The sequence below is a fragment of the Salmo trutta genome, chromosome 17, assembly GCF_901001165.1.
Source record: "Salmo trutta chromosome 17, fSalTru1.1, whole genome shotgun sequence".
In the NCBI taxonomy this organism is placed as follows: Eukaryota; Metazoa; Chordata; class Actinopteri; order Salmoniformes; family Salmonidae; genus Salmo; species Salmo trutta.
Window position 1 is genome coordinate 2,378,962 of NC_042973.1, and position 72,089 is coordinate 2,451,050.

Sequence of the window (72,089 nt, forward strand, 5' to 3'; positions counted from 1 at the left end):
CAAACGCAAACAACATTTCCCAACGATTCATAGTCACGCCAACGATTCATAGTCACTAAACTCATAACGAATACGAGTACAGACTAGAGGGTGTAATACAGGCAAAAATGTCATATGCCCTACTCGTCAGTGGCACCTGCCAATGGCACAATAATAGGTCAAATTTGCTCACAAACTTAGCTGCGCCGACTTGATCAACGCCATCCTCCATCTATGGAAGAGGAAATTAATCCGGCTTAGTAACTCCGTTTACATTACGGTGGTCCGTTCCATCCGTTTTACTGACCAAGATACAGGGAGAAGCCCAACTAGAGAAAGAAGGCTCTGCTATCTTACTCTCCAGCATATAGCTGACCTCAGCATCCAGACAACGCAGTTTCTCTGCAGAAACTCTATAGTACCGCTGACGAATAGGGTCAGCATCTCCAATGTCAATATCATGCTCTATCAAGTTGGTACGTGTTGGTATATCAGAAAACAATTCTGGAAATTTCCGAATCAGATCAACCATCTCTTTTCGCTCATCAACAGGTAGATGGTTAAGAAGGTTGTCCAAAATATCCAGTGTCTCTGAATTTTTCAATCTACCTTGCAATATGCAATCGTCGGGACCAGGAACACCTTCCTCATCATGCACAGACCTAGCATGAGAAGAACCAAAGGATGTAACGGTATCAGCCAAAAGAACAGGTTTACCGTCCTCTTTAGACTCCCACTGTTCAGTCTCCGTTGAACGTGCATAATAGGGTTTTAACAAATTTACATGGCACAGTTGGTGTGCTTTTCTCCGTTCTGGAGTGGCAACTAGATAATTCTGCTCAGTGTACTGGCGCACCACTGTATATGGACCTTGAAACTTGGCTTGAAAAGGAGAACCAATAATTGGCAGCAGAGCAAGAACCTGGTCACCTGGACTAAAGTGACGAGGCTCAGTTCGACGATCAAATATGCCCTTCATCCTTTCCTGTGAAGATGATAGCTTTTCTTTCGCCATTTCACCAGCGGCATACAAGCGTCGCCGGAAATCACACACATACGATAACAAGGACTGAGGAGGCTCGGGAGACTTCCAATCATCCTGGAGAACAGATAAAAGTCCACGCACCCTATGTCCAAACACAAGGTCATTTGGACTGAAACCTGTGCTCTCCTGTGAAACCTCCCTAGCGGCTAACAGTAACCAAGGCAAACCCTCCTCCCAATCCTTATCCATCTCAGTACAATAAGCTCTCAACAAAGACTTAAGTGTTTGATGGAAACGTTCCAGTGCTCCCTGACTTTGCGCATGATAGGCGCTAGTCAAATTGTGTTTAATATGGAGCTGTTGTAAAACCTGACCAAAGAGATTAGAGGTGAAATTTGATCCTTGATCACTCTGAATGACCCTAGGGATTCCAAAAAGTGAGAAAAACTGAGTCAAAGCTTTTAACACAGACTTAGTCGTGATAGACCGGAGAGGATAAGCAGCCGGAAACCTAGTGGTCTGACACATCACAGTCAACAAGTAATTACTACCTTTTTTAGAACGAGGCAGAGGACCAACACAATCAATAATCAGGTACTCAAAAGGTTGGCTGAGTACCGGAATAGGAAACAGTGGTACCGGCTTAATAGCTTGATTAGGTTTACCAGTTAATTGACAGGTGTGACAAGTTTTGATAAACTCAGAAACATCTCTCTTCAATCCAGGCCAAAAGAAATGTCTTAATATACGATTGTAGGTTTTCCTCACACCCATATGTCCAGCAACATCATTGTGAGAAGTGGTCAAAACCAACTCACGAAGCTTAACTGGTACAACAACCTGACTAATCGCCTCCCCCAGAAAACAACTACCATGAGACATCCACTTTCTCATCAGGACATCCTCTTGGAGAAAATATCCATGTGCAACATCTCCCAACTGTTCCACAGGCACAATTTGGTCACGCAACTTCTCTAATGTGGGGTCAGTCCGTTGCGCATCGATTAGATCGGAGCGGGGTACAGTTAACGGAATAACGGGGAAAACAGTGATAGACGTCTTTGTGGTATTCTCATTTACCGACGCAGTAACTAAATCGCCATGGATCATAGACCGCGTCACTGCACACGCAGAGAACACCTCTGGGAAACTCTGCGCACTCTCATCAGGAATCCCTACAATTACCGGTGTATTGGAAACCACTAGAGCTGGAGACACAACAGGCCACACACGCTCACCAGCCAAGTTATTCCCAAGGATAACGTCAATACCCTCAATAGGCAATGAAGGACGCACCCCCACAACAACCTCACCTTTCACCAGTCCACAATCCAACATTAATCTATGCAATGGAACTGACAGAGTGTTCAAACCTATTCCCCTAATTAGCACGCTATTCCCTGAATCAGTCTCAGCAGAGAAGGGTAACAGAGATTCCAACACAAATGATTCAGAGGCACCTGTGTCTCTTAGGATCTTCACTGGCACTAGGTTCTTACTTCCTAACAGAGACACAAAACCCTCCGTAATGAAAGGTAAATAGTCTGGATCAATATGGACTTTCACCTGCCCCTGGGCATGAGACAATGTGTCAGGAGTGAACTGATGTGGAACAGGCGCAGCTAACGCCGTAGGCTTAGATTTAACATAAGTACCTGTACTGAACTTATCCCTAGACCTAAGAACCGGACATTCGTTTTTCCAATGACCTGAGCTTTTACAGTAGTGACACTCTTGACCAAAGTCAGTTTTACCACGGGAGTCAGGCTCAACCCTAGTTGAATAAAACTCTGCCCGTGAACCAGAGTATCTCGGTGACCGAGGTCCAAATCTCTCCGAACGTCTCCACTCACTCCGTATACGGGGCTCTACAAAAACAGTTTTGTGAGTCAAAACATATTCATCTGCCAAAACCGCAGCTTCAGCGACAGTTTTAACTTTCCGTTCGTTAATATACGTGGCTATACGATCAGGGACTGTGTCCTTAAATTGCTCTAACATAATCAGCTCACACAGCCCTTGGAAAGTCATAACTGCAGAGGCGGAACACCAGCGATTAAACTGTGAAGATAATTGTCGCACAAACTCAACATGAGTTTGTTTATCATCCCTTTTTAAAGTTCTAAATCGTTGGCGGTAAGCCTCAGGAACCAATTCGTAAATCTGTAACACCGCCGTTTTAACCTTATCATAAATGACACTGTCGGCTACACTAAGAGCTGAATATGCTTCCTGCGCTTTACCAGTCAGCACACATTGCAACATCAAAGCGCGATCAGAATCAGGCCAACTCCTAGCGTTAGCAACACGCTCAAACAACAAAAAGAATGTCTCAGGATCCTTTTCATTAAACTGAGGCAACAACCGTAAATTCCCAACAATGTCAAATGTGTCCGGGGCACGACCAAAAGAGGAACGATTCCTAAGTAATTCTGGGTCACCTTCCCAGAGCAAACTCTCTCCTGAGAGCTTTCCTTCCCTAACCAACTCTAGTCGCTCTTGTTGCAGCTTGATTTTAGCACGCTCGATATCCTGTTTAAATTCCAATTCCTTTTCATGTTTTAACCGATCTGCACGCTCGATATCCTGTTTAAATTCCAATTCCTTTTCATATTTTAACTGATCAGCAGCCAATTCCTTTTCATATTTTAACTGATCAGCAGCCAATTCCTTTTCATATTTTACACGATCTGCACGCTCCTTATCCTGTTTAAATTCCAATTCCTTTTCATATTTTAACTGATCAGCAGCCAATTCCTTTTCATATTTTAACTGATCAGCAGCCAATTCCTTTTCATATTTCATACGATCGTACTCTAGCTTCTCACGATCGTGCTCTTGCTGTAACAGAAGCAGCTCTTTCTGCTGTTCAAAAAGAAGATTACTAGGACTAACCGATGGAGTGGTAATTGTGACATATCGGGGAGACGGCGAGTCCTCAGCAGAGGCTGCCCCAGTGGTAACTTCAAGAATACCACTCTCCATCAGATTGGCCTTCAATATTAACCTAATGGAATTTTTTAGACGTTTATCACTAATTTCAATTTTGTAGTGTTCAGCAACCTTCAACAGCTGTTCTTTAGTACATACGTCTAACAGTTCCTCTGATGGAAAGCGAATGAACTCGTCTACATTAGACGCCATAGTCAGAGAGAGAGAGGAAAGGGAGAGGAAAAAAAAAAAATCTCACTCAACCCCTCTGAGCACATCAGACCACAACAAGAGAAAAAACAATCACACTGGTACCACAGAAAAGAGATGAGATATGGAGCTTCCCCAAAACCTACAATAACTCAACCCTAGTCTTCATGCAGATTTGCGGTGGGTAATTATGCACTGTAGCCCGCTGGCGAGGAAGTAACCCCCCAGCACGCTGGTAGATTCCACCAAGCCACGGATGTGCTCCCGAGACAACTGCTCAGTCCACAGACACCACACAAAAATAACAAACATTAACAATGCCCAACATATTCCAAAAATGAAACACGTCGCTAAGCCTATCAGGGGAAAAAGGCTATAGCTCCGGTAGTAAGTTTCACTACCCTAACCAAATCTCCCACCGAGGTACACAGCTGATTGTACTCACCTCAGACCAATGTTCCCACAGCGAGTAGAACAAGTGTTTCCAGGCTGGGCAGAGGCCTGGAAACTAACCAATGTACTCTCTCCAACGCAGCACACAAACAAAACAACCAAAGGCAACCAGTACTGAGCACCAAACTCAAACTAACAAACAAAGCACCTCAAGTTAACATACCTCCACGTTTTCTCCCAAACACAAGTTCAAGATCCTGGACGAGCCCCCACTTGTTACGAACCGGCTCAGGGTTCGCAACAAAAGGGAGACAACGTGGAGACAAGGTGTATCAAAAATATATATTTATTAAATAAAGCCACTAAGAAGGTAACAATGGCATGTGTAATCAGTAATCAGTAGTGTAAGTGAGTGTGTGGCATACTTGAATGTAATAATGCAGAGTGTTGAAAGGTGCTAAAGCAAATAACCAAGAAAACCACAAAACTACACAACCAAAATCAACAAGGTGTCTGTGTGGAGAGAGTCTCCTCAATGAATGGGGAAGAGGTCCATTTATCCTGGGAAACACCTGAGCCCAGGTGTTTCCCATTTATCTGACGACCCTTCCAACTCCGCCCACCGGCCTCCTAATAAAGAAACAAGAACAAGAGAGAATACGGCAGACAGAGTGGGAGGGTCGTCACAGTCCCTAGAGTCTCTGTGAGCTCTGTTAACCCAGGTCGTAGTGTCTAAATACTGCCACGTCCCTAGAGTCTCTGTGAGCTGTGTTAACCCAGGTCGTAGTGTCTAAATACTGCCACGTCACGCCACATCAGCGTGCAGCCGCCCTGAGCCACGACCCCACAGAGACGTGAGGCATGTCTCGTACAGTTCTCCATCAACCTAATGCCCGGAGGACCATGACAGCGCAGATCTACCCGGGTTGAAGCTCCGTGCTACGTTGGCACAACGCAGCAGATGTCAACGCTGCTTATATACAGCGTCCCCTGTTATGTCATGTGGAGTCCTTTCCTGCAGTCAAATGACCTGGTGGCCTCATGGGTGGATTGTTATTCATATTTTTCATAATTTAATAATTAATAAACTTCTTCTTTTTTGTTTTTATTACGCCGAAAGTCCAAACTGTTTCTATGTCAAACGGTTTTGTTATATTTCAGTCTTCTGTGATGTATATAAAGTGTAATATTGGGATGTAAATTCAAAATGTAATACATTTCATCTCTATATCTGACATGGTACAGGCGTCTTCATAACCGTGTGTGTGTGAGGTGGATTCTTTTGTTTTTAAAAGTAGATTTTGTTTCATAAAGAAACACTCTGTGTGACCCTGATTTAACCCACTGCAGTAAAAGGATCATTCATGCCGTGTCAAACATCGCTAGTAACAAGGTCAGTTAGTTAACAGTTCCTGGAAGTAAGGAAGATCCAAGTGGAACCCTATTCCCTATATAGTGCACTTCTTTTTGATCAAGGCACACAGAGAATAGGATGCCATTTGGGACAGGACTACCTAGAGGTCCCAGAGCCATCTGGAGTCAGTGAGCCAGGCAGAGACTGTGTGAGAGCAAGGAGGATTGTCCTGTCATCTCTCATCATGTGAAGTAACCTGATTGTCAGATTCAACTTGACCAAACATGTCAAGTTAAGGATATCACCTCAGGCTACGATACACACATCTCTTTCCTGCTCTGTTCTACTCCACTCTGTTCTGTTCTGCTCTGTTCTGCTCTGCTCTGTTCTGTTCTGCTCTGTTCTGCTCTGTTCTGCTCTGTTCTGCTCTGCTCTGTTCTGCTCTGCTCTGTTCTGTTCTGTTCTGCTCTGTTCTGCTCTGCTCTGTTCTGTTCTGCTCTGTTCTGTTCTGTTCTGCTCTGTTCTGCTCTGTTCTGTTCTGCTCTGTTCTGCTCTGTTCTGCTCTGTTCTGCTCTGCTCTGTTCTGCTCTGTTCTGCTCTGTTCTGTTCTGTTCTGTTCTGCTCTGCTCTGTTCTGCTCTGTTCTGTTCTGCTCTGTTCTGCTCTGTTCTGTTCTGCTCTGTTCTGCTCTGTTCTGTTCTGTTCTGTTCTTCTGTTCTGCTCTGTTCTGCTCTGTTCTGCTCTGTTCTGCTCTGTTCTGCTCTGCTCTGTTCTGTTCTGCTCTGTTCTGTTCTGTTCTGTTCTGCTCTGTTCTGTTCTGCTCTGTTCTGTTCTGCTCTGTTCTGTTCTGCTCTGTTCTGTTCTGCTCTGTTCTGTTCTGCTCTGTTCTGCTCTGTTCTGCTCTGTTCTGTTCTGTTATGCTCTGTTCTGTTCTGTTCTGCTCTGTTATGCTCTGTTCTGCTCTGTTCTGTTCTGCTCTGTTCTGTTCTGTTCGACTCTGTTCTGCCTGGTTCTACTCTGTTCTGTTCTGTTTTGCTCGTTCTGTTCTGTTCTGTTCTGTTTTGCTCGTTCTGCTCTGTTCTGTTCTGTTCTGTTTTGCTCGTTCTGTCCTGCACTGTTCTGCTCTGTTCTGTGACGCTTTCGTATCTAACTAGTTATTAGTATGTTAACTCCATACCCCACAAGCCCTGAGCCTAGTTATCACTGACTACCTACATGTACATATTACCTCAACTAACCGGTTCCCCCGGCATATTGACTGTGTACCCGCACCCCCCTGTATATATTGTTATTTTTTAAAGCTCATCTTTAATTACTTGTTACTTTTATCTCTTATTCTTAACCGTATTTTTTAAAACTGCACTGTTGGTTAAGGGCTTGAAAGTAAGCATTTCACTGTGAGGTCTACTACACCTGTTGTATTCAGCATTTCACTGTGAGGTCTACTACACCTGTTGTATTCAGCATTTCACTGTGAGGTCTACTACACCTGTTGTATTCAGCATTTCACTGTGAGGTCTACTACACCTGTTGTATTCAGCATTTCACTGTGAGGTCTACTACACCTGTTGTATTCAGCATTTCACTGTGAGGTCTACTACACCTGTTGTATTCAGCATTTCACTGTGAGGTCTACTACACCTGTTGTATTCAGCATTTCACTGTGAGGTCTACTACACCTGTTGTATTCAGCATTTCACTGTGAGGTCTACTACACCTGTTGTATTCAGCATTTCACTGTGAGGTCTACTACACCTGTTGTATTCAGCATTTCACTGTGAGGTCTACTACACCTGTTGTATTCAGCATTTCACTGTGAGGTCTACTACACCTGTTGTATTCAGCATTTCACTGTGAGGTCTACTACACCTGTTGTATTCAGCATTTCACTGTAAGGTCTACTACACCTGTTGTATTCAGCATTTCACTGTAAGGTCTACTACACCTGTTGTATTCAGCATTTCACTGTGAGGTCTACACCTGTTGTATTCAGCATTTCACTGTGAGGTCTACTACACCTGTTGTATTCAGCATTTCACTGTAAGGTCTACTACACCTGTTGTATTCAGCATTTCACTGTGAGGTCTACTACACCTGTTGTATTCAGCATTTCACTGTGAGGTCTACTACACCTGTTGTATTCAGCATTTCACTGTGAGGTCTACACCTGTTGTATTCAGCATTTCACTGTGAGGTCTACTACACCTGTTGTATTCAGCATTTCACTGTGAGGTCTACACCTGTTGTATTCAGCATTTCACTGTGAGGTCTACTACACCTGTTGTATTCAGCATTTCACTGTAAGGTCTACTACACCTGTTGTATTCAGCATTTCACTGTAAGGTCTACTACACCTGTTGTATTCAGCATTTCACTGTGAGGTCTACTACACCTGTTGTATTCAGCATTTCACTGTGAGGTCTACTACACCTGTTGTATTCAGCATTTCACTGTGAGGTCTACTACACCTGTTGTATTCAGCATTTCACTGTGAGGTCTACTACACCTGTTGTATTCAGCATTTCACTGTGAGGTCTACTACACCTGTTGTATTCAGCATTTCACTGTAAGGTCTACTACACCTGTTGTATTCAGCATTTCACTGTAAGGTCTACTACACCTGTTGTATTCAGCATTTCACTGTGAGGTCTACTACACCTGTTGTATTCAGCATTTCACTGTAAGGTCTACTACACCTGTTGTATTCAGCATTTCACTGTAAGGTCTACTACACCTGTTTTATTCAGCATTTCACTGTGAGGTCTACTACACCTGTTGTATTCAGTATTTCACTGTGAGGTCTACTACACCTGTTGTATTCAGCATTTCACTGTAAGGTCTACTACACCTGTTGTATTCAGCATTTCACTGTGAGGTCTACTACACCTGTTGTATTCAGCATTTCACTGTGAGGTCTACTACACCTGTTGTATTCAGCATTTCACTGTGAGGTCTACACCTGTTGTATTCAGCATTTCACTGTGAGGTCTACTACACCTGTTGTATTCAGCATTTCACTGTGAGGTCTACACCTGTTGTATTCAGTATTTCACTGTGAGGTCTACTACACCTGTTGTATTCAGCATTTCACTGTAAGGTCTACTACACCTGTTGTATTCAGCATTTCACTGTAAGGTCTACTACACCTGTTGTATTCAGCATTTCACTGTGAGGTCTACTACACCTGTTGTATTCAGCATTTCACTGTGAGGTCTACTACACCTGTTGTATTCAGCATTTCACTGTGAGGTCTACTACACCTGTTGTATTCAGCATTTCACTGTGAGGTCTACTACACCTGTTGTATTCAGCATTTCACTGTGAGGTCTACTACACCTGTTGTATTCAGCATTTCACTGTAAGGTCTACTACACCTGTTGTATTCAGCATTTCACTGTGAGGTCTACTACACCTGTTGTATTCAGCATTTCACTGTAAGGTCTACTACACCTGTTGTATTCAGCATTTCACTGTGAGGTCTACTACACCTGTTGTATTCAATATTTCACTGTAAGGTCTACTACACCTGTTATATTCAGCATTTCACTGTGAGGTCTACTACACCTGTTGTATTCAGCATTTCACTGTGAGGTCTACTACACCTGTTGTATTCAGCATTTCACTGTGAGGTCTACTACACCTGTTGTATTCAGCATTTCACTGTGAGGTCTACTACACCTGTTGTATTCAGCATTTCACTGTGAGGTCTACTACACCTGTTGTATTCAGCATTTCACTGTGAGGTCTACTACACCTGTTGTATTCAGCATTTCACTGTGAGGTCTACAACACCTGTTGTATTCAGCATTTCACTGTGAGGTCTACTACACCTGTTGTATTCAGCATTTCACTGTGAGGTCTACTACACCTGTTGTATTCAGCATTTCACTGTGAGGTCTACTACACCTGTTGTATTCAGCATTTCACTGTGAGGTCTACTACACCTGTTGTATTCAGCATTTCACTGTGAGGTCTACTACACCTGTTGTATTCAGCATTTCACTGTGAGGTCTACTACACCTGTTGTATTCAGCATTTCACTGTGAGGTCTACTACACCTGTTGTATTCAGCATTTCACTGTGAGGTCTACTACACCTGTTGTATTCAGCATTTCACTGTGAGGTCTACTACACCTGTTGTATTCAGCATTTCACTGTGAGGTCTACTACACCTGTTGTATTCAGCATTTCACTGTGAGGTCTACTACACCTGTTGTATTCAGCATTTCACTGTGAGGTCTACTACACCTGTTGTATTCAGCATTTCACTGTGAGGTCTACTACACCTGTTGTATTCAGCATTTCACTGTGAGGTCTACTACACCTGTTGTATTCAGCATTTCACTGTGAGGTCTACTACACCTGTTGTATTCAGCATTTCACTGTGAGGTCTACTACACCTGTTGTATTCAGCATTTCACTGTGAGGTCTACTACACCTGTTGTATTCAGCATTTCACTGTGAGGTCTACTACACCTGTTGTATTCAGCATTTCACTGTGAGGTCTACTACACCTGTTGTATTCAGCATTTCACTGTGAGGTCTACTACACCTGTTGTATTCAGCATTTCACTGTGAGGTCTACTACACCTGTTGTATTCAGCATTTCACTGTGAGGTCTACTACACCTGTTGTATTCAGCATTTCACTGTGAGGTCTACTACACCTGTTGTATTCAGCATTTCACTGTGAGGTCTACTACACCTGTTGTATTCAGCATTTCACTGTGAGGTCTACTACACCTGTTGTATTCAGCATTTCACTGTGAGGTCTACTACACCTGTTGTATTCAGCATTTCACTGTGAGGTCTACTACACCTGTTGTATTCAGCATTTCACTGTGAGGTCTACTACACCTGTTGTATTCAGCATTTCACTGTGAGGTCTACTACACCTGTTGTATTCAGCATTTCACTGTGAGGTCTACTACACCTGTTGTATTCAGCATTTCACTGTGAGGTCTACTACACCTGTTGTATTCAGCATTTCACTGTGAGGTCTACTACACCTGTTGTATTCAGCATTTCACTGTAAGGTCTACTACACCTGTTGTATTCAGCATTTCACTGTAAGGTCTACTACACCTGTTATATTCAGCATTTCACTGTAAGGTCTACTACACCTGTTATATTCAGCATTTCACTGTGAGGTCTACTACACCTGTTGTATTCAGCATTTCACTGTGAGGTCTACTACACCTGTTGTATTCAGCATTTCACTGTGAGGTCTACTACACCTGTTGTATTCAGCATTTCACTGTGAGGTCTACTACACCTGTTGTATTCAGCATTTCACTGTGAGGTCTACTACACCTGTTGTATTCAGCATTTCACTGTGAGGTCTACTACACCTGTTGTATTCAGCATTTCACTGTGAGGTCTACTACACCTGTTGTATTCAGCATTTCACTGTGAGGTCTACTACACCTGTTGTATTCAGCATTTCACTGTGAGGTCTACTACACCTGTTGTATTCAGCATTTCACTGTGAGGTCTACTACACCTGTTGTATTCAGCATTTCACTGTGAGGTCTACTACACCTGTTGTATTCAGCATTTCACTGTGAGGTCTACTACACCTGTTGTATTCAGCATTTCACTGTGAGGTCTACTACACCTGTTGTATTCAGCATTTCACTGTGAGGTCTACTACACCTGTTGTATTCAGCATTTCACTGTAAGGTCTACTACACCTGTTGTATTCAGCATTTCACTGTAAGGTCTACTACACCTGTTGTATTCAGCATTTCACTGTAAGGTCTACTACACCTGTTGTATTCAGCATTTCACTGTGAGGTCTACTACACCTGTTGTATTCAGCATTTCACTGTGAGGTCTACTACACCTGTTGTATTCAGCATTTCACTGTGAGGTCTACTACACCTGTTGTATTCAGCATTTCACTGTGAGGTCTACTACACCTGTTGTATTCAGCATTTCACTGTGAGGTCTACTACACCTGTTGTATTCAGCATTTCACTGTAAGGTCTACTACACCTGTTGTATTCAGCATTTCACTGTAAGGTCTACTACACCTGTTGTATTCAGCATTTCACTGTGAGGTCTACTACACCTGTTGTATTCAGCATTTCACTGTGAGGTCTACTACACCTGTTGTATTCAGCATTTCACTGTAAGGTCTACTACACCTGTTGTATTCAGCATTTCACTGTGAGGTCTACTACACCTGTTGTATTCAGCATTTCACTGTGAGGTCTACTACACCTGTTGTATTCGGCGCATGTGACTAATACAATTTGATTTGAGTGAGGATGAAGTGATGAGTGATGAGAGAGGGGAAGGGCGATGGGGTGATGAGAGAGGAGAAGGGCGATGGGGTGATGAGAGAGGAGAAGGACGATGGAGTGATGAGAGAGGAGAAGGACGACGGAGTGATGAGAGAGGAGAAGGGCCATTTCAGTCGCTGTAGTAGCTGACGTGTATAGTGTTGAATCCTCCCCGTACATTGACACTCTGGCTTTCCTCTAAGCCAGTTGCAATTCATTTACAGGCCGTCATTGTAAAATGCGAATTTGTTCTTATCTGGCTTCACTAGTTAAACAAAATATTTATAGAGTGTATGGGCTGAGCAGACATTTAACAAAACCCCCCCAAAAAAGTCACGACAACAATAACATAAAGCAGGTCATTATACTTGAGGCGCTTTTAAGCTCCAACTCCTCTCCGAATTTTTTTGAGAAAGACTGACACTTAGTTACTGGGGTCAGATAAATTATAAATTAAATTAAAACTATAATGGCTGGAGTGGGTCTACTTGGGGAGAGTGGGTCCACCGAGACACTGAAATACCATCCCATCCCCTGGATATAGCCCCTCTCCCCATCCCCTGGATATAGCCCCTCTCCCCATCCCCTGGATATAGCCCCTCTCCCCATCCCATCCCTTGGATATAGCCCCTCTCCCCATCCCCTGGATATAGCCCCTCTCCCCCTCCCCTGAATATAGCCCCTCTCCCCATCCCCTGGATATAGCCCCTCTCCCAATCCCCTGGATATAGCCCCTCTCCCCATCCCATCCTCTGGATATAGCCCCTCTCCCCATCCCCTGGATATAGCCCCTCTCCCAATCCCCTGGATATAGCCCCTCTCCCCATCCCCTGGATATAGCCCCTCTCCCCATCCCCTGGATATAGCCCCTCTCCCAATCCCCTGGATATAGCCCCTCTCCCCATCCCATCCTCTGGATATAGCCCCTCTCCCAATCCCCTGGATATAGCCCCTCTCCCCATCCCCTGGATATAGCCCCTCTCCCCATCCCCTGGATATAGCCCCTCTCCCCATCCCCTGGATATAGCCCCTCTCCCCATGTTTTTCAACGGATTTGCTACTCACAAGAACATAAATACAATTACCCACCCAGACCCAGTTTACCACCTACCATCCTTACCCTGTCTTACCCACCCAGACCCAGTTTATTACCTACCATCCTTACCCTGTCTTACCCACCCAGACCCAGTTTATCACCTACCATCCTTACCCTGTCTTACCCACCCAGACCCAGTTTACCACCTACCATACTTACCCTGTCTTACCCACCCAGACCCAGTTTATCACCTTCCATCCTTACCCTGTCTTACCCACCCAGACCCAGTTTATCACCCTGTCTTACCCACCCAGACCCAGTTTATCACCCTGTCTTACCCACCCAGACCCAGTCAATCACCACCTTCCATCCTTACCCTGTCTTACCCACCCAGTCCCAGTTTATTACCTCCTCCGTATTTTCCCCCCTCCCTTCTTCTCAGAAACATTTATACCCCTCTATACATCTGCTTATTCATCTATTCGCCTTCATTCACACACACAGCATATACCCTGTACCTCCACACACCATCATATTCACCCTCCTTCACTCTCCCATGCACAGACACAGACCCACTCACACCCACCCACACTGTCACGGTTGTCGTCGGTGAAGGAGGACCAAAACGCAGCAGGCATGCGGTTGTTCATTTTGAACATTTATTAAATCAAAACGAACACTCCAAAACAACAAAACGAAACCACAAGCAACAAAACAGTCTGGCTAGGCACAAGGCTAAGCTCAGAACAATCTCCCACGAATCACAAACACACCCCAATATATGGGACTCTCAATCAAAGGCAAAGAGAAAACACCTGCCTTCAATTGAGAGTCCCAACCCCAATTGATCAACCATAGAAATACACTCACTAGACTCCACATAGAAATACATAAACCTAGACCATAAACCAAAACCCAAGAAATACTAAATCAAACACCCTTTTAACAAACACACCACCCTGAACCACATAAAACAAATACCCTCTGCCACGTCCTGACCAAACTACAATACTAATTAACCCTTATACTGGCCAGGACGTGACACACACACACATACTATCACGTTTAGGTAAGATGCAGATGCAGACGGTGTAGAAGTAACAAGAGTTTATTACAACAACAGGGGCAAGCAAACAACACGTCAGTGCAGGCAGGGGTCAATAATCCAGAAAGGGTGTAAAGGATCCATAACGGAAGGCAGTCTCAGGGTCAGGGCAGGCAGTCTCAGGGTCAGGGCAGGCACAACGGTCAAAACCAGGAAGGACTAGAAAACAGGAGCAGGGAAACAGGCAGGAGCAGGGGAACGAACGCTGGTAGGTTTTACGAACAAAACGAACTGGCAGCAGACAAACAGAGAACGCAGGTATAAATACACTGGGGAATAATGGGGAAGATGGGCAACAGCTGGACGGGGGTGGAGACAAGCACAAAGACAAGTGAAACAGATCAGGGTGTTACACATTCATAGAACAATTATTTACAATTATTGACATGCTATATTTCCTCTGTTATACTGTCTTTTCATTGGCATCGGCTAATTTTATTGTTACCTCCTAGAGAAGACAGTTACTTGGGGACAATAGAGTCTAAATTGTATTGTGGGGAGGTGGAAAGAATATTGTCTCAACTTATGATATACTGGGCTCTCTTTCAACTGGAAAGGTTTCCAACAGCCTGTTCGGCGCTTGTGAACTCTGTTCTCTGTGTTCCCTTCGTTGCCCACAGCACTGCCGGGAATCGGAGTTGAGACTTGATTCCTTTTTTCCTCTAGTGAATGTCTGATCGGAATGAATTTCTTGCCTCCCCCCCCCCTGCTTAGCAGATAGCCAGTCCATTCAATTCATCCAGGACCTGCTCCGATATAAGCTTGATCACGTAGCTGGACAGGTCTCCTTTTTCCCCTCGTCTTCCTGTAGGGACAATACTCATGTTGTTTTGTCTCGTTTTGTTTTCTTGCTGGTCCAGTTCATCTTCCAAAAGGTTGGCACCTTTTGTTTCCAGAAGATTCTGTTGTCTTGTTTGTCCACGTGCCCACCCTGTATATGCATGTCTGAAACGCTAGACTCTACTTTCCTTTCCCTGAATATCCTTCCGCTGTTCGTTGTGGTGAGCATTGAGAGTATTTTAACCATGTTTCCCTGAATATCCTTCCACTGTTTGTTGTGGTGAGCATTGAGAGTATTTTAACCATGTTTTCCTGGATATCCTTCCGCTGTTTGTTGTGGTGAGCATTGAGAGTATTTTAACCATGTTTTCCTGGATATCCTTCCGCTGTTTGTTGTGGTGAGCATTGAGAGTATTTTAACCATGTTTCCCTGGATATCCTTCCACTGTTTGTTGTGGTGAGCATTCGGAGCATTTTAACCATGTTTTCCTGGATATCCTTCCGCTGTTTGTTGTGGTGAGCATTGAGAGTATTTTAACCATGTTTTCCTGGATATCCTTCCACTGTTTGTTGTGGTGAGCATTCGGAGCATTTTAACCATGTTTTCCTGGATATCCTTCCGCTGTTTGTTGTGGTGAGCATTGAGAGTATTTTAACCATGTTTCCCTGGATATCCTTCCACTCTTTGTTGTAGTGAGCATTCGGAGCATTTTAACCATGTTTTCCTGGATATCCTTCCGCTGTTTGTTGTGGTGAGCATTGAGAGTATTTTAACCATGTTTCCCTGGATATCCTTCCGCTGTTTGTTGCTCTCTTTCGTATCTCCAAGTTGTCCTTTGTATTTCCCTCTAAGTGAAGCCATGGCTTGTTGGGTTCGAGTAGAAGCTTCGCTTTACTCACAGATTGGTTCGCTGTTGTATTTTAACTGACCGCTGACTCTCTCACGGTTGCTTGTGGATTTACTGATCTACCAATTTTAGAGGCTTGATTTAAACAATGTTGTCTGGCTTCTATACTGTATATAAATCAGAGTTTTGACGGTACAAAACGGAGACACCCACTCCCCATGCGTCCTGTTGGTTGGCACATGCCCATCTTCGGTGGAATAATGCATATAGTATTACTAAGGCATATAGTATTAGTAAGGCATATAGTATTTACTAAGGCATATTGTATTACTAAGGCATATAGTATTACTAAGGCATATAGTATTAACTAAGGCATATAGTATTTACTAAGGCATATAGTATTTACTAAGGCATATAGTATTTACTAAGGCATATAGTATTTACTAAGGCATATAGTATTTACTAAGGCATATAGTATTTACTAAGGCATATAGTATTTACTAAGGCATATAGTATTTACTAAGGCATATGGTATTAGTAAGGCATATGGTATTAGTAAGGCATGTAGTATTAGTAAGGCATGTAGTATTAGTAAGGCATGTAGTATTTAGTAAGGCATGTAGTATTTAGTAAGGCATGTAGTATTTAGTAAGGCATGTAGTATTTAGTAAGGCATGTAGTATTTAGTAAGGCGCAGAGGGGGAGAAGAGGAGGGGGGTAGAGAGTTGAGTCGATTCGAGGAGTGGAGAGCGTGGGAGAGGATAAGAGAGGATAAGGGAGGAGAGGAGAGGAGAGGGGAGGGGGAGGAGAAGAGAGGAGAGGAGAGGAGAGGGGAGGGGGAGGAGAAGAGAGGAGAGGAGAGGAGAGGGGAGGGGGAGGAGAAGAGAGGAGAGGAGAGGAGAGGAGAGGAGAGGAGAGGAGAGGAGAGGAGAGGAGAGGAGAGGAGAGGAGAGGAGAGGAGAGGAGAGGAGGAGGAGAGCAGAGGGAGAGGAGAGAATATCCCACTGGACACAAACATAAGTTCAACTTCTAGTTTTGATTCACGTGAATTCAACGTGAAATCAACAAATCATTTCACCACGTCATTGGATTTAGGTTAAAAGACGAAACGCCCTTTACGTTGACGTAAATACACTCCGTTTTCCTTGTCTGTTCAACATCAACGTTGATTCAACCATTTTTTTTTTTTTGCCACGTGGAACGAAGGGCAAGTTTGTTCTACTCTCCAATTTAAGAGGAAAGAAACAAGCTCCCTGCTCCCATGGCAACTAGAAACACCGTTAAATGTGAACCTCCTGCCTGAAAAAACACAACCTTTCACATATCCATCAGTATGGCAACGTGATGGCTGGCAGCGCAGCGCCTAACTGGGTCACGGCTGGGGATAATTGTATTAACTCTCGCTGCGCATTGAACTTAAGAATCAAAACCGACAAAAGAAGGAAGAAAACACGGACGGTTTCTGTCTTTCAAAACCCACTATTCGTAAAACTTCATAGCTTGAATTTTACCGGCGGAAACTTTGTGAGTGATGCCCTGTCTTCCAATGAGCATTGTGTCAAACTGTACACTGGTTTATGGAGAAATTTAGATGTAGAGAGAGTGGAAAAAGGTACCACTTTTCTCAAGCACTTAATTTACATTAAACAAAAAAAACATGATGATGTGACAGCATCAGAGATACTGTGAAATTGGAATTTCTTGGGAATAACAATAACTAAATGTTTCCTTAATTCACAATGTTTCAAGTTGTGAATAATTTCACGGTGTAAGGCAGGCCTAGCGAGCTGTGAGTGAAAGGGAAATCCAGAGCAGTTCTCTCGTGTTGAGACATGAGGGGAAAGAGGAGGTGAGGGGAGGAAGAGAGGAGGAACAGGGAGGAGTAGGGACGATCAGGGGGAAAGGAGAGGGGAGGAAGAGGGCTGGTTGCTTCTCTCTGATCCTCCCTGATCCTCTGTCCAAATCATTCCTTGACAGGACGCTAGAGAGCCCAGCTGGATTTAATTAACATACAAGATGGTCTCATTCATACGTAGGGTATTTGACCCAATGACACAGCAGCAGTGTAATCATGCCAATCTCCACCCGGCACAGCCAGAAGAGGACTGGCCACCCCTCATAGCCTGGTTCCTCTCCACCCGGCACAGCCAGAAGAGGACTGGCCACCCCTCATAGCCTGGTTCCTCTCTAGGTTTCTACCTAGGTTCCTACACAGCCAGAAGAGGACTGGCCACCCCTCATAGCCTGGTTCCTCTCTAGGTTTCTACCTAGGTTCCTACACAGCCAGAAGAGGACTGGCCACCCCTCATAGCCTGGTTCCTCTCCACCCAGCACAGCCAGAAGAGGACTGGCCACCCCTCATAGCCTGGTTCCTCTCCACCCGGCACAGCCAGAAGAGGACTAGCCACCCCTCAGAGCCTGGTTCCTCTCTAGGTTTCTACCTAGGTTCCGGCACAGCCAGAAGAGGACTGGCCACCCCTCAGAGCCTGGTTCCTCTCTAGGTTTCTTCCTAGGTTCTGGCCTTTCTAGGGAGTTTTTCCTTGCCACCGTGCTTCTACACCTGCATTGCTTGCTGTTTGGGGTTTTAGGCTGGGTTTCTGTACAGCACTTTGAGACGTCAGCTGATGTAAGAAGGGCTATATAAATAGATTTGATTTAGCTCACTGGGAACCTTTGACCCAATGACCATGTTATGCAATCTGATTAACCCTAACCACTAATCTGTTGAACTTTTCAAGACCTACCTTGTTCTACCAGCTCTTCTGTTAACCTTTAACCTTTTCATATCAGGGGTCAGATTTACTAGACAGCACATTCCTAACATGGATGTCATAGTTCTCCTCTCCTCTCCTCTGCATCCTCTCCTCTCCTCTCTGACTGACTGGCTTGTATTGTCAGGCAGTATGGCTGCATGCCTACATACACACACAGCCTCCCTGCCTCGGTACCCTAGGTGCCTCCCTGCCTCAGTACCCTAGGTGCTTCCCTGCCTCAGTACCCTAGCTGACACACAGCCTCCCTGCCTCAGTACCCTAGGTGCCTCCCTGCCTCAGTACCCTAGCTGACATACAGCCTCCCTGCCTCAGTACCCTAGGTGCCTCCCTGCCTCAGTACCCTAGGTGCCTCCCTGCCTCAGTACCCTAGGTGCCTCCCTGCCTCAGTACCCTAGGTGCCTCCCTGCCTCAGTACCCTAGGTGCCTCCCTGCCTCAGTACCCTAGGTGCCTCCCTGCCTCAGTACCCTAGGTGCCTCCCTGCCTCAGTACCCTAGGTGCCTCCCTGCCTCAGTACCCTAGGTGCCTCCCTGCCTCAGTACCCTAGGTGCTTCATAAAGGAATGGCATCTTTTCTTTATTCCTTGGCTGTGTCCCATAAGGCACCCTATTCCCTATGTAGGGCCCATAAGGCTCTGTTCAAAAGTAGGGAACAGGGTGCCATTTGGGACACATCCCTTATCTAATGAACGTTTTGGAAAGAACACAACTTTGGCGAACAGCAACAGCCAAATGGTGCTAAATCCGATTGAGTTCAACTAGAATAAAACAATTCACTATTCACAGCGTTTCAGGGCCTCCAGACCAGCTGAATTCATTATTCACAGCATTTCAGTACCTCCAGACCAGCTGGATTCATTATTCACAGCATTTCAGTACCTCCAGACCAGCTGGATTCATTATTCACATCATTTCAGGGCCTCCAGACCAGCTGGATTCATTATTCACAGCATTTCAGGGCCTCCAGACCAGCTGGATTCATTATTCACAGCATTTCAGTACCTCCAGACCAGCTGGATTCATTATTCACAGCATTTCAGTACCTCCAGACCAGCTGGATTCATTATTCACAGCATTTCAGTAACCTCCAGACCAGCTGGATTCATTATTCACAGCATTTCAGTACCTCCAGACCAGCTGAATTCATTATTCACAGCATTTCAGTAACCTCCAGACCAGCTGGATTCATTATTCACAGCATTTCAGTACCTTTCAGACCAGCTGGATTCACTATTCACAGCATTTCAGTACCTCCAGACCAGCTGGATTCATTATTCACAGCATTTCAGTACATCCAGACCAGCTGGATTCATTATTCACAGCATTTCAGTACCTCCAGACCAGCTGGATTCATTATTCACAGCATTTCAGTACCTCCAGACCAGCTGGATTCAGATGGAAAAGAAAGGTCAGTCCGTGATAAGAGAGATGGACTTTACCATGTGTTTGTTCCACACCCAGAGTTACCATGGACTTTACCATGTGTTTTGCCCTCCTTTTGCCCTCCTATGAAAAAGTCCCCTCGCAGCTCGTGGATTATTGTCTATTTTTATGTAATGAATTGCACATCAAACTAGCTAATTTCATAAGCTCTTGAATCTCAGAACCTCCCTCCCTCCTGCCCCAAGAGTGCACTCGTCTGACTAGCAGTGGCCACTGGCTGCGGGCGCCGGGCGCCAGGCGGGGAGACTTGAATACTGGTAGTAGGCTACTTTACATTTGGATCTGACATATGTGTCTCTCACTGTTAGGGACAAAGAATGGGGCAATTCAACTGCTTCTTAGTAAGAGGCAGATGGCAGCAGCAGAACAAACTCAAATCAAGTAAAAAAACAGTTGGTTTCAACAGCATAGATAACTAGCTAGCTAGCATATTCAATCAAATTTCAATCAAATTTATTCATAAAGGCCTTTCTTACATCAGCTGATATATCAAAGTGCTGTACAGAAACCCAGCCTAAAACCCCCAAACAGCAAGCAATGCAGGTGTAGAAGCACGGTGGCCAGAGAAAACTCCCTAGAAAGGCCAGAACCTAGGAAGAAACCTAGAGAGGAACCAGGCTCTGAGGGGTGGCCAGTCCTCTTCTGGCTGTGCAGGAACCTAGGAAGAAACCTAGAGAGGAACCAGGCTATGAGGGGTGGCCAGTCCTCTTCTGGCTGTGCAGGAACCTAGGAAGAAACCTAGAGAGGAACCAGGCTATGAGGGGTGGCCAGTCCTCTTCTGGCTGTGCCGGGTGGAGATTATAACAGAACATGGCCAAGATATTCACACCATCATTCTGTCAGATCAGCTGATAGACACTATTTTCCCAATGTCAATCATCTCTCGTCATCTCTAGCCCTAGGAGTGGCTGGCATTAGCTTGCTTATGGTGTGTGAGGATGGCTGTTGATGCAGAAAATAAGCCTATAAATGTTGAGTATTGGGCTACAGAGGCAGTTGGTATATTATTAGGTCTTATTAGGTCTTCCCTGTGGCTCAGTTGGTAAAGCATGGTGTTTGCAACGCCAGGGTTGTGGGTTTGATTCCACGGGGGGCCAGTACAAAAAAAAATAAAACAAATGCATTACATAAAAAATGTATGAAATGTATGTATTCACTACTGTAAGTCGCTCTGGATAAGAGTGTCTGCTAAATGACTCAAATGTAAATGTAATGAATTTTGAGTTATGAAAGTACATTTTTGCAGATTTTTATTTTTATTTTGAGCACCTGCCCCTCAAAGGTGTCTTGAAGTCTAGCATCCTTTATCCACTGGGCACAGATGTCAAAAACCCAATCATTCAAACAATACATACTGAAGATGTCCATGTTCATCCCCAGAATATTTTTATGTTTCTATTTTCAAAAGGATAAAGCTAAGAACGTCAACATCTTCACAGTTAAGAACACTACAACAATACAAAACACTACAACACACTACAACAATACAAAACACTACAACAATACAAAACACTATAACTATGTGGAACACCATAACAATACAGAACACCATAACAATATAGAACACTACTGTAACGGCTGTCGTAGAGAGGGGACCAAAGCGCAGAGTGTTGATTGCTCATGATGAATATTTATTGTAACTCAAAACACTAAAGGAAAATAACAAAGAGAAAAACGAAAGCGCACAGTTCTGTCAGGTACATAAACTAAACAGAAGACAACTACCCAGCAACACAGGTGGAAAAAAAACCTACTTAAGTATGATCTCCAATTAGAGACAACGAGGACCAGCTGCCTCTAATTGGAGATCACCCCCCCAAAAAAACAACCTAGAAATGGAAAAACTAGAACCTAAACACAAATATACAAAACATAGAAAAACACAAAACACCCCCTGTCACGCCCTGACCTACTCTACCATAGAAAATAACATCTCACTATGGTCAGGACGTGACAACTACAACAATATAGAACACTATAACAATATAGAACACTAACACTACAACAATATAGAACACTATAACAATATAGAACACTATAACACTATAGAACACTATAACACTATAACAATATTGAACACTATAACACTATAACAATATAGAACACTATAACAATATAGAACACTATAACACTATAACACTATAGAACACTATAACAATATAGAACACTACAACACTATAGAACACTATAACAATATAGAACACTACAGCAATATAGAACACTACAGCAATATAGAACACTATAACAATATAGAACACTATAACAATATAGAACACTATAACAATATAGAACACTACAACACTATAACAATATAGAACACTATAACACTATAGAACACTATAACACTATAGAACACTACAACAATATAGAACACTATAACACTATAGAACACTATAACAATATAGAACACTATAACAATATAGAACAATATAGAACACTATAACAATATATAACAATATAGAACACTATAACAATATAGAACACTATAACAATATAGAACACTATAACAATATAGAACACTATAACACTATAGAACACTATAACAATATAGAACACTATAACAATATAGAACACTACAACAATATAGAACACTACAACACTATAACAATATAGAACACTATAACACTATAGAACACTTTAACAATATAGAACACTATAACAATATAGAACACTATAACAATATAGAACACTACAACAATATAGAACACTACAACACTATAACAATATAGAACACTATAACACTATAGAACACTACAACACTATAGAACACTACAACACTATAGAACACTACAACACTATAGAACACTATAACACTATAGAACACTATAACAATATAGAACACTATAACACTACAACAATATAGAACACTATAACACTATAGAACACTATAACAATATAGAACACTATAACACTATAGAACACTATAACACTATAGAACACTATAACAATATAGAACACTATAACAATATAGAATACTATAAAACTATAACACTATAGAACACTATAACACTATAGAACACTATAACAATATAGAACACTATAACACTACAACAATATAGAACACTATAACAATATAGAACACTATAACAATATAGAACACTATAACAATATGGAACACTATAACACTATAGAACACTATAACAATATAGAACACTATAACAATATAGAACACTATAACAATATAGAACACTATAACAATATGGAACACTATAACAATATAGAACTCTATAACAATATAGAACACTATAACAATATAGAACACTATAACAATATAGAACACTATAACAATATAGAACACTATGACAATATAGAACACTATAACACTATAACACTATAGAACACTATAACAATATAGAACACTATAACAATATAGAACACTATAACAATATAGAACACTACAGCAACATAGAACACTACAGCAATATAGAACACTATAACACTATAGAAAACTATAACAATATAGAACACTATAACAATATGGAACACTATGACAATATAGAACACTATAACACTATAACACTATAGAACACTATAACAATATAACAATATAGAACACTACAACACTATAGAACACTATAACACTATAGAACACTATAACAACATAGAACACTATAACAATATAGAACACTATAACAATATAGAACACTACAGCAATATAGAACACTATAACACTATAGAACACTATAACAATATAATAATATAGAACACTACAACACTATAGGACACTATAACAATATAGAACACTACAACAATATAGAACACTATAACAATATAGAACACTATAACAATATAGAACACTATAACAATATAACAATATAGAACACTATAACAATATAGAACACTATAACAATATAGAACACTATAACAATATAGAACACTATAACAATATAGAACACTATAACACAATAGAACACTATAACAATATAGAACACTATAACAATATAGAACACTATAACAATATAGAACACTATAGAACACTATAACAATATAGAACACTATAGAACACTATAACAATATAGAACACTATAACACTATAGAACACTATAACACTATAACAATATAGAACACTATAGCAATATAGAACACTATAACAATATAGAACACTATAACAATATAGAACACTATAACAATATAACAATATAGAACACTATAACAATATAGAACACTATAACACTATAACACTATAGAACACTATAACAATATAGAACACTATAACAATATAGAACACTACAACAATATAGAACACTACAACACTATAACAATATAGAACACTATAACACTATAGAACACTTTAACAATATAGAACACTATAACAATATAGAACACTATAACAATATAGAACACTACAACAATATAGAACACTACAACACTATAACAATATAGAACACTATAACACTATAGAACACTACAACACTATAGAACACTACAACACTATAGAACACTACAACACTATAGAACACTATAACACTATAGAACACTATAACAATATAGAACACTATAACACTACAACAATATAGAACACTATAACACTATAGAACACTATAACAATATAGAACACTATAACACTATAGAACACTATAACACTATAGAACACTATAACAATATAGAACACTATAACAATATAGAATACTATAAAACTATAACACTATAGAACACTATAACACTATAGAACACTATAACAATATAGAACACTATAACACTACAACAATATAGAACACTATAACAATATAGAACACTATAACAATATAGAACACTATAACAATATGGAACACTATAACACTATAGAACACTATAACAATATAGAACACTATAACAATATAGAACACTATAACAATATAGAACACTATAACAATATGGAACACTATAACAATATAGAACTCTATAACAATATAGAACACTATAACAATATAGAACACTATAACAATATAGAACACTATAACAATATAGAACACTATGACAATATAGAACACTATAACACTATAACACTATAGAACACTATAACAATATAGAACACTATAACAATATAGAACACTATAACAATATAGAACACTACAGCAACATAGAACACTACAGCAATATAGAACACTATAACACTATAGAAAACTATAACAATATAGAACACTATAACAATATGGAACACTATGACAATATAGAACACTATAACACTATAACACTATAGAACACTATAACAATATAACAATATAGAACACTACAACACTATAGAACACTATAACACTATAGAACACTATAACAACATAGAACACTATAACAATATAGAACACTATAACAATATAGAACACTACAGCAATATAGAACACTATAACACTATAGAACACTATAACAATATAATAATATAGAACACTACAACACTATAGGACACTATAACAATATAGAACACTACAACAATATAGAACACTATAACAATATAGAACACTATAACAATATAGAACACTATAACAATATAACAATATAGAACACTATAACAATATAGAACACTATAACAATATAGAACACTATAACAATATAGAACACTATAACAATATAGAACACTATAACACAATAGAACACTATAACAATATAGAACACTATAACAATATAGAACACTATAACAATATAGAACACTATAGAACACTATAACAATATAGAACACTATAGAACACTATAACAATATAGAACACTATAACACTATAGAACACTATAACACTATAACAATATAGAACACTATAGCAATATAGAACACTATAACAATATAGAACACTATAACAATATAGAACACTATAACAATATAACAATATAGAACACTATAACAATATAGAACACTATAACACTATAACACTATAGAACACTATAACACTATAACAATATAGAACACTATAGCAATATAGAACACTATAACACTATAGAACACTATAGAACACTATAACAATATAGAACACTATAACAATATAGAACACTATAACAATATAGAACACTACAACAATATAGAACACTACAACAATATAGAACACTACAACAATATAGAACACTATAACAATATAGAACACTATAACAATATAGAACACTACAACAATATAGAACACTACAACAATATAGAACACTACAGCAATATAGAACACTATAACAATATAGAACACTATAACACTGTAACAATATAGAACACTATAACATTATAGAACACTATAACAATATAGAACACTATAACACTATAGAACACTATAACAATATAGAACACTATAACAAGATAGAACACTATAACAATATAGAACACTACAACAAGATAGAACACTATAACACTATAGAACACTATAACAATATAGAACACTATATCACTATAGAACACTATAACACTATAACAATATAGAACACTATAACACTATATAACAATATAGAACACTATAACACTATAGAACACTACAACAAGATAGAACACTATAACACTATAGAACACTATAACAATATAGAACACTATAACACTATAGAACACTATAACACTATAGAACACTATAGAACACTATAACACTATAGAACACTATAACACTATAGAACACTACAACAATATAGAACACTACAACAATATAGAACACTATAACACTATAGAACACTATAACAATATAGAACACTATAACACTATAGAACACTATAACAATATAGAACACTATAACACTATAGAACACTATAACACTATAGAACACTATAACACTATAACAATATAGAACACTATAGCAATATAGAACACTATAACAATATAGAACACTATAACAATATAGAACACTATAACAATATAACAATATAGAACACTATAACAATATAGAACACTATAACACTATAACACTATAGAACACTATAACAATATAGAACACTATAACAATATAGAACACTACAACAATATAGAACACTACAACACTATAACAATATAGAACACTATAACACTATAGAACACTTTAACAATATAGAACACTATAACAATATAGAACACTATAACAATATAGAACACTACAACAATATAGAACACTACAACACTATAACAATATAGAACACTATAACACTATAGAACACTACAACACTATAGAACACTACAACACTATAGAACACTACAACACTATAGAACACTATAACACTATAGAACACTATAACAATATAGAACACTATAACACTACAACAATATAGAACACTATAACACTATAGAACACTATAACAATATAGAACACTATAACACTATAGAACACTATAACACTATAGAACACTATAACAATATAGAACACTATAACAATATAGAATACTATAAAACTATAACACTATAGAACACTATAACACTATAGAACACTATAACAATATAGAACACTATAACACTACAACAATATAGAACACTATAACAATATAGAACACTATAACAATATAGAACACTATAACAATATGGAACACTATAACACTATAGAACACTATAACAATATAGAACACTATAACAATATAGAACACTATAACAATATAGAACACTATAACAATATGGAACACTATAACAATATAGAACTCTATAACAATATAGAACACTATAACAATATAGAACACTATAACAATATAGAACACTATAACAATATAGAACACTATGACAATATAGAACACTATAACACTATAACACTATAGAACACTATAACAATATAGAACACTATAACAATATAGAACACTATAACAATATAGAACACTACAGCAACATAGAACACTACAGCAATATAGAACACTATAACACTATAGAAAACTATAACAATATAGAACACTATAACAATATGGAACACTATGACAATATAGAACACTATAACACTATAACACTATAGAACACTATAACAATATAACAATATAGAACACTACAACACTATAGAACACTATAACACTATAGAACACTATAACAACATAGAACACTATAACAATATAGAACACTATAACAATATAGAACACTACAGCAATATAGAACACTATAACACTATAGAACACTATAACAATATAATAATATAGAACACTACAACACTATAGGACACTATAACAATATAGAACACTACAACAATATAGAACACTATAACAATATAGAACACTATAACAATATAGAACACTATAACAATATAACAATATAGAACACTATAACAATATAGAACACTATAACAATATAGAACACTATAACAATATAGAACACTATAACAATATAGAACACTATAACACAATAGAACACTATAACAATATAGAACACTATAACAATATAGAACACTATAACAATATAGAACACTATAGAACACTATAACAATATAGAACACTATAGAACACTATAACAATATAGAACACTATAACACTATAGAACACTATAACACTATAACAATATAGAACACTATAGCAATATAGAACACTATAACAATATAGAACACTATAACAATATAGAACACTATAACAATATAACAATATAGAACACTATAACAATATAGAACACTATAACACTATAACACTATAGAACACTATAACACTATAACAATATAGAACACTATAGCAATATAGAACACTATAACACTATAGAACACTATAGAACACTATAACAATATAGAACACTATAACAATATAGAACACTATAACAATATAGAACACTACAACAATATAGAACACTACAACAATATAGAACACTACAACAATATAGAACACTATAACAATATAGAACACTATAACAATATAGAACACTACAACAATATAGAACACTACAACAATATAGAACACTACAGCAATATAGAACACTATAACAATATAGAACACTATAACACTGTAACAATATAGAACACTATAACATTATAGAACACTATAACAATATAGAACACTATAACACTATAGAACACTATAACAATATAGAACACTATAACAAGATAGAACACTATAACAATATAGAACACTACAACAAGATAGAACACTATAACACTATAGAACACTATAACAATATAGAACACTATATCACTATAGAACACTATAACACTATAACAATATAGAACACTATAACACTATATAACAATATAGAACACTATAACACTATAGAACACTACAACAAGATAGAACACTATAACACTATAGAACACTATAACAATATAGAACACTATAACACTATAGAACACTATAACACTATAGAACACTATAGAACACTATAACACTATAGAACACTATAACACTATAGAACACTACAACAATATAGAACACTACAACAATATAGAACACTATAACACTATAGAACACTATAACAATATAGAACACTATAACACTATAGAACACTATAACAATATAGAACACTATAACACTATAGAACACTATAACACTATAGAACACTATAACACTATAACAATATAGAACACTATAACACTATAGAACACTATAACACTATAGAACACTATAACACTATAACAATATAGAACACTATAACACTATAGAACACTATAACAATATAGAACACTATAACACTATAGAACACTATAACACTATAGAACACTATAACACTATAGAACACTATAACACTATAACAATATAGAACACTATAACACTATAGAACACTATAGAACACTACAACAAGATAGAACACTACAACAAGATAGAACACTATAACACTATAGAACACTATAACACTATAGAACACTATAACAATATAGAACACTATAACACTATAGAACACTATAACAATATAGAACACTATAACACTATAGAACACTATAACACTATAGAACACTATAACACTATAACAATATAGAACACTATAACACTATAGAACACTATAACAATATAGAACACTATAACACTATAGAACACTATAACACTATAGAACACTATAACACTATAACAATATAACACTATAGAACACTATAACACTATAACAATATAGAACACTATAGAACACTACAACAAGATAGAACACTACAACAAGATAGAACACTATAACACTATAGAACACTATAACACTATAGAACACTATAACAATATAGAACACTATAACACTATAGAACACTATAACACTATATAACACTACAACAATATAGAACACTACAACAATATAGAACACTATAACACTATAGAACACTATAACAATATAGAACACTATAACACTATAGAACACTATAACACTATAGAACACTATAACACTATAACAATATAGAACACTATAACACTATAGAACACTATAACACTATAACAATATAGAACACTATAGAACACTACAACAAGATAGAACACTACAACAAGATAGAACACTATAACACTATAGAACACTATAACACTATAGAACACTATAACAATATAGAACACTATAACACTATAGAACACTATAGAACACTATAACACTATAGAACACTACAACAATATAGAACACTACAACAATATAGAACACTATAACACTATAGAACACTATAACAATAAAGAACACTATAACACTATAGAACACTATAACACTATAGAACACTATAACACTATAGAACACTACAACACTATAGAACACTACAACACTATAGAACACTATAACACTATAGAACACTACAACACTATAGAACACTACAACAATATAGAACACTACAACAATATAGAACACTATAACACTATAGAACACTATAACAATAAAGAACACTATAACACTATAGAACACTATAACACTATAGAACACTACAACACTATAGAACACTACAACAATATAGAACACTATAACACTATAGAACACTATAACAATATAGAACACTATAACACTATAGAACACTATAACACTATAGAACACTATAACAATATAGAACACTATAACAATATAGAACACTATAACACTATAGAACACTACAACAATATAGAACACTACAACAATATAGAACACTATAACACTATAACAATATAGAACACTATAACAATATAGAACACTATAACAATATAGAACACTATAACAATATAGAACACTATAGAACACTACAACAAGATAGAACACTACAACAATATAGAACACTATAACACTATAGAACACTATAACACTATAGAACACTATAACACTATAGAACACTATAACACTATAGAACACTATAACACTATAACACTATAACACTATAACACTATATAACACTATAACAATATAGAACACTACAACAATATAGAACACTATAACAATATAGAACACTATAACACTATAACAATATAGAACACTATAGAACACTATAACAATATAGAACACTATAACAATATAGAACGCTATAGAACACTATAACAATATATAACACTATAACAATATAGAACACTATAACACTATAACAATATAGAACACTATAACAATATAGAACACTATAACAATATAGAACACTACAACAATATAGAACACTACAACAATATAGAACACTACAACAATATAGAACACTACAACAATATAGAACACTATAACAATATAGAACACTATAACAATATAGAACACTATAGAACACTATAACAATATAGAACACTATAACAATATAGAACACTATAACAATATAGAACACTATAACAATATAGAACACTATAACACTATAACAATATAGAACACTATAACAATATAGAACACTACAACAATATAGAACACTACAACAATATAGAACACTATAACACGAAAGAACACTATAACAATATAGATCACTATAGAACACTATAACAATATAGAACACTATAGAACACTATAACAATATAGAACACTATAACAATATAGAACACTATAACACTATAACAATATAGAACACTATAGAACACTATAACAATATAGAACACTATAGAACACTATAACAATATAGAACACTATAACACTATAACACTATAGAACACTATAACAATATAGAACACTATAACACTATAGAACACTATAACAATATAACAATATAGAACACTTTAACAATATAGAACACTTTAACAATATAGAACACTATAACAATATAGAACACTATAACAATATAACACTATAGAACACTATAACAATTTAACAATATAGAACACTATAACAATATAGAACACTATAACAATATAGAACACTATAACACTATAACAATATAGAACACTACAACAATATAGAACACTATAACAATATAGAACACTATAACAATATAGAACACTATAACACTATAGAACACTATAACAATATAGAACACTATAACAATATAGAACACTATAACAATATAGAACACTACAACACTATAACAATATAGAACACTATAACACTATAGAACACTATAACAATATAGAACACTATAACAATATAGAACACTATAACAATATAGAACACTATAACACTATAACAATATAGAACACTACAACAATATAGAACACTATAACAATATAGAACGCTATAACAATATAGAACACTACAACACTATAACAATATAGAACACTATAACACTATAACACTATAGAACACTATAACACTATAACAATATAGAACACTACAACAATATAGAACACTATAACAATATAGAACACTATAACAATATAGAACGCTATAACAATATAGAACACTACAACACTATAACAATATAGAACACTATAACACTATAACACTATAGAACACTATAACAATAGTGAAGACAATGAAAGGTATTCTACAAGAATCAATATCACTCCCTAAAAACACCTTATGGAACAAACCTTGGGTAGTTTTTCAGAATTCACCAATAAATTGGTCCACATGGAAAACTGAAGGCATAGGAACCATACATGACTTTCTAACAGGAAATACATGTATTTCCATGACAGAATTTGTCATTTTGGACTGACCAAATGTACACATCATAAAAATTTCGATTTGAAATCAGAGCAACAGCGCAACGTTGAGGGAATCTTATTTTAGTCAGAAAAGGATGTTCATATGACTGGGAAGACGTACACAACCTATCCAACTAACAAATATGTAGGGAACGTTGGAGCAGAACTAATGAAATTACAGTTAACAAAATTGTACGCTTAATCCAGTATAAACTAATGTATAGAATTTATTATACAAGAGACAAAATTCACAATTTTGGCAGAGTCATGTCTCAAGTGTATAACCAATGACTCAATAATTAATGCTTTCTGGGAGTTTTATTTTTATATAACCTTCATTTAACTAGTCAGTTAAGAACAAATTCTTATTTACAATGATGGCATACCCCGGCTAAACCCAAACGATGCTAGGCCAATTATGCGCCGCCCTATGGGACTCCCAATCACGGGATGGTTGTGAAATAAGCCTGGAATCGAACCAGGGTCTGTAGTGACGCCTCTATCACTGATATGCAGTGCCTTAGACCGCTGTGCCACTCGGGAGCTCATTATAAAGTCCAGAAGTTATGGGCGGAGTTAGAAAGTTGGCTTTCAGAAGGATTACAATGTAAACTTACTTTTTAACCGTCTGTCTGCATATTTCAAGATATGGCAAGACATGGGGTGCAGTGAGACACAAAATGGGCTGAACAATTCTCTTCCCCATCACTCATCATGGAAAAAAATGTATACTAAAAACTTGGAAGGTAATCAAGCCGCCATCTTTGACACAATGAAAATAATCTAATTATTTCTTAAAGAAATATTGAAATAGAATGAGCTACCGAGGAAAAACAAATTGGTACAATTTCAGGCCAAGTGGCAAACAATAATGCAGGCAGTTGGGATGGGGCTGTGAGCAGGCAGTTGGGACGGGGCTGTGAGCAGGGCTGGGAGCAGGCAGTAGGGACGGGGCTGGGAGCAGGCAGTAGGGACGGGGCTGTGAGCAGGGCTGTGAGCAGGCAGTAGGGACGGGGCTGGGAGCAGGCAGTAGGGTCAGGGCTGGGAGCAGGCAGTAGGGACGGGGCTGGGAGCAGGCAGTAGGGACGGGGCTGGGAGCAGGCAGTAGGGACGGGGCTGGGAGCAGGCAGTAGGGACGGGACTGGGAGCAGGCAGTAGGGACGGGACTGGGAGCAGGCAGTAGGGACGGGACTGGGAGCAGGCAGTAGGGACGGGACTGGGAGCAGGCAGTAGGGACGGGGCTGGGAGCAGGCAGTAGGGACGGGACTGGGAGCAGGCAGTAGGGACGGGGCTGGGAGCAGGCAGTAGGGACGGGACTGGGAGCAGGCAGTAGGGACGGGACTGGGAGCAGGCAGTAGGGACGGGGCTGGGAGCAGGCAGTAGGGACGGGGCTGGGAGCAGGCAGTAGGGACGGGGCTGGGAGCAGGCAGTAGGGACGGGGCTGGGAGCAGGCAGTAGGGACGGGGCTGGGAGCAGGCAGTAGCGACGGGGCTGGGAGCAGGCAGTAGGGACGGGGCTGGGAGCAGGCAGTAGGGACGGGGCTGGGAGCAGGCAGTAGGGACGGGGCTGGGAGCAGGCAGTAGGGACGGGGCTGGGAGCAGGCAGTAGGGACGGGGCTGTGAGCAGGCAGTAGGGACGGGGCTGGGAGCAGGCAGTAGGGACGGGGCTGGGAGCAGGCAGTAGGGACGGGGCTGGGAGCAGGCAGTAGGGACGGGGCTGTCTGTAGAAACTTCATGTTTCCATCACAGCTGTTGTGTTTTATTTTATTTCTATACGGTATGACTTTACTGGCATGAAATATGTGGATGGAAACTTATTTGTTTAGATGTACGTTTTCAGAAACCATTCTTTCAAATAGTTGGCTAGCTGAGGCAAAATTGTTATTTTTAAAGCACCACAAATGTAATTTGTGTCTGTTGTGGGACCAGAGGCTTTCATAATCTGTTGGGGCAATGAGGATGGTGGACTTTTGGTTCAAAGATTTGACAACTTTCCAGAATTTAGTTGGATTTCCACCACTCTCAGATACACAATTCAAGAAGTATGTTGACTTTGTTTTTTTAACTGTCCCACCCTAATCTGGTTCACCTGTCTTTGTGATTGACTCCACCCCCCTCCAGGTGTCGCCCATCTTCCCCATTATCCCCTGTGTATTTATACCTGTGTTCTCTGTTTGTCTGTTGCCAGTTCGTGTTGTTTGTCAAGTCAACCAGTGTTGACCTCTGCCTACCCTGAGCCTGCCTGCCGTCCGGTACCGTTGCCCCAACCTCTGGTTTACTGACCCCTGCCTGCATTGACCTGTCTATTACCTGCCCCTGGTGGATTATTAAACCATTGTTAATTTTACCTTGTCTGCACCAGGGTCTTAACTTCATACCTGTCACTACCAGGACCATGGTAAAACAGTCTACCAGGACCATGGTAAAACAGTCTACCAGGACCATGGTAAAACAGTCTACCAGGACCATGATAAAACAGTCTACCAGGACCATGATAAAACAGTCTACCAGGACCATGATAAAACACTCTACCAGGACCATGATAAAACAGTCTACCAGGACCATAAGAAAACAGTCTACTAGGACCACAAGAAAACAGTCTACCAGGACCATAAGAAAACAGTCTACCAGGACCATAAGAAAACAGTCTACTAAGACCATAAGAAAACAGTCTACCAGGACCATAAGAAAACAGTCTATCATACCTGATACTAACCAAAGTAAGACTTCTACTTCTCAAATGTCTGAAGTACTGCTAGTTAGGAGGTAGAATTAGTCAATCTGGCCTTAGCTCAAGCTAAGTTTCTTTCATGAAATCTTTCAGACAATTCATGGGTTATATCTATCCTTTACCTGTAATCTCTTTATATGGGGCATGCTTACCTGCAACAGAGTTAAATGGAGAAGATCCGCATTGAAATGATGTGGAAACAAATTTGATTGAACCAGTGTGTGCCCAATGGGAACTTTCATTGATGTTAATGGGAGAGGATAGAGTTAAGCACATTATATCACCCATCTCACAGTCAGGTCTGTTTGGTAATGTTGGTTCTGACCATCTCACAGGTCTGTTTGGTAATGTTGGTTCTGACACGTCACGCTGTTGACGGTGTTTGATTTAGGCATCAGCTCCACACACACACACACACACACACACACACACACACACACACACACACACACACAGATCTGAGTATCATCCTATGCTTCCAGAGTTGCATCATTACAGGCCCTTTAAAGATGAGCATCGTGCTGTGTAGAGAGGAGAGGAGAGGAGAGGAGAGGAGAGGAGAGGAGAGGAGAGGAGAGGAGAGGAGAGGAGAGGAGAGGAGAGGAGAGGAGAGGAGAAAAGAGTCAGTCTTTTCCTCCACATCCACAAACTGCGAGGCCATTCTAAATATACCCTCCAGAGAAAAACACTCCATGACCACAACAATGATTCCCTCCCCTACCGGCTGGGAATCTGGGTCTTCATCCCAAATGACACCCTATTCCCTATGGACGCTGATCAAAAGTAGTGCACTAAAAAGGGAATAGGGTGTCATTTGAGAGGCAGCCTGGGGCAAAAGGAGGAAGGTGTGTCCCAAGAAAGAAAACACATTTTGGGGCAAAAGGAGGAAGGTCTGTCCTAGGAGAGTAAACACAGTCTGGGGCAAAAGGAGGAAGGTCTGTCCTAGGAGAGTAAACACAGTCTGGGGCAAAAGGAGGAAGGTCTGTCCTAGGAGAGTAAACACAGTGAGTGAAGACCTGACCTGAGTGGATGTGAAGGGTGGTACTGTATGTATAAAACATGAGGAGGATGACAGAGAGAGAGAATGGGAAAGAGATGGATGAGAGAGGGAGAATAACAAAGGGAGGATGAGGAAGAAGAGATTAGGGAGGGATAAGGGAAATGAGGGATGAAGAAGAGAGGACGATAAAGGGAGGGATGGAAAGAAAGGCATGAGGAAGAGAGGGATGAGAGAGGAGAGACGAGGGATGAGGAAGAGAAGGATGAGAGGAGAGATAAGGAAGAGAGGGATGAGAGAGGAGAGACGAGGGATGAGGAAGAGAAGGATGAGAGGAGAGATAAGGAAGAGAGGGATGAGAGAGGAGAGACGAGGGATGAGGAAGAGAAGGATGAGGGAGGAGAGATGAGGAATGTGATGAAAGGTGAACAGCCTCCCCCTTGAGAGCACTTAACGCTTGCTGTCTGGATCAAATGTATGACCTCATAACTGTCTCTAGTTTCCGCAGTTGAATGACCAAAGCGCCCCCTAGTGGCCTCATGGGTGGAATGTTATTAATATTTTTTTTTATAATTAATGAACATTTTATTTGTTACTCCGAAAATACTGTTTCTCTAGGTCAAACGGTTTTGTTATATTTCAGTCTTCTGTGATGTATATAAAGTGTAATATTGGGATGTAAATTCAAAATGTAATACATTTCATCTCTATATCTGACATGGTACAGGAGTCTTCATAACCATGTATGTGAGGTGGATTCTTTTGTTTTGAAAAGTAGATTTTGTTTCATAAAGAAACACTCTGTGTGACCCTGATTTAACCCACTGCAGTAAAAGATTAAAGCTAGAATTACTTAATTAAAACAAAGGTAAATCTCTGCCTCTGTTTTGGTAATAAACTGAGGGATGTGGCTGGAGGAATGGATGCAAGCGCTGACCATCCATGATATCAAATGTATAGTTTTATCCATGTTTTTAAGGCTATACAATGTTTGTTTACATTTACTATTGTTTTTCAAACATAGGAGTAAAACACGTTTTTCTGTTGGGTTCTTATGGGGTACAACAGTTGAACTTATTTCTAATCTGGTTGTAGGCTATCTCTGTGGAAGCAGTCTGTGGGGTTATATCAATATATATATCAAGTATCACACAACAGAGAACTAGACTCAGTGTGTTTCGTCTTTGTCCCAGTCCTTTCTTCTTCTTCGCCTGACTTCACCTAAATGTGGACACTGTGTTAACTAACCTCCAGACGAGCTTCAATGCCATACAACTCTCCGTCCGTGGCCTCCATCCTGCTCCAAAACGCAGGTAAAACTAAATGCATGCTATTCAATCGATCACTGCCCGCACCCGCCCGCCCGTCCAGCATCACTACTCTGGACGGTTCTGACTTAGAATATGTGGACAACTACAAATACCTAGGTGTCTGGTTAGACTGTAAACTCTCCTTCCAGACCCACATTAAACATCTCCAATCCAAAATTTAATCTAGAATTGGCTTCCTATTTCGCAACAAAGCAACCTTCACTCATGCTGCCAAACATACCCTCGTAAAACTGACCATCCTGCCGATCCTCGACTTCGGTGATGTCATCTATAAAATAGCCTTCAACACTCTACTCAACAAACTGGATGTAGTCTATCACAGTGCCATCCGTTTTGTCACCAAAGCCCCATACACTACCCACCACTGCGACCTGTATCTCGTTGGCTGGCCCTCGCTTCATACTCGTCGCCAAACCCACTGGCTCCAGGTCATCTACAAGACCCTGCTAGGTAAAGCCCCGCCTTATCTCCGCTCACTGGTCACCATAGCAGCACCCACCGGTAGCACGCGCTCCAGCAGGTATATCTCTCTGGTCACCCCCAAAGCGAATTCCTCCTTTGGTCGCCTTTCCTTCCAGTTCTCTGCTGCCAATGACTGGAACGAACTGCAAAAATCTCTGAAGCTGGAGACTCATATCTCCCTCACTAGCTTTAAGCACCAGCTGTCAGAGCAGCTCACAGATCACTGCACCTGTACATAGCCCATCTGTAAACAGCCCATCTACCTACCTCATCCCCATACTGTATTTATTTATCTTGCTCCTTTGCACCCCAGTATCTCTACTTTCACATTCATCTTCTGCACATCTACCATTCCAGTGTTTTAATTGCTAAATCGTAATTACTTCGCCACCATGGCCTATTTATTACCTTAACCTTAACTCCCTTATCTTACCTCATTTGCACACACTGTATATAGACTTTTTGTTCTCTTTTGTTCTACTGTATTATTGACTGTATGTTTTGTTTATTCCATGTGTAACTCTGTGTTGTTGTATGTGTCGAACTGCTATGCTTTATCTTGGCCAGGTCGCAGTTCTAAATGAGAACTTGTTCTCAACTAGCCTACCTGGTTAAATGAAGGTGAAATAAAAAATAAAAAAATAAAAAAACGTTTGGAACCGTCAGAGAAACATCTCTATGGCCAAAGCAGTCACTAAGGAGAAAAATGAAGGTCCCTCACGAGAATATAAACAGCTACATAGCTTTCCACCACTAATTTATGAAACAACAAGTTGCATGGAAAAAGGGTTATGACCAAAGTAGTTGACAAGGAGGGTCCACACGAGAACACAGGCATTTTCCCTCTACTACAGATGTAGGCTCTTAATTTGACCCAGGTTGCTACAGCAGGAAAATAATCCTGCAGCCACAGGAAATGTTAATTATTATGTGGATTATAATTAACGGGTATTCTTTTGTAGGGGTTGATAAAAAATGTTGTTACTGCAAATCAAGTCTTACATTTTAAAGTGGAACTAACAAACTTCAGAAGCCTTTTTAAACCTTGAATACACTACAAGTTTGCATTTCCTGCAACAACAGGGTGATCAAATTAAGATCCTACATCTGTAATTTATAAACATCACGCAACAGCATGCAAGGACAGAAGTTGTGTGTGTGTGTGCGTGCGTGCGTGTGTGTGTCTGTGTGTGCGCGTGCGTGTGTGTGTTAAACACAGTGTTGAAATCCCGTGTTAAACTCCTCTTCACTTCAGCAGCACTATGAAAAGAGATACGACGGATACATAGACACACACATTACTATTTCAACCGGCATGCCACGTTTCCGTGCCGCACTGAAACCCTTCTCAGTCATTCGGTATCTTATTAATGGTTTCTTCAAATGCTGGTATTGTTCTCCCCGCTCTTCCTTCACCTGGATGGATACCACATTCCAAGATGTACATTTGTGGTTTTCACACGGTGGAGACTTATCCTGTGTCCCAAAAGGTATCCTATTAGCTATTTAGTGAACTACTGTTGACCAGAGCCTATAGGGTACTATATAGGCAATAGGGTGCTATTCGGGACCTAGTGCTCAGTCTGCATGGATAGAGACAGGAAGTAGAGTGGAGGAGAGTGGGGGGGAGCGTGCCCTGCTTACCGTGCCAGACCATGAACCACAGTTCAGAGGACTTTGATCATGTAGCTCTGAATCATTTAACCAGCAAAACACGGAAGCATGCGGGAACACGCATGGCCACTGAGCGATGAGCCAAAAACACGGAAACCTAGATGGCCCCCAAGAAAGGCTATTAAACATTAAAGGAAGGTAGAGAGGGGTTGAGCAGAGCTGGTTTTTATTAGGACACAGATAAAGCTGTCAGAAAGGGTAGATAGTATCATTTTTTGTTGTTGTTGTATAAAAGCACAAAGGACAGAATATTCCCTACGTTATGTTCATGACGACTAACAACAGAAAAGGACACTGGAAGGTATACTGGCAGTAGGTACATTTGTCCTTTGTCTATGCCGATGGTTTCCACTTGGAAGGCTTTGACTGGTAAGTTGAGAGTGTCAACCACAATGGGTGACTATACGATCTTGTGAAAGACAACTGGAAAATGTTAACGGAGGAGAGAATAGTTATTGTGAAACGACTGTGAAAATCCTTCTGAAGACATAAACGCATGTTTACTTTCAATGATGAGTTACCTGCAGCTCTCTCTCTCTGTCATCTGGACAACACACAGCACGCTGAACCGACGTGATTCAACCTCTCAGAGACCAAATAACCTTTTTAAAAACAGACCTATAGCCTCCCTCCTTAAAAAGTTGCACCCACTCCTCAGAAATCAAAATATGTGAGACAGAGATGCGAACACGTACACAGACATAATCACACAGCAATTTAAAGCCAGATACTATTTCAGTCAGAAGGCTAGATGGTTTACGTTTTTAACCGCCCTGCCAGATGACACAGCAAACGACTGTCTCTGACATAGCACACGACTTGTCAATAAGGAGGGCCCAGGAAACAGAGGTTGCTAGGAGACGGTTGTATGAGCTATTTAAGGAGGAGGCAAGCTTCTAACACTGACCTCACACACACCACAACAACATGTGCTTAACGACAGCATGTACTTAACAACAGCATGTACTTAACATGTTGTAATGTCGGCGCCGTTACAAAAGGGCGCTGACAGAGATGGTCACCTCGCTTCCTTAGGAACCTATACAGTATTTATAATTTTTTTATGTATTATTTCCTACATTGTTACCCCAGGAAATCTTAAGTCTTATTACATACAGCCGGGAGGAACTATTGGATATAAGAGCAACATCAACTTACCAACATTATGACCAGGAATACGACTTTCCCGAAGCGGATCCTCTGTTCAGACCACCACCCGGGACAATGGATCTAATCCCAGACGCCGACCCAAAACAACGACGCCGCAGAAGGGGCAGACGGAGCGGCCTCCTGGTCAGGCTCTGTAGACCTGCACATCGCCCACCGCTCCCGAGTATACTACTCGCCAGTGTCCAGTCTCTTGACAACAAAGTAGACGAAATTCGAGCAACGGTTGCCTTCCAGAGAGACATCAGAGATTGTAACATTCTATTTTTCATGGAAACATGGCTCTTTCAAGATATGTTGTCGGAATTGGTTCAGCCACCGGGCTTCTGCATGCATCGCACTGACTGAGATAAACACCTCTCTGGGAAGAGGAAGGACGGGGGTGTATGCTTCATGATTAACGACTCATGGTGTAATCATAACAACATACAGGAACTCAAGTCCTTCTGCTCACCCGACCTAAAATTCCTTACAATCAAATGCCGGCCATATTACCTCCCAAGTGAATTCTCGTCAGTTATCATCACAGCTGTGTACATTCCCACACAAGCAGACACCACGACGGCACTCAAGGAACTTCACTGGACTCTATGTAAACTGGAAACCGTATATCCTGAGGTTGCATTTATTGTAGCTGGGGATTTTAACCTGTTTGGGATAGGGGGCAGTATTGAGAATTTTGGAAAAAATATGTGCCCATTTTTAACTGCCTCCTACACCAACTCAGAAGCTAGAATATGCATATTATTGTTCAGGTTTGGATAGAAAACACTCTGAATTTTCTAAAACTGTTTGAATGGTGTCTGTGAGTATAACAGAACTCCTATGGCAGGCAAAAACCTGACAAGGTTTCAAGCAGGAAGTACCCTGTCTGACAAGGAGTCGTGCGTCTTGCATCTTTTTATTGAAAAGTAAGGATCTTAGCTGTAACGTGACAATTCCCAGGGCTCCAATAGGCTCTCAGAACCCGCGAAAAACCTGAAGGTTTACGAGGGAGCCTCAGGCTGAAACACATTATCACCTTTTGTAAGTGGCTGCTCAGAGGACCTTTGAATGAGGCGCGTGCACGATTCGCTCCTGAGGAGAAATTTTATTCGGCTGTTTAGGCTCAATGCATATTCCCGGTCGGAATATTATCACTTATCTACGAGATAAATGGCATAAAAATTGGTTTTAAACAGCGGTTGACATGCTTCGAAGTACGGTAATGGAATATTTAGACATTTTTGACACGCCAATGCGCCATGCGCGACACCGTGATGAAGCATTCTGATAGTGTCTAGAACTCACGAACAAAACGTTGCTGTTTGGATATAACGATGGATTATTTGGGACCAAACCAACATTTGTTATTGAAGTAGAAGTCCTGGCAGTGTATTCTGACGAAGAACAAGCAAGGTAAGAACATTTTTCTTATAGGAAATGTGATTTTGGTGGAGGCTGACCTGGGTGGGTATCTAAATAGCTAGCCCTGTGATGCCGGGCAATGTACTTAGATTATTGCAAAATGTGCTTCATCCGAAAAGCTATTTTAAAATCGGACATATCGAGTGCATAGAGGAGTAATGTATCTATAATTCTTAAAATAATTGTTATGCTTTTTGTGAACGTTTATCGTGAGTAATTTAGCAAACTGTTAGTAAATTTAGCTGTGGTTTGGGTTTTTGTGACATTATATGCTAGCTTGAAAAATGGCTGTCTGATTTTTTCTGGCTGGGCACTCTGCTGACATAATCTAATGTTTTGCTTTCGTTGTAAAGCCTTTTTGAAATCGGACAGTGGGGTTAGATTAACGAGATTCTTGTCTTTAAATAGCTGTAAAATAGTCATATGTTTGAGAAATTGAAGTAATAGTATTTCTAACGATTCAAAAATCGCGCCACTGGATTTCAGTGGCTGTTACGTAGGTGGGACGAGTTCGTCCCACATGCGCCAGAGAGGTTAACCTCTCTCGGGTATGTGGGACGATTTCGTCCCACCTACGTAACAGCTACTGAAATTCCAGTGGCGCGATTTTTGAATCGTTAGAAATACTATTACTTCAATTTCTCAAACATATGACTATTTTACGGCTATTTAAAGACAAGAATCTCGTTAATCTAACCCCACTGTCCGATTTCAAAAAGGCTTTACAACGAAAGCAAAACATTAGATTATGTCAGCAGAGTGCCCAGCCAGAAAAAATCAGACAGCCATTTTTCAAGCTAGCATATAATGTCACAAAAACCCAAACCACAGCTAAATGCAGCACTAACCTTTGATGATCTTCATCAGATGACACACCTAGGACATTGTGTTATACAATACATGCATGTCTGTTCAATCAAGTTCATATTTATATCAAAAAACAGCTTTTTGCATTAGCATGTGACGTTCAGAAAAAGCATAACCCCCGGCAAACTTCCGTTGAATTTACTAACAGTTTGCTAAATTACTCACGATAAACGTTCACAAAAAGCATAACAATTATTTTAAGAATTATAGATACATTACTCCTCTATGCACTCGATATGTCCGATTTTAAAATAGCTTTTCGGATGAAGCACATTTTGCAATAATCTAAGTACATAGCCCGGCATTACAGGGCTAGCTATTTAGATACCCACCCAGGTCAGCATCCACCAAAATCACATTTCCTATAAGAAAAATGTTCTTACCTTGCTTGTTCTTCATCAGAATACACTGCCAGGACTTCTACTTCAATAACAAATGTTGGTTTGGTCCCAAATAATCCATCGTTATATCCAAACAGCGACGTTTTGTTCGTGAGTTCTAGAATGCTTCTTCACGGTCCCGCGCATGGCGCGTTGGCTTGTCAAAAATGTCTAACTATTCCATTACCGTACTTCGAAGCATGTCAACCGCTGTTTAAAACCAATTTTTATGCCATTCAACTCGTAGATTAGTGATAATATTCCGACCGGGAGTATGCATTGAGCCTAAACAGCCGAATAAAATTTCTCCTCAGAAGCGACTCATGCACGCGCATCATTCAAAGGTCCTCGGAGCATCCACTTACAAAAGGCGATAATCTGTTTCAACCTGAGGCTCCCTCGTAAACCTTCAGTTATTTCGCGGGCTCTGAGAGCCTATTGGAGCCCTGGGAATTGTCACGTTACAGCTAAGATCCTTACTTTTCAATAAAAAGATGCAAGACGCACGACTCCTTGTCAGACAGGGTACTTCCTGCTTGAAACCTTGTCAGGTTTTTGCCTGCCATAGGAGTTCTGTTATACTCACAGACACCATTCAAACAGTTTTAGAAAATTCAGAGTGTTTTCTATCCAAACCTGAACAATAATATGCATATTCTAGCTTCTGAGTTGGTGTAGGAGGCAGTTAAAAATGGGAACATATTTTTTCCAAAATTCTCAATACTGCCCCCTACCCCAAACAGGTTAACAAAGCAAAACAAGGCTACCTAAATTCTATCAGCATACTGATTGCAGTACTCGCGGGGGTAATATACTCGATCACTACTACTCTAACTTCCGCGACGCATACAAAGCCCTCCCCCGCCCTCCCTTCGGCAAATCCGACCACGACGCCATCTTGCTCCTACCGTCTTATAGGCAGAAACTCAAACAGGACTTACCAGTGACTAGAACCATTACAACACTGATCTGACCAATCGGAATCCACGTTTCAAGATTGTTTTGATCACGTGGACACAGATATATTTTCCGGTCAGACTCAGAGAACAACATCGATCTATATCGCTGACTCTGAGTGAGGTTATAAGAAAGTGCATTGGAGATGTTGTCACGATCGCTATCTTCGAACTCCCGATCATAAATAAACCAAGTTGCAGCGTGTATGGAATTCCACATCTTTTTTAATGAAAAATGAAACTCACCAAAACAACAAACAGGGGGAAAATGTGACGTTCTGGGGCTGCTCAAAGGCAGCTACACAAAAACAAGATCCCACAACTAAAGGTGGGAAAAAAAGGCTGCCTAAGTATGATTCCTAATCAGAGACAACGATAGACAGCTGCCTCTGATTAGGAACCATACTCGGCTCAACACAAAGAAATAGATAACATAGAATGCCCACCCCTCATCCAACTAGATCACACCCTGACCTAACCAGACTAGAGGAAAATAAACGTCTCTCTAAGGTCAGGGCGTGACAGTACCCCCCCCTCCCCCCCCCAAAATGTGTGGACTACCGGCCGCAAACCTGAATCTATAGGGGAGGGTCCAGGTGGGCATCTATACTTGGTGGCGGCTCTGGTTCGGGGCATAGCCCCCACTCCCCCCGCTGATCCCCCCGCTTCCTTGTCGCCGGAGGAACCAGCCCGAGGATCATCGCCGGAGGCTCTGAACTGCCGACCGCCGCTGAAGACTCTGGGCTGCCCAGTAGCCCGGAACCTCCAGCGGCGGCCTGCAGCCCAGAGTAAAATGACTATCGCCCTGTAGGACTCACTTCTGTCATCATGAAGTGCTTTGAGAGACTAGTCAAGTATCATTTCACCTCCACCCTACCTGCCACCCTAGACCCACTTTAGTTTGCATACAGCCCCAACAGGTCCACAGGTGATGCAATCGACATCACACTGCACACTGCCCTATCCCATCTGAACAAAAGGAATACCCATGTAAGAATGCTGTTCATTGACTACAGCTCAGCATTCAACACCATAGTACCCTCCAAGCTCATCATTAAGCTTGAGGCTCTGGGTCTGAACCCCACCCTGTGCAACTGGGTCCTGGACTTCTTGCGGGCCGCCCCCAGGTGGTGAAGGTAGGAAACAACACCTCCACTCCGCTGATCCTCAACACTGGGGCCCCACAACGGTGTGTGCTCAGCCCCCTCCTGTACTCCCTGTTCACCCACGACTGTGTGGCCAAGCATGTCTCCAACACCATCATCAAGTTTGCAGACAACACAACAGTGATAGGCTTGATTACCAACAACAACGAGACAGCCTACAGGGAGGAGGTGAGAGCACTCGGAGTGTGATGTCAGGAAAACAACCTCTCACTCAACGTCATCAAAACAAAGGAGATGATTGTGGACTTCAGGAAACAGCAGAGGGAGCAGCCCCCCTATCCACATCGACGGGACAGCAGTGGAGAGGGTGGAAAGTTTTAGATTCCTCGATGTACACATCACAGACAAGCTGAAATGGTCCACCCACACAGACAGTGTGGTGAAGAAGACGCAACAGCGCCTCTTTAACCTCAGGAGGCTGAAGAAATTTGGCTTGTCATCAAAAACACTCACAAACTTATACAGATGCTCAATCGAGAGCATCCTGTCGGACAGTATCACAGCCTGGTACAGCAACTGCTCCGCCCTAAATAATATCTTACATTACTCATATCACATGTATATACTGTATTTTATACCATCTATTGCATCTTGCCTATGCCGCTCGGCCATTTAGATGTGTGTGTATTAGGTAGTTGTTGTGGAATTGTTAGATTACTTGTTAGATTTTACTGCACTGTCGGAACTAGAAGTACAAGCATTTCATTACACTCGCATTAACATCTGCTAACCATGTGTATGTGACCAATAACATTTGATTTGAACATGTGCTTAACAGACATTAGCATGCTGTATCAGGAATCAACATCGAATCTCACAAGAAGAACAAGTCCTTGTTCATATGACATGTGCTCTAGGGGCCATGTCGCATATTAGGAGTCAACAGAACATAGCCTTCAGATATGTATATCTGTAAGAACACTGCTGCTCACACAGGTAGTTGTCATGACTACACATTGCAGTTAATGATAAACCCCACAGCAGTAGAAAGGTCAAGGTAATTTTCTTCAGAGAGCGATGTTTTGAAGTAATTTTCCTTACCTTATATATATACAGTACCAGTCAAAAGTTACTCATTCAAAGTGTTTTTCTTTATTTTCACTATTTTCTACATTGTAGAATAATAGTGAAGACATCAAAACTATGAAATAACACATATGGAATCATGTAGCAACTAAAAAAGTGTTAAACAAATAAATATATTTTAGATTCTTCAAAGTAGGCACCCTTTGCTTTGATAACAGCTTTGCACACTCTTGGCATTCTCTCAACCAGATTCATAAAGTTGTCACCAGGAATGCATTTCAATTAACAGGTTGTCCTTGTTAAAAGTTAATTTGTGGAATTGATTTCCTTCTTAATGCATTTGAGCCAATCAGTTGTGTTGTGACAAGGTAGGGGTAGTATGCAGAGGATATCCCCACTTGGTAAAAGACCAAGTCCATATTATAGCAAGAACAGCTCAAATAACCAAAGAAAATCAACAGTCCATCATTACTTTGAGTCATGAAGGTCAGTCAATCTGCAAAATTTCAAGAACTTTTAAAGTTTCTTCGAGTGCAGTTGCAAAAACCATCAAGCGCTATGATGAAAATAGCTTTCATTAAGATCCGCCACAGCAAAGGTAGTTACCTCTGCTGCAGAGGATAAGTTCATTAGAGTTACCAGCCTCAGAAATTGCAGCCCAAATAAATGCTTCACAGAGTTCAAGTAACAGACACATCTCAACATCAACTGTTCAGAGGAGAATGTGAATCGGGTCTTCATGGTCAAATTGCTGTAAAGAAACAACTAAAAAAGGACACCAATAAGAAGAAGAGACTTGCTTGGGTCAAGAAACACGAGCAATGGACATTAGACCGGTGGAAATCTGTCCTTCGGTCTGAAGAGTCCGAATTTGAGATTTTTTGCTCCAATCGCCATGTCTTTGTTAGACGCAGAGTAGGCGAATGGATGATCTCCGCATGTGTAGTTCCCACCGTGAAGCATGGAGGAGGAGGTGATATGGTGTGGGGGTGCTTTGTTGGTGACGCTGTCAGTGATATATTTAGAATTCAAGACACACTTAACCAGCATGGCTACCACAGCATTCTGCAGCGATACGCCATCCCATCTGGTTTGTGCTTAGTATGACTATCATTTGTTTTTCAACAGGACAATGACCCAACACACCTCCAGGCTGTATAAGGGCTATTTGACCAAGAAGGAGAGTGATGGAGTGCTGCATCAGATGACCTGGCCTCCACAATCACCTGAACGACCTATAAAGGGTATATAAACTGTAATATTGCAGATATCAGTGTAATTTACTACATAATTTCATAATTTCATATATTACATGTATTATATATTATGTATTTTCCTTCGTTTTAATTTTTTTTTTATCCCCTAACTTGGAGTTAACTAAAAGACAACAAGATTTATGCTTCTACTTTCAGTTTATACATCTTACAGACACATTATATTTTATATTAGTTATCTTGTTTTTTTGTTGTTATTAGTCCCACCCTCCATCTATCTCTGGACACCATCCAGTTTTGATTTCTAGCTGCCATATATTTTTTATTTTCATATATAATGTTTCACAGAAGGTCTGAACCTTTCTTTTCTCATAGTTTTTATAGATTGTAAATAAATAAAATGTTTTTTTGCTAAGAGTTTTATTATATTATTGATCGATTGACTTTTGAAGTCACTCAGCTGTGCAGAGATAGCTCCAGCTACAGTTGAAGTCAGAAGTTTACATACACCTTACCCAAATACTTTTAAACTACGTTTTTCACCATTCCTGACATTTAATCCTAGTAAAAATTCCCCGTCTTAGGTCAGTTAGGATCACCACTTTATTTTAAGAATGTGAAATGTAAGAATAATAGTAGAGATAATGATTTATTTCAGCTTTTATTTCTTTCATCACATTCCCAGTGGGACAGAAGTTTACATACACTCAATTAGTATCTGGTAGCATAGCCTTTAAATTGTATAATTTGGGTTAAATGTTTTGGCTAGCCTTCCACAAGCTTCCTACAATAAGTTGGGGGAATTTTGGCCCATTCCTCCTGACAGAGCTGATGTAACTGAGTCAGGTTTGTAGGCCTCCTTGCTCGTACACGCTTTTTCAGTACTGCCCACAAATCTTCTATGGGACTGAGGTCAGGGCTTTGTGATGGCCACTCCAATACCTTGACTTTGTTGTCCTTAAGCCATTTTGCCACAACTTTGGAAATATGCTTGGGGTCATTGTCCATTTGGAAGACCCATTTGCGACAGAGCTTAAACTTCCTGACTGAAGCTTAAACTTCCTGACTGCTTCAATATATCCATAACATTTTCCTGCCTCATGATGCCATCTATTTTGTGAAGTGCACCAGTCCCTCCTGCAGCAAAGCACCCCACAACATGATGCTGCCACCCCCATGCTTCATGGTTGGGATGGTGTTCTTCGGCTTACAAGCCTCCCCCTTTTTCCTCCAAACATAACAACAGTCATTATGGCCAAACAGTTCTATTTTTGTTTCATCAGACCAGAGGATATTTCTCCAAAAAAGTACGATCTTTGCCCTCATGTGCAGTTGCAAACCGTAGTCTGGCGTTTTATGGCTGTTTTGGAGCAGTGGCTTCTTCCTTGCTGGGCGGCCTTTCAGGTTATGTCGATATAGGTCTTGTTTGACTGTGGATATAGATACTTTTGTACCTGTCATCTCTAGGAGACAGAACCCGTCAAAGTAGATGTTCAAAACTATAGTTTGTCAAGAAATTTGTGGAGTGAATGAAAAACGAGTTTTAACGACTCCAACCTAAGTGTATGTAAACTTCCGACGTCAACTGTAAATGTTGCAAAACATGAATCATCAGCGTACTATGACACCTTTGTTTTTTAAGCCCTGGATACCAAGCCCCGTGATATTATTGTTGGATCTGATTTGAATAGCTAACATTTTGATGGCTATAATAAATAGATATACAGATAGTAGACAACCTTGTTTTACTCCTCTTTACAGTTTAATGCTTTCGGAGCTATTATTTACTATTTTACACCTGGGTTACAGTCACGTTGGCATAAAGGATTTTGGGAGAGAGGCGCAGGAATGTGTAATAGGGTTTTTTATTTAGCCCAAATTACGGCGTGCCGTGTAAAGGTAACGGGGACGAAGACCAAACAAACACGTAACAAAAACACAGGGTTGAAACCCAATCAAAAGAGCGAGGAGAACCTCGAATAAATACATACAATGATTAATGGGACTAGACCCATAATCATCTGCACAATCCACAAGGGCACGAAAGCCCAAAACACACAGCACAGGTACTCACACGCACCAACGGACATTGTAACAATAAGATGGAAGAGACTGAAATGAAAACATATGCTTAAAATAATTAGCTTCCTCTTTCAGAATATGGTTTGGTAAATCATGGGTGAATGTCATTTGTAACAAGATTCAGATTAATTATTTTTGGTAGCTACATTAAAAATAATATTTGGTGCATTTTTTCCCATAATCCATGCAGTTTGCTTTATTTTTAATAATGTATAACACTTGATCTTTCTTGAATAAGTTCCTCGATTTATTTTTTGTTTTTCCACTAACTTATTCTGAGCCTCTATTGGACAGTTGCTAAACTCAGCCAAATAAGAAACGTCCTCTTACTGTCAACTGCTTTTGTTTTCAGCAAACTTAAGATGTGTAAATATTTGTATGAACATAACAAGATTCAACAACTGAGACATAAACTGAACAAGTTCCACAGACATGTGACTAACAGAAATTGAATAATGTGTCCCTGAACAAAGAGGTGGGGGGGTCAAAAGTAACAGTCAGTATCTGGCGTGGCCACCAGCTGCATTAAGTACTGCAATGCATCTCCTCTTCATGGACTGCACCAGATTTGCCAGTTCTTGCAAGTTCCCGGACACTTCTGGGGGTAATGGCTCTAGCCCTCACCCTCCGATCCAACAGGTCCCAGATGTGCTCAATGGGATTGAGATCGGGGCTCTTCGCTGGCCATGGCCTACAAGCCCTCAGTCCAGCCTCTCTCGGCCTATTGCGGACAGTCTGAGCACTGATGGAGGGATTGTGCGTTCCTGGTGGAACTCGGGCAGTTGTTGTTGCCATCCTGTATCTGTCCCGCAGGTGTGATGTTCGGATGTACCGATCCTGTGCAGGTGTTGTTACATGTGGTCTGCCACTGCGAGGACAATCAGCTGTCCGTCCTGTCTCGCTGTAGCGCTGTGGACACTTCTGTAAGAGTAATGTATATGCCAATTATTTGATGGTCTGACCACAATCTGTCCCCTATGAGCACTTTTTAAGCTTTTTATGGTAGCGAGAATAAGATAAAAAATGTGTCAATGTGTCACGTCCTGACCAGTAATAGGGGTTATTTGTTATTATAGTTTGGTCAGGACATGGCAGGGGGTATTTGTTTTATGTGGTTCAGGGTGTGTTTGTGTATGTGTTCATGTAGAGGGTGGGTATTTGGTTTATATGGTTCGGGGTGGTTGTTTATGTAGAGGGGTATTTGATTTATTAGTCCAGGGTTTTTGGTTATTGTTCTATGTTAGTTTAGTTCTATGTTCAGTCTAGTCGTTTGTATTTCTATGTTTAGTTAATTGGTGTTGGGGCCTTCAGTTGGAGGCAGCTGTCTATCGTTGCCTCTGATTGAAGGTCCTATAAATAGGTATGTGTTTTGTCATGGGATTTTGTGGGAGATTGTTGCTGTGTATAGCTTTGTGCCTTACTGGCCTGTTCTTTGTCATCGTGTTGGTTTTCCTTCTTTAGCCTTCTTTGGTTGTTCCACTGGATATCATAAGGTGAATGCACCAATTTGTAAGTCGCTCTGGACAAGAGCATCTGCTAAATGACTTAAATGTAATGTAAATGTAAGATGAGAATACATTTTCCCGCTGCGTCTTGGTCTAAACCCTACGACATCCGTGACACAATGCAACTACTGTAGCTTGACTGAGCCTCCTCCATGTATATCTCAGGAGATTTAAGTCTCCATATATCCACTAGTTCTAATATATCCATGACATTCATGATTTTCTTAAGAGCCTGAGGGTGATAGTTTGTAGTGCGATTTTCTTTCCGGTCCATAGAGGTATTTAAGACCGTATTAAAATCTCCCACCATAATAATAGAGTCTAGTGTTGCTTGTAGAGTTGATTAATTATTATATATATTTTCAAAGAAGCTTGGATCATCATTATTTGGACAGTATGGATTAATGAGCCAAATCTGTTTATAGTCCAATAACATATTTTTCCATGGAGAATAAGAGCACCTCCTCCCAGCTGCCCACTGCACTGAGGCTAGGAAACACTGTCACCAACAATAAATCTACGATAATCGAGAATTTCAATAAGTATTTTTCTTCGGTTGGCAATGCTTTCCACCTGGCTACCCCTACTCGGTCAACAGCTCTGCACACCCCACAGCAACTTGCCCAAGCCTCTCCCACTTCTCCTTCACCAGAATCCAGATAGCTGATGTTCTGAAAGAGCTGCAAAACCTGGACCCCTACAAATCAGCTGGGCTAGACAATCTGGACCCTCTCTTTCTAAAGTTATTCACCGCAATTGTTGTAACCTCTATTATTAGCCTATTCAACCTCTCATATTGTCGAAAGCCAAGTTAACAATCAGATTACCGACCATTTCGAATCCCACCATACCTTCTCCACTATGCAATCAAATTTCCGAAATGGTCATGGGTGCACCTCAGCCACAATCAAGGTCCTAAACGATATCATAACCGCCATCGATAAGAGACATTACTGTGCAGCTGTATTCATCGACCTGGCCAAGGCTTTTGACTCTGTCAATCACCGCATTCTTATCAGCAGACTCAACAGCCTTGGTTTCTCAAACGATTGCCTCGCCTGGTTCACCAACTACTTCTCAGATAGAGTTCAGTGTGTCAAATCGGAGGGCCTGTGGTCCGGACCTCTGGCAGTCTCTATTGGGGTGCCACAGGGTTCAATTCTCGGGCCGACTCTTTTCTCTGTATACATCAATGATTTCGCTCTTGCTGCTGATTCTCTGATCCACCTCTACGCAGACGACACCATTCTGTATACTTCTGGCCTTTCTTTGGACACTGTGCTAACAAACCTCCAGACGAGCTTCAATGCCATACAACACTCCTTCCGTGGCCTCCAACTGCTCTTAAATGCAAGTAAAACTAAATGCATGCTCTTCAACCGATCGCTGCCTGCACCTGCCCGCCCGTCCAGCATCACTACTCTGGACGGCTCTGACTTAGAATATGTGAACAACTACAAATACCTAGGTGTCTGGTTAGACTGTAAACTCTCCTTCCAGACTCACATTAAGCATCTCCAATCCAAAGTTAAATCTAGAATCGGTTTCCTATTTCGCAACAAAGCATCCTTCACTCATGCTGCCAAACATACCCTCGTAAAACTGACTATCCTACCGATCCTTGACTTCGACAATGTCATCTATAAAATAGCCTCCAACACTCTACTCAGCAAATTGGATGTAGTCTATCAAAGTGCCATCTGTTTTGTCACCAAAAGCCCCATATACTACCCACCATTGCGACCTGTATGCTCTCGTTGGCTGGCCCTCGCTTCATATTCGTCGCCATACCCACTGGCTCCAGGGCATCTATAAGTCTCTGCTAGGTAAAGCCCCGCCTTATCTCAGCTCACTGGTCACCATAGCAACATAGCAACACGTAGCACGAGCTCCAGCAGGTATATTTCACTGGTCACCCCCAAAGCCAACTCCTCTTTTGGCCGCCTTTCCTTCCAGTTCTCTGCTGCCAATGACTAGAAAGAATTGCAAAAATCACTGAAGCTGGAGACTCATATCTCCCTCTCTAACTTTAAGCATCAGCTGTCAGAGCAGCTCACAGATCATTGCACCTGTACATAGCCCATCTGTAAACTGCCCATCCAACTACCTCATCCCCATATTGCTATTTATTTTATTTGTTGCTCCTTTGCACCCCAGTATCTCTACTTGTACATTCATCTTCTGCACATCTATCACTCCAGTGTTTAATTGCTAAATTGTAATTATTTCGCCACTATGGTCTATTTATTGCCTTGCCTCCCTTATTCTTACTACATTTGCACACACTGTACATATTTTTCTATTGTGTTATTAACTGTATGTTTGTTTATCCCATGTGTAACTCTGTGTTGTTATTTGTGTCGCACTGCTTTGCTTTATCTTGGCCAGGTCGCAGTTGTAAATGAGAACTTGTTCTCAACTGGCCTACCTGCTTAAATAAAGGTGAAATAAATATAAATAAAACATATTTTAGAGAATCTACCATGCGGGCAGTTTGCACATTCGGATCAAAATTGTTGTTAATTAATATCATCACCCCCTTTTGAATTTCTTTGCCCGTGGAAGAACTATATTTAATCCCCCAGTCCATTTTCCACACAACTTCATCTAAAATTGTTGAATGGGTTTCCTGTAAACAATATATATTATATTCCTTCTCTTTTAGCCAGGTAAATACTGATCGTCTTTTCTTATTATCTGCTAAACCATTACGATTATAACTGGCTATACTTATTTCACCAATTACCATAATGAAATACAAGTTTAAATTATATTTATCATAACATATGTTTGTAAACTTACCATTTAAAAAGTACCATACTGATTGAGTATCCCATACAGCCGTACCATGATATTTGCACTGCTACTGAGTAAACCTCCAATTGTTCTCCACTACACCCTAAAACGCCTCCTCCATCCCAAGTTGGATTGTCGTCCCAGTGACTGGCAGACCACCCCATGTCCACCCCATGTCCACCTGTATCCCAGGGCCTCTGAGAGATTTGGACCCATCCTTTAAAAAAGTTTAAAATGTGCACACAGTGCCACCTACATAACAGAAGCAGATTAGGTACCAATAGCATTTCCAACACCCTCACCTGTATTTAGAAAAATTCTTGCATATATAAATTTATTTCCACAATAAACGAATGATATGAGTCATAACATCGACCCTTCCTACGAAGGATTGTCACTTATAACCAGGACTGACATTTTCAAAAAATTACATTTTCGGCAAGCAATTATTATTTTGGAAAACAATTACTGTGATTCATCCTGTTTTGTCTCTAACGTCACCATAGCAACAGATGTGGGATACACAACACACACACACACCCCTCTCTCCACAAGCTCAGATGTTCAACAGCCGAGCCCGACTCAAGAGAAGACTTGACGTGTGAATGCCTATCCAGCTGTAGCTGTTTGAGAAGGCAACGCAAAATTCAGCAAGAACGGGGAGATTTAATTAACCAACGTCAAGTCCTAGCTGATGGGGCTAAGATACACATCCCCCGCTACCCTGAAACACACACTGGTCCCCCGTTGTGAACCATTTTACCAAGCGTCTCTGTGCAGTCAGACCATTACATTATTTTGTGCCGCCAGGGCCACACCCTATTCCCTATATAGTGCACTAAGGCCTCTATGGGAGGTATATAGGGAACAGGGTGATATTAGAGCAGTATGGCCTGACAGCTAACTGATCTCTCTCTCTGACCCCATCTTCTGACAGATAACTGATCTCTCTCTCTGACCCATCTTCTCACAGATAACTCATCTCTCTCTCTCTCTCTCTCTCTCTCTCTCTCTCTCTCTCTCTCTCTCTCTCTCTCTCTCTCTCTCTCTCTCTCTCTCTCTCTCTCTCTGTGTCTCTCTCTCTCTCTGTGTCTCTCTCTCTGTGTCTCTCTGTGTCTCTCTCTCTCTCTCTCTCTCTGTGTCTCTCTCTCTCTCTCTCTCTCTCTCCTCTCTCTCTCTCCTCTCTCTCTCTCTATCTCTCTCTCTCTCTGTGTCTCTCTCTCTCCTCTCTCTCTCTCTCTCTCTCTCTCTCTCTCTCTCTGTGTCTCTCTCTGTCTCTCTCTCTGTGTCTCTCTCTCTCTCTCTCTCTCTCTCTCTCTGTCTCTCTCTCTCTCTCTCTCTCTCTCTCTCTCTCTCTCTCTGTGTCTCTCTCTCTCTCTCTCTCTGTGTCTCTCTCTCTCTCCCTCTCTCTCTCTCTCTGTGTCTCTCTCTCTCTCCTCTCTCTCTCTCTCTCTCTGTGTCTCTCTCTCTCTCTGTGTCTCTCTCTCTCTCTGTGTCTCTCTCTCTCTGAACCATCTTCTCACAGCAGATTAGCATTGCAAGAGGTGAGGTTGTAGCCACAGGTCTCAATGAAAATTAGGATATTATGTTTTTCCCTCAGAAAAGGCCTAGTACAGAACAACGTGTTTTCACCTGAAGTAAGGTCTGAGACATTCTATTGTAAGGACTGTTTACCAGTCCACACCACACCACACCACACCACACCAGCCAGTCCAAACCATACCACACCAGCCAGTCCACACCATACCACACCACACCAGCCAGTCCACACCAGCCAGTCCACGCCAGTCCAGTCCAGACCACACCATACCATACCACACCAGACCAGCCAGTCCACACCACACCAGACCAGCCAGTCCAGTCCAGACCACACCATACCATACCACACCAGACCAGCCAGTCCACACCATACCATACCACCCCACACCACACCAGACCAGACAGTCCAGTCCAGTCCAGACCACACCAGCCAGTCCACACCAAACCACACCAGCCAGTCCATACCAGACCACACCAGACCAGCCAGTCCAGGCCAGTCCATACCACACCAGACCAGCCAGTCCATACCATACCACACCAGACCAGCCAGTCCATACCACACCATACCACACCACACCAGCCAGTCCATACCACACCACACCACACCAGACCAGTCCAGGCCAGTCCAGACCACACAACACCACACCACACCACACCAGCCAGTCCACACCACACCACACCAGCCAGTCCAGAAAACACCACACCAGCCAGTCCAGACCAGCCAGTCCACACCACACCACACCAGACCAGCCAGTCCAGACCAGCCAGTCCATACCACACCACACCAGACCAGCCAGTCCATACCACACCACACCAGACCAGCCAGTCCAGGCCAGTCCATACCACACCACACCAGACCAGCCAGTCCATACCACACCAGACCACACCAGACCAGCCAGTCCAGACCACACCACACCACACCAGCCAGTCCAGAAAACACCACACCAGCCAGTCCACACCACACCACACCAGCCAGTCCAGACAACACCACACCACACCAGCCAGTCCACACCACACCAGACCAGCCAGTCCAGCCAGTCCAGACCAGTCCAGACAACACCACACCACACCACACCAGCCAGTCCACACCACACCAGCCAGTCCACACCACACCACACCAGCCAGTCCAGAAAACACCACACCAGCCAGTCCACATCACACCACACCAGCCAGTCCAGAAAACACCACACCAGCCAGTCCAGACCAGCCAGTCCAGACCACACCAGACCAGCCAGTCCATACCACACCACACCAGACCAGCCAGTCCATACCACACCACACCACACCACACCAGCCAGTCCACACCACACCAGCCAGTCCACACCACACCACACCAGCCAGTCCAGAAAACACCACACCAGCCAGTCCACATCCCACCACACCAGCCAGTCCAGAAAACACCACACCAGCCAGTCCAGACCAGCCAGTCCAGACCACACCAGACCAGCCAGTCCATACCACACCACACCAGACCAGCCAGTCCATACCACACCAGACCAGCCAGTCCACACCACACCACACCAGACCAGACCAGACCTGCCCAGCCAGTCCAGACCACACCAGCCAGTCCAGACCACACCACACCACACCAGCCAGTCCAGACCAGCCAGTCCACACCACACCAGACCAGCCAGTCCATACCACACCACACCAGACCAGCCAGTCCATACCACACCAGACCAGCCAGTCCAGGCCAGTCCATACCACACCACACCACACCAGACCAGCCAGTCCATACCACACCAGACCACACCAGACCAGCCAGTCCAGACAACACCACACCACACCAGCCAGTCCACACCACACCACACCAGCCAGTCCACACCACACCACACCAGCCAGTCCACACCACACCACACCAGACCAGCCAGTCCAGACCACACCAGCCAGTCCACACCAGACCAGACCTGCCCAGCCAGTCCACACCACACCACACCAGTCCAGACAACACCACACCACACCAGCCAATCCAGACAACACCAGACCAGCCAGTCCAGACAACACCAGCCAGTCCAGACCAGACCACACCAGACCACACCAGCCAGTCCAGACCAGACCACACCAGCCAGTCCAGACCAGCCAGACCAGACCAGACCACACCAGCCAGTCCAGACCAGCCAGACCAGACCAGACCACACCAGACCACACCAGACCAGCCAGTCCAGACAACACCAGACAGTCCAGACAACACCAGACAGTCCAGACAACACCAGACAGTCCAGACAACACCAGCCAGTCCAGACCAGACCAGACCAGCCAGTCCACACCACACCACACCAGACCAGCCAGTCCAGACCACACCAGCCAGTCCAGACAACACCAGACAGTCCACACCACACCAGTCCAGACCACACCAGACCAGACCAGACCAGACCACACCAGCCAGTCCACACCACACCAGCCAGTCCATACCACACCACACCACACCACACCAGACCAGACCAGACCAGACCAGACCACACCAGCCAGTCCACACCACACCAGCCAGTCCATACCACACCACACCACACCACACCAGTCCAGGCCAGTCCAGACCACACAACACCACACCACACCAGACCAGTCCAGGCCAGTCCAGACCACACAACACCACACCACACCAGCCAGTCCACACCACACCACACCAGCCAGTCCAGAAAACACCACACCAGCCAGTCCAGACCAGGCAGTCCACACCACACCACACCAGCCAGTCCAGAAAACACCACACCAGCCAGTCCAGACCAGCCAGTCCACACCACACCAGACCAGCCAGTCCATACCACACCACACCAGACCAGCCAGTCCATACCACACCAGACCAGCCAGTCCAGGCCAGTCCATACCACACCACACCAGACCAGCCAGTCCATACCACACCAGACCACACCAGACCAGCCAGTCCACACCACACCACACCAGCCAGTCCACACCACACCACACCAGCCAGTCCACACCACACCACACCAGACCAGCCAGTCCAGCCAGTCCAGACCACACCAGCCAGTCCACACCAGACCAGACCTGCCCAGCCAGTCCACACCACACCACACCAGTCCAGACAACACCACACCACACCAGCCAATCCAGACAACACCAGACCAGCCAGTCCAGACAACACCAGCCAGTCCAGACCAGACCACACCAGACCACACCAGCCAGTCCAGACCAGACCACACCAGACCACACCAGCCAGTCCAGACCAGCCAGACCAGACCAGACCAGACCACACCAGCCAGTCCAGACCAGCCAGACCAGACCAGACCACACCAGACCACACCAGACCAGCCAGTCCAGACAACACCAGACAGTCCAGACAACACCAGACAGTCCAGACAACACCAGACAGTCCAGACCAGACCAGACCAGCCAGTCCACACCACACCACACCAGCCAGTCCAGACCACACCAGCCAGTCCAGACAACACCAGACAGTCCACACCACACCAGTCCAGACCACACCAGACCAGACCAGACCAGACCACACCAGCCAGTCCACACCACACCAGCCAGTCCATACCACACCAGACCAGACCAGACCAGACCAGACCACACCAGCCAGTCCACACCACACCAGCCAGTCCATACCACACCACACCACACCAGACCAGACCAGACCACACCAGCCAGTCCACACCACACCAGCCAGTCCATACCACACCACACCACACCACACCACACCAGTCCAGGCCAGTCCAGACCACACAACACCACACCACACCAGACCAGTCCAGGCCAGTCCAGACCACACAACACCACACCACACCAGCCAGTCCACACCACACCACACCAGCCAGTCCAGAAAACACCACACCAGCCAGTCCAGACCAGCCAGTCCACACCACACCACACCAGCCAGTCCAGAAAACACCACACCAGCCAGTCCAGACCAGCCAGTCCACACCACACCACACCAGACCAGCCAGTCCAGACCACACCAGACTGAATCACAGGTTGTATCACATCTAGCCGTGATTGGGAGTCCCACTGGGTGGCGCACAATTGGCCCAGCGTCGTCCGGGTTTGGGTAGGCCGTCATTGTAAATAAGAATTTGTTCTTAACTGACTTGCCTAGTTAAATAAAGGTTAAAATAAAATAAAAAATGAATAGCAGCCAGTCCAGACCACACCAGCAATGTTTACCAAACCCATTACATATTTCAATCATGTCAATTGAGTGATTAAAACAGTAAAAATTATTTACGAGGAAATTATGATTGACAATGTGCTCAAAAGGGGCGAAACAGGAGAAAAACTGTCATGACGAGAAGTGTGTTCTTCTTTGTTATTCATGATGCAAAGTACAGAATGACAATCCAATGAAGTAGTGTATTACATGCAAACAATGGTTGTGTTACTCCACACACCTTCTACCTTATGAGTGTCTGACCTAGATCGGGTCTTTTCAAGAATGACTGACGGGATCAGCCAGCCAGTCACAGACAGAGAGGCAGGCAGGCCGGCAGACAGACAGACAGACAGAGAGGCAGGCAGGCCGGCCGACAGACAGACCTGGAAGCAGCTGTAGAAAGACTATGAGTGAGGAGAAATGAAAACAAATTGATGTGACAGCAGTGAAACGACTATGCAGTGAGATCTGAGGTTGAAATGCAACTAGTCAGACTGCATCCTACCCTTTTCCTTTTACAGTGTACTGGTATTGACCAGGATGCATAGGGCTCATGGCCCAAAGTAGTGCACTTATAGGCAATAGTTAATAGTGTTCCATTTGGGATGCAGACAGAGGGGAGATGGATATGGAGCAGGGATGTCCAGAAGGCAACTAGAAAGCTGATGAAATGTGTTTCCCTCGAAGGCAGAATAAGCTTTCTGATGTTAGAGGTTACTGCCTGGGAGATAAAACATATCACATCCTCACAACAAATAATGTTTTACTAATACTCGCAATGCAGGGCCTAAAGGGCTCTGGTCAAAAGTAGTGCACTAGTCTTGGATACCCTGAAAATTGGGTCGAAATTACAGAAAAGAGCCCAGGGCAGACGAATCGAAGTCAAAGTTGAAGCTGGAATTGAGGTAAGTAACTGCTGATCTGATGTTCAATAGTTATTGTTGGTTGTAAGAAATGATAGCGGATACATTTAGTGAAAATAAAGTACAAATAAAGGCCAAAATAATCACAAAATAGCAAAGTTGGGTTACAGCATCCATACTGTATGGCGCCATTACTAGTCTCTAGTGGTGATAGAGTCCTAGACCACTGTTAGTCTACCCACAAGCAAGCATACAAGGCCCTCCCTCGTCCTCCGTTTGGCAAATCAGATCATGACTCCATACTCCTGCTTACTGTTGCATAAACTCAAACAGGAAGTACTCGTGACTCTCTCCATTGAAAAAATGGTAATCAGAATCAGAGATTATGCTACACGAGCTACTACCTTCGTCACCGGCTTCATCAGGAAATTCATCAGCAACGTTGTCCCCACAGTGAAGGTTTGCTACTTCCCTTATCAAAAGCCCTGGATTAACACAGAGGTTGGTGCTAAAATAAAGGACATGTCTATTGCTGCCAACCTCGAGGCTACAGCTGAGGACAGGAACAAGTACAACAAGTCCCACTACAACCTCTGCAGAGTCATCAAACGAGCAAAAAGGACAATATAGGAATGAGGTGAAATGGTATTACACAGGCTCTGACGCCTGCCAGGGTCTACAGTCCATAACGGATTACAGAGGAAGACCCAGCCGTGGTCTACAGTCCATAACGGATTACAGAGGAAGACCCAGCCGTGATCTGTCCAACGATGTCTCGCTACCAGACAAACGCAATGCATTTTTTTTACTCCCTTCAACAATAACAACAACGTGCCATGAGTGAGAGCCCCGGCCGACCCCAGAGGACTGGCTTGATCTCTCACTCCGAGGGCCCGACGAGAGTAAAGTCTTTAATCAGGTCAACATCATTCACTGTAATTTTCAACGTCTCCCTGTCCCAGTCTTTTATCCCCACATGTTTTTAAGATGACCACCATAAATCCTGTTCCCAAGAACTCCAAGGCTTCGTGACACAATGACTACCGTCCTGTAGCACTCACTTCTGTAATCATGAAGTGCTTTTAGAGGCTGGTTGTGGCACACATTAACCCCACCATCCCAGACAACAGACACACTCCAATTTACATACCGCCCCAACAGATCCATAGACAACACAAACTAAATTGCGCTCCACACTGCCTTCACACCTAGATCAGATGCTTTTCATTGACTACAGCTCTGCGTTCAACACAATTTTCCCTTCTAAGCTCGTCACCAAGCTTAGGACCCCTAGGACTGAACACCTCCCTTCTGCAACTGGATCCTGGACTTCCTGACGGGCCACCCCCAGGTGGTTAAGGGTAGGTAACATCACCTCCACCATGCTGACCCTTAACACAGGGGCCCCCTCAGGGGTGTGTACTCAGTCCCCTCCTGTACTCCCTGTTCACCCATAACTGCACGGCCAGGCACGACTCCAACACCATCATTAAGTTGGCTGACGACACAACAGTGGTAGGCCTGAACACAGACTGGTCACTAACAACGATGAGCCTCAGGGAGGAGGTCAGTGACCTGGCTGGCAGGGGGGGGTTGTTGTCGTCACACACACACACACACACACACACACACACACACACACACACACACACACACACACACAAACACACACACCCACTCCATTTTCTCACACACACACAAACACACATTCACTCCATTTTCTCACACACACATACATACACACACACAGCGAGAGAGAGACACACACACACACACACACACACACACACACACACACACACACACACACACACACACACACACACACACACACACACACACACACACACAAGATCCACAGATATTTATACTGTCTCTACACACACTCATCATATCCTGATGTCTAGTCAAAGATCTGCATCATGTTTTCATGGATATTACTATTAAATCAATCATAGACCCAGTCCCATCCATCCGCAGAGAGCTCCTATCCACCCACACAGAGAGCTCCTATCCACCCACACAGAGAGCTCCTATCCACCCACACAGAGAGCTCCTATCCACCCACACAGAGAGCTCCTATCCACCCACACAGAGAGCTCCTATCCACCCACACAGAGAGCTCCTATCCAACCACACAGAGAGCTCCTATCCACCCACAGAGAGCTCCTATCCACCCACACAGAGAGCTCCCATCCACAGAGAGCTCCTATCCACCCACACAGAGAGCTCCCATCCACACAGAGATCCTATCCACCCACACAGAGAGCTCCTATTCACCCACAGAAAGCTCCTATCCACCCACACAGAGAGCTCCTATCCACACAGAGCTCCTATCCACCCACACAGAGAGCTCCTATCCACCCACACAGAGAGCTCCTATCCACACAGAGCTCCTATCCACCCACACAGAGAGCTCCTATCCACACAGAGCTCCTATCCATCCACACAGAGAGCTCCCATCCACACAGAGAGCTCCTATCCATCCGCAGAGAGCTCCTATCCACCCACACAGAGAGCTCCTATCCACCCACACAGAGAGCTCCTATCCACCCACACAGAGAGCTCCTATCCACCCACCAGAGTCCTATCCACCCACACAGAGAGCTCCTATCCACCCACACAGAGAGCTCCTATCCAACCACACAGAGAGCTCCTATCCACCCACAGAGAGCTCCTATCCACCCACACAGAGAGCTCCCATCCACAGAGAGCTCCTATCCACCCACACAGAGAGCTCCCATCCACACAGAGATCCTATCCACCCACACAGAGAGCTCCTATTCACCCACAGAAAGCTCCTATCCACCCACACAGAGAGCTCCTATCCACACAGAGCTCCTATCCACCCACACAGAGAGCTCCTATCCACACAGAGCTCCTATCCACCCACACAGAGAGCTCCTATCCACACAGAGCTCCTATCCATCCACACAGAGAGCTCCCATCCACACAGAGAGCTCCTATCCACCCACACAGAGAGCTCCTATCCACCCACACAGAGAGCTCCTATCCACCCACACAGAGAGCTCCCATCCACCCACACAGAGAGCTCCTATCCACCCACACAGAGAGCTCCTATCCACCCACACAGAGAGCTCATATCCACCCACACAGAGAGCTCCTATCCACCCACACAGAGAGCTCCCATCCACCCACACAGAGAGCTCCCATCCACCCACACAGAGAGCTCCTATCCACCCACACAGAGAGCTCCTATCCACCCACACAGAGAGCTCCTATCCACACAGAGAGCTCCTATCCACCCACACAGAGCTCCTATCCACACAGAGAGCTCCTATCCACCCACACAGAGAGCTCCTATCCACCCACACAGAGAGCTCCCATCCACACAGAGCTCCCATCCACCCACACAGAGAGCTCCTATCCACCCACACAGAGAGCTCCTATCCACCCACACAGAGAGCTCCCATCCACACAGAGCTCCCATCCACCCACACAGAGAGCTCCTATCCACCCACACAGAGAGCTCCCATCCACATAGAGCTCCTATCCACCCACACAGAGAGCTCCTATCCACATAGAGCTCCTATCCACCCACACAGAGAGCTCCTATCCACCCACACAGAGAGCTCCCATCCACCCACACAGAGAGCTCCTATCCACCCACACAGAGAGCTCCTATCCACCCACACAGAGAGCTCCCATCCACCCACACAGAGAGCTCCTATCCACCCACAGAGAGCTCCCATCCACCCACACAGAGAGCTCCTATCCACCCACACAGAGAGTTCCTATCCACCCACACAGAGAGCTCCTATCCACCCCCACAGAGAGCTCCTATCCACACAGAGCTCCTATCCACCCACACAGAGAGCTCCTATCCACACAGAGCTCCTATCCATCCACACAGAGAGCTCCCATCCACACAGAGAGCTCCTATCCACCCACAGAGAGCTCCTATCCACCCACACAGAGAGCTCCTATCCACTCACACAGAGAGCTCCTATCCACCCACACAGAGAGCTCCTATCCACCCACACAGAGAGCTCCTATCCACCCACACAGAGAGCTCCCATCCACCCACACAGAGAGCTCCTATCCACCCACACAGAGAGCTCCTATCCACCCACACAGAGAGCTCATATCCACCCACACAGAGAGCTCCTATCCACCCACACAGAGAGCTCCCATCCACCCACACAGAGAGCTCCCATCCACCCACACAGAGAGCTCCTATCCACCCACACAGAGAGCTCCTATCCACCCACACAGAGAGCTCCTATCCACACAGAGAGCTCCTATCCACCCACACAGAGCTCCTATCCACACAGAGAGCTCCTATCCACCCACACAGAGAGCTCCTATCCACCCACACAGAGAGCTCCCATCCACACAGAGCTCCCATCCACCCACACAGAGAGCTCCTATCCACCCACACAGAGAGCTCCTATCCACCCACACAGAGAGCTCCCATCCACACAGAGCTCCCATCCACCCACACAGAGAGCTCCTATCCACCCACACAGAGAGCTCCCATCCACATAGAGCTCCTATCCACCCACACAGAGAGCTCCTATCCACATAGAGCTCCTATCCACCCACACAGAGAGCTCCTATCCACCCACACAGAGAGCTCCCATCCACCCACACAGAGAGCTCCTATCCACCCACACAGAGAGCTCCTATCCACCCACACAGAGAGCTCCCATCCACCCACACAGAGAGCTCCTATCCACCCACAGAGAGCTCCTATCCACCCACACAGAGAGCTCTTATCCACCCACACAGAGAGTTCCTATCCACCCACACAGAGAGCTCCTATCCACCCACACAGAGAGCTCCAATCCACCCACACAGAGAGCTCCTATCCACCCACAGAGAGCTCCTATCCACCCACACAGAGAGCTCCTATCCACCCACACAGAGAGCTCCTATCCACCCACAGAGAGCTCCTATCCACCCACAGAGAGCTCCTATCCACCCACACAGAGAGCTCCTATCCACCCACACAGAGAGCAGCCTACAATTTATTTGTGAGTCCCAATGGTACCATATTTCCTATATAATGCCAGGGCCAAGTGTCCTGTGTCCTGTGTTTTATTCTCCAGTCAATACATGCCTCTATTTCATAATATAAACCCTATCAAGACTCTTAACTGTATCCCCTGGTGCTTGTTCCACTGTTCCAATTCCTCTAGAACGTCGGCAGGGGAGGAGAACATCAGAACATCTCACCAGAACGTGGTTCTCGTGACACACCAGGGACGGAAGGATGGGTGAGTAACCACAACTCTCCTCTCTTCGGAGGAGTTGAATCAGTTTTGAACGCCTTTGAGAAAAACAGGGATTTCAACTAATAAAAAGCGTAAGAGAGAGGGGGGGGGAGATAGGGTAAAGAGAGGGGGGGGGGAGTTTTGACAAGTTAGATGTGAATAATTTATCAGAGTGGTGTTTCCATGCCTTTGTTCTACATCCAAGGGACGGACGTTTTAAGCTTTAATAGCGCTGTGTGGCTGGACTTATTATGCCTGATCAAATAACTCTCAGTCCAGGGACTTTCAAAGAAGGATTGTATCCTTATTTTCTCTCAGTGATGTGAGTTATTGGGGCCACATGTGTATGTTCTCTCTCTCTCTCCTCCTCCTCCTCCTCATCCTCCTCTCCCTCCCCCTCTTCTCATCTTAACATTACAAATACATACACGTGTCACTGGTGGTTAAACCAGCTATGCTTTTATTTAACAAAGTTCCTCAATTATTCATTACTTTAAACATTTATTTTGCTAAAAAAAAAGAGATCATCAGCTAACAGTCTACAAATGGATCCAGTCAGGATAGACTTCAGTTGTTCCTACTCCCTTCATTGAATGCTCTGAGACTGACTGTATATTCATAGAGAGAGAGAGAGAGAGACTGGGAGAGAGAGACTGGGAGAGAGAGAGAGACTGGGAGAGAGAGAGACTGGGAGAGAGAGAGACTGGGAGAGAGAGAGACTGGGAGAGAGAGAGAGAGAGAGATGGAGAGAGAGAGAGACTGGGAGAGAGAGAGAGACTGGGAGAGAGAGAGAGACTGGGAAAGAGAGAGAGACTGGGAGAGAGAGAGAGAGAGAGACTGGGAGAGAGAGAGAGAGACTGGGAGAGAGAGAGACTGGGAGAGAGAGAGAGAGACTGGGAGAGACTGGGAGAGAGAGAGAGAGAGAGAGAGAGAGAGAGAGAGAGAGAGACATAACTATTGTAGATATCCTATCATCAGAACATGCTAACAGGGGCTCTAACAGGAAACAATATTATCTCTTGTTGCTGTCTCTCAATACAGCACTTTCCTCAAGACACCGTTTCAACCTTTTATTATAGAACCGTTGTTCTGGTTTGACCCTGTGTGTGACCCATCTCTGTGTGTGACCCATCTCTGTGTGTGACCCATCTCTGTGTGTGACCCATCTCTGTGTGTGACCCATCTCTGTGTGTGACTTATCTCTGTGTGTGACTTATCTCTGTGTGTGACTTATCTCTGTGTGTGACCCATCTCTGTGTGTGACCTATCGCTGTGTGTGACCTATCTCTGTGTGTGTGTGACCCATCTCTGTGTGTGACCCATCTCTGTGTGTGACCCATCTCTGTGTGTGACTTATCTCTGTGTGTGACTTATCTCTGTGTGTGACTTATCTCTGTGTGTGACTTATCTCTGTGTGTGACTTATCTCTGTGTGTGACCTATCTCTGTGTGTGACCTATTTCTGTGTGTGACCTATTTCTGTGTGTGACCTATCTCTGTGTGTGACCTATCTCTGTGTGTGACCTATCTCTGTGTGTGACCTATCTCTGTGTGTGACCTATCTCTGTGTGTGACCTATCTCTGTGTGTGACCTATCTCTGTGTGTGTGTGACCTATTGGGGTGTGTGACCTATCTCTGTATGACCTATCTCTGTGTGTGTGACCTATCTCTGTGTGTGTGTGACCTATCTCTGTGTGTGTGTGACCTATCTCTGTGTGTGTGTGACTTATCTCTGTGTGTGTGTGACCTATCTCTGTGTGTGTGTGACTTATTTCTGTGTGTGACCTATCCCTGTGTGTGACCTATCTCTGTGTGTGTGTGACCTATCTCTGTGTGTGACTTATCTCTGTGTGTGTGTGACTTATCTCTGTGTGTGTGTGACCTATCCCCGTGTGTGACCTATCTCTGTGTGTGTGTGACCTATCTCTGTGTGTGTGTGACCTATCTCTGTGTGTGACCTATCTGTGTGTGTGTGTGACCTATCTCTGTGTGTGTGTGACCTATCTCTGTGTGTGTGTGACCTATCCCTGTGTGTGTGTGACCTATCTCTGTGTGTGACTTATCTCTGTGTGTGACTTATCTCTGTGTGTGACTTATCTCTGTGTGTGACCTATCTCTGTGTGTGTGTGACCTATCTCTGTGTGTGACCTATCTCTGTGTGTGACCTATTTCTGTGTGTGACCTATTTCTGTGTGTGACCTATCTCTGTGTGTGACCTATCTCTGTGTGTGACCTATCTCTGTGTGTGACCTATCTCTGTGTGTGACCTATCTCTGTGTGTGTGTGACTTATCTCTGTGTGTGTGTGACCTATCTCTGTGTGTGTGTGACTTATTTCTGTGTGTGACCTATCCCTGTGTGTGACCTATCTCTGTGTGTGTGTGACCTATCTCTGTGTGTGACTTATCTCTGTGTGTGTGTGACTTATCTCTGTGTGTGTGTGACCTATCCCCGTGTGTGACCTATCTCTGTGTGTGTGTGACCTATCTCTGTGTGTGTGTGACCTATCTCTGTGTGTGACCTATCTGTGTGTGTGTGTGACCTATCTCTGTGTGTGTGTGACCTATCTCTGTGTGTGTGTGACCTATCCCTGTGTGTGTGTGACCTATCTCTGTGTGTGACTTATCTCTGTGTGTGACTTATCTCTGTGTGTGACTTATCTCTGTGTGTGACCTATCTCTGTGTGTGTGTGACCTATCTCTGTGTGTGACCTATCTCTGTGTGTGACCTATTTCTGTGTGTGACCTATTTCTGTGTGTGACCTATCTCTGTGTGTGACCTATCTCTGTGTGTGACCTATCTCTGTGTGTGACCTATCTCTGTGTGTGACCTATCTCTGTGTGTGTGTGACCTATCTCTGTGTGTGTGTGACCTATCTCTGTGTGTGTGTGACCTATCTCTGTGTGTGTGTGACCTATCTGTGTGTGTGTGTTACCTATCTCTGTGTTTGACCTATCTCTGTGTGTGACCTATCTCTGTGTGTGACCTATCTCTGTGTGTGACCTATCTCTGTGTGTGACCTATTTCTGTGTGTGACCTATTTCTGTGTGTGACCTATCTGTGTGTGTGTGTTACCTATCTCTGTGTGTGACCTATTTCTGTGTGTGACCTATCTCTGTGTGTGACCTATCTCTTCATAGGCTCCATGGCTTTTATATCCAAGACCTTCTAATGTCACTCATTCATGACTAACGCAGAGCCATGGTTTGATTTAATTGTGCTTAATGCCAACCTGCATGAATTACATCAATATTTTAGAACCAAGCCAATTCCCCCTGGAGAACGAGGAACTAACATTAAGCTGGAGGTCATCCAGATAGACATCTTCTGACATCTACACACAACACACAACACACACACACATCCATTTTGCCATAGGGTGGAGAGAAATGTTATTAGTGTTTAATGTGCTGTCTGGGTGCGAGTTCCCCCGGGCGGTAATTCCACCGTGATTACTACGAGTTCAGATAGTCCAAGGAAACGTTAACCGACACAACCCGCTGGGCACAAACCGGTTAAATCAACGCTGTTTCAACGTCGTTTTGTCAATGTATTGGGGACGTGGGAAATCTACATGGAAAATTACATCGGATTTGACAAATGCAATCGGAGTGAACGTTTGTTCTGAGGATGAAATTTATACCACAGGGTTATGTTGTCATGGTAACCATTTATTTTATTTTTATTTTTTTTTTAAACAAAGACACAACCTTTACATTACATAAGGTTGGATTTGATTTAGTCCTATTTTCTTTAACTTTGATGTTTGGTTGAGATGGAGACGTGAATCCAACATATTAATAATGAATTTGTCAGATAAACTGTAATTCAAGTCAGACTCAAGTCAACGTCACAGATGGAAGTACCCAAGCAGAAGGTATAACTCATTCAAATGACAACCAAACACAAGTCAATATCACTTTTGAAATACAATAAATATCCTGTTAACTTGTCGACAAGTTAACTAAATTATATGTTGGATTCACGTCTTCGACTCAAATTTATATTTAAAAAAAATAAAAAGCCGGTGGCTAAAATGGAACTCTCCAGTAGACACAGTACATTTCCTTTAAATGTTGATATTTGGTTGCACTGTCAACCAAACACAATTCAATATTACTTATAAAGATCTTTTAGAAATCTTAAAATTAATAAAACATCAATGGGCATATTTTGAGGCTACTGTAACTATACGTTTCTTCTTATGTAATCATATAAAGCGGCCATGTTTAATGGGGCATGCATAGGTCGTCACAAGCTGTAATAATTTGCACATAATCTTGAACGGTTGTAATCTAAACTTCAATCCAGAGCGGTATCCTACGAAGCAAGCTAGATCTACTCAGGGTTTTCTAAAGGTAACCAGCTTCACTTAGCTTCACATTCCAGCTCAGGCTTCATTTAAATCAACAAAAAAGATGTCTGCAAGCAGTTGTTACAGCAACAGAGGGGAAAAAAAGCTTCAAGAGCTTTGTCCAAATACTGATGGATTCAACAAAATAATAGTCCAGGACATTAACAGCTTGCAGTTCTCCCAGGGAGAGGTGGAGGTCCTGAAAGAGGCTTGCAGCAAGATGACAACAAACTTTAAATCCACAGAGATCAATATTATTAACTATTACTGGGAAAACAGATCATCATTGCATAATTATTGTTATTAGATTATTTATTATTGTTATTAATGACTATTTTTATTATTAGTTATTATTATAATAATAATATTATTATTATTAGATTATTATTATTATTAGATTATTAATTATTATTATTGTTATTAATGATTATTATTATTATTAGATTATTACTATTATTAGATTATTATTATTATTATTATATTATTATTATTATTAGATTATTATTATTATTATTAGATTATTATTATTATTATTAGATTATTATTATTATATTATTATATTATTATTATTATTATTATTATTATTAGATTATTATTATTATTATTAGATTATTATTATTATTAGATTATTATTATTAGATTATTATTATTATTATTAGATTATTATTATTATTATATTATTATTATTATTATTATTATATTATTATTATTATTATTATTATTAGATTATTATTATTATTATTATTATATTATTGTTATATTATTATTATATTATATTATTATTATTATTATATTATTATTATTATTATTATTAGATTATTATTATTATTATTATTATTATTAGATTATTATTATTATTATTATTATTAGATTATTATTATTATTATTAGATTATTATTATTATTATTATTATTATTATTATTTGATTATTATTATTATTAGATTATTATTATTATTAGATTATTATTATTATTATTAGATTATTATTATTATTGTTAGATTATTATTATTATTATTAATTATTATTATTATTATGTCATCCATAACATTGCTGTGGATGACATACCAGATGAGAACTGAACAGACTATTTTTTAATTAATTTTTTGACCTTTGTTTTACTGAGGAGAAAGTGAGGAAAATGAAAAGCTGCAGATGGTTAGGAAGACTGAGGAGGAGCGCACCCACAGGCCTGGAGAAATTGTAAACAGCCCCAGGTGACAGCCTCAGGCTGACAGTGGTTAAGATCCTAATTTTCAACGATAAGATGGCTATTCTGGTGCAGAGCCAAGAACTTGAGAGGAACCAACATCTTCGTCAACGAGGACTACTCAGAAGCTGTGCGCCAGAGGTGGAAAGAA